This window comes from Protopterus annectens, chromosome 1.part0 (genome assembly GCF_019279795.1).
Source record: "Protopterus annectens isolate FY-2018-M chromosome 1.part0, PAN1.0, whole genome shotgun sequence".
NCBI classification, from domain to species: Eukaryota; Metazoa; Chordata; order Ceratodontiformes; family Protopteridae; genus Protopterus; species Protopterus annectens.
Window position 1 is genome coordinate 1,351,290,537 of NC_056725.1, and position 72,089 is coordinate 1,351,362,625.

Here is a 72,089-nt window from a genome sequence, read left to right on the forward strand (position 1 = left end):
CTCTCTGTGAAATCAGTGCTCTGTGTCCCTGCTCCAAGTAGCTGACACACACACTCTTTGAGATTTGATTTTCACACACACACACACACACACACACACACACACACACACACACTAGAAAGGCTGACACAGATTTACTATCTATGCCCCTCTGCTTAGACTATAAGGTAGTTACTGCCACCAGGACATTCCAAGGACAGCTATTCTAAGGCTGTTACAAGGGTACCCAGTTATACTGAGTCAAATTAATACTGATACAAATGATAGTGTTTGACCAATGCAGTAAGGGTTTCAGAGGTGGCCACAGTGTCACCAAATAAATATAAGTAATGTCAAAGGTTAAAATATTCTCCAAAAGACCAGTCACAATGAAATATTTAATATATTTAATAATATATAATAAAATAACTTGAAAATACTAAACATCTATTTACAATAAACATCAAAGTTTCAAACACAGGAAATATTAAATTAACACAGATGAATAGATTCATACAGATACAGAAAAACAGTACTTAATTAACCTTTAAACTTATTCAAGTAAAATAAGCGATAAAAGTCAATTTTACATTTATTAAGAAATACCATAATAAGTGGAGGGTAGATATGCATTAATGTACTAGTTTTTTTTAAGAACAGTTGTTTCTTTATGATTGGATTCAGGAAGTAAACATTTCAGATTAATGTTCCTGGCAAATAACAGACATTCAATTAAAGTTTCAACTATATCCACTCTTTGAGAGGGTATAAATGATAAACCCTCATTTAAGATGTTAAGTTAATCTGCAGTAAAGTCATGGCTAGAAATGTTATATACCAGGTCTATGTATTGCTCACCATCCTCGCCATGCTGTGCTTCTGTATCTTTCTGCGAGTCTTCCCTCTTCCTTGTTTGTTTGGTGTCCACGAAGTCTTCTGAAAAGGAAGTTGCTGGAAGTGGAGGAAAATCCATAGAACTTGAAGTTCTAATTTCACTTGATGCTGTATTCAAAGTCAGAGGTAGTATAGACACACCTGTAACAGTCTCAGTATTTCCGATAGGATGCATTCTTAAAACCTTATCTTCTTTGTGCCAACTAAAAATGTGCCCTTTGAAAAAATTAGAATGGTCACGCACTAGCTTGCGCTGTTTTGAAACAGAGGGGCTTACATCACTAATTAGATTGTTAATTAAATTACTGTGTGTATATAAGATATGCTGTGGATTTTTTAATTTATTTGAGAAAGGATTTTTACACAAAAGCTTGTGTTTTCTAATTAAACTTTTATTGTTGTGCACTGTTTTCTTTCTTGTTTTATTATAAAACAAATCTTAGAATTTTACCTCAGTACCATGTTATTCACGGGGCAACTAGTTTGTGCCATGAGCAGCATTTACATATTTAGTTGGGAATATTTAGGTCTACATACCTTATCATAGCACAGACAGCATCTGGTTTGGGTGCTGGGTAGCATCGCACATACAGACACAAAAAGCAACAGACGAGTTTTCATTAACTCTTACACATCAGTCACCACACCCACAAAGGACCACACACATAGACCCACACATGAGGAGGTGCTAAATATGTAAGATACCCAAACCTCAAAGGCCTCTCAGGTGCAGTCCTCAGAAACTCCACATACACTCAAACAAGACAATTCCTATCACAACACATAAAGCCACATGTCATTGTGTCTCAACTATCAAGCCCATAAGATGAAACACTTCACAACTCATAATGCAAAACACTCTGCAACTTAATATTCTAGTCACAGAAGACTCCATTGTGAGACACACTGATTTCCCTCTTACTAGGCTGGATAATGAGAAGGTTACAGTTAGTTGCCAGTCAGGGGCCAGTATTCACTTACCCCTAAGTACCAGTACAACTCAGTCATAGTTCATGTCTGTGTGAATGAACTGAGATGTATCTCCTTGGAATATATGAAGAGAGACATGATTGAACTCTTAGAATATGTGTCAGAAGCAGGTATGAATCTAGCACTGAGCAGCATTCTACCATTTCCAAGGCTGATGTCACAATACCAGCAGAAAGTGATCAACTTTAACAATTGGCTTAACTACTGGTGTCATTCCAAAGGGGTCCAATACTTGTCAGCCTGTGAGGACATGGTTGACAGGCCACTCTACTTTCCCAGGGATGATCTTCACCTGTTACCTCTAGGCTTTTGGATACTGGCAAAAACATTATCCACTTCTACAGTGCTTTTTTAGGCATTACCAAACAGAAAAACCTTCCAAAATAACAAAAGCTACTCAGAATAAGCTAAAGGTTTTAATGCTCAATGCAAACAGCCTCAACAAGAAGCTGCACTCCTGGCTGCTGTCCTCATCCTGGAGAATGCTGATGTCTATGCAGTTACTGACACATGGTTCAAAGCCATGGAAACACCCCAGCAGAGCAAGACTATAACACCTTTCATGCATTCCGACCACCCACTGAACATGAAAGAGCAAAAGGCAGGGGTGTATCTATCTATACAAAGGATAAGCACACCTCAAGGCTGGTCAAACAATATGACATGATTTAGCTACTCCATGTCCAACTAACCATGGGAAAATCCATTATTATAGTCTTGCTAGCTACCAGTCCGCCACCATGAACCAGGAAACACATACATCATACCTGAAGTTATTAGAATCATGCATCCAGTACAATACCATACTCATTGGGGATTTTAATTTCTCCTCCATTAACTGGGAGACATACATGACTACTAACATGCAGGCTCAAAGATTTCTTGACTTTGTAAATTCAAATGCTCTTTAGCAGCTAGTCTGTACTCCCACTAGGGGAACAAATATTCTAGATCTGGTACTCACAAATATGGGAGAGTGCTGCAACCTCCCCCTTCCCCCCTAGTGCAATGCCCTCACTGCTAAGATCAGATCACAAAGTGGTCTCCCTTGAAATAAAGGTAAAACTAGCCCCCTCATGTAACCCCTAAAACTAAGAATTTATTTAAAGCAAATTACCAACTATTAAAGGATATCATATCTAGTTTCCAAGCTCCCAGATATCCAGAATACACAGAAACCTATACAGAGGCATACACAAAAGCCCTGTATGACCATATAAACAACTGCATAGAAAGGCAGTACCAGACTGAAATAAAACCACATCAAACCTCTAAAACAAGCCACCTTTGTTGACCCCTTAATAGGTTGTACAGCAAACGAAAACAATTCCTATTGAGAAGTAAGAGGAAATGTGCACAGCAGAGCAAAAAGTCATTCATTAGTATAAACAAGTGAATCAGGGAACTAGTCACATCTCTGAAAGCAGATTTTGGGGTAAAAATAGCTTCTAAAGCTAAGAATAATTATAATGCATTTTTTAGTTATGTCAGCAATCTTAAAGGCAACACCCAACAGCGTGTGGAGTTGGTTGTAGATGGCATCACCTATAGTCAAGGAAAAGATATAGGAAATCTGCTGGCCGATAAATTCAGCTTAAATTTCATCTCCCAACCATGACCAGTTCTCCCCAGGAAATACCCTCCACTGCCAATTATCATCAAAGAGCAGGTTAACACTGACTTCTCTAAAGCTAAAAACATGGTTTTAGTGGGGCCTGATGATATACCAGGTTGCCTCTTAAACAGCTTAAATCAGGACTTATCAGGCCCCTTATGATGTTTATTTAACCACAGCCTCTGCACTGGCTTTGTACAGATAGAGTGGAGGACAGCAACAGTCATCCCTCTGCATAAAGGAGCATCTACTGACCTGGGAAATTACAGACCCATATATTTGACTAGACTAATATGTAAGGCCATGGAAAGAATAACCATAGACCTGATAAATAATGAAATAGGAAACCTCCAAACACTGGGCCTGACCTAATTTGGATTTGTCAAGGGCAGATCATGCCTACTGAATCTGATGGATTTCTTTGAGAAAGTCACTAGGCCCTTGGATGAGCGTAATGCAGTGCATAATGCCTTCCTTGACCTGGCCAAGGCATTTGACACAGTTCCTCACTCAGGTATTATAAATAAACTTACAAAACTGGGCATAAATGCCTATGTCACGATATTTTATTTTTATTTTATTTTATTTTATTTCACATTTGTTAACCAGGTTAGTCTGACTGGGCAAGTGCTCTTTTTCAGAAGAGACCCAAGGAGAAAAGTTCCGAAAAGGTAGATATAATACAGTTAATTATTGAGGTAATTACAATACAGTAAACAATAATCTCATACAATTTCAACACATACATAGTCACAGTAACCAAATATTAACAAACTGTATAGTATGTAAGGACATGTAGTTGTATTCAATACATTTTTAAAGTATAAGTTCTTAGTGATATAAAGCATCATTCTACAGAAGGAAGACATCCTAAAAGTAAAGTGATAGTAACAGTGATAGGATACAGTATAACAGTCATCATAGGAAGTTCCATCCAATACATGGTCGCTGAACAATTTCTTGCTGATGGTACAGGAATAATATGTAACACATTTTTGGACTGAAGAGATAGTTATATAGGCTATCCTGTGGAACAAAACAGAAGAAATGAGAGAATGAGGGTTGGCAGACAGTAGAGGAGAGAGATTAAAAGAAGGGCTAGATGATAGTAAAGGAGAGAGGTAGAGGTTGCTGAAGCTGGGTCAGTGCAAGAGCAAGTCCATGAGTTTAGTAGACAGTCTTTTACTGTTTTTTGAAACAGTTTCTGTTTGAAATTATTTTTATGTATTGGGGTAGTTTATTCCAAGCATTAGCGACTGAGTGGTTATAGAGAAGTTTACCACTAGTTTTGTTGGGTTTGTAGATCTGAAGCAAGTGTTGGTCTGAACTGCAAGTGTATGGTTAGGAATACAGGGACTGATGAGGGTAGACAGAGCTGGACAGGAGTGTGGCTGGTTTAATATGGAATGGGTGATGTGAAGTTGAGGCAGAAGGAGTTGATGGCAAAATTCAAGCCACTGTAGTTTTTTTTTTAGAGAAAGGCAGTGGTGACAGCGATAAGGTAGATTGGCAGCAAATCTAGCAATGTTATTATAAGTAAGTTCAAGCTTAGTGAAAGGATTTGTTTGAAGGTCAGTGAGGATTGGGGCAGCATATAGTAGGGTGGGTAGGTTTGCGCCAGAGAAAGTTTGGATTCATTAGTCAGGATTTTTTTATTTCTATAAAGTAGGTCAAGTTTTTGGTGTCTTTTTAATGCAGTTTTTTTTTTATTTTTTTTTTATTTATTTTATTTATTTTATTTAACATTTGTTGACCAGGAATGTCCGACTAGGTACCACAGAGCCTGTTTTCAGCAGAGGCCCGGGGAGAAACACTCCAGATGCATGTCTTTGGAATGTGGGAGGAAACCGGAGTACCCGGAGGAAACCCACGCGAACACAGGGAGAACATGCAAACTTCACACAGAAGGCACCCCAGCCGAGAATCGAACCAGAGAACCTCTTGCTGTGAGGCAACAACGTTAACCGCTGCACCACTGTGCCACCATAAAGATATGTTTTAGATATGTAGATTGAATTTAAGTTGATCATCTATTATAACGCCTAATAGTTTACTGTGGGATTCAACCTTGATAGTTGTGTTATTTAGTGAGGTAACAGTGAAGGTGGGTTTGGGGCGATGGGGGCATTTAGGGAGGAAGTTGAGAAGTTTAGTTTTATTTGGTTTAAGAAGGAGTTGATTGGATGTTAGCCATTTTTCAAATGAGTGAAGAGATTCTTGTGTAAGGGTGAGAAGGTGGGGAAGGTTGTCAAAGGTGGAAATTATTGTAGAGTCATCAGCATATTCTATTAGAGTGGAATTAGGGCAAGCTTGATAGAGGTTGTTAGTAAAAACGTTGAATAAAAGGGGTCTGAGGATGGAGCCTTTGGGAACTCCTGTGTGGACTGGAAGGAAAGGGGAAGATGTGGGGATCCATTTCACAGCCTGAAGTCTGTTAGTGAGGTAGCTAGTGAACCAGCAGAGAGGAGAGTTGGAGTGATTAAGGTTAGATAGTTTGGACAGAAGTAAGTTGTGGGAGACAGTGTCAAAGGATTTAGAGAGGTCAAGGAATAGACATAAGACTAGTTTATTGTTGTCCTGAGATGAAGAGATATTATGGGTAAAAGATATAAATGTTGTGGCTGTACTGTAGTTTGGGCAAAAGCCATGTTGGGTGGATGTGGGGAGATTTTCTTGTAGCTGTTTATGAATACATTTTTTGAGAATCTTTGAAAAGGAAGATAAGATAGCAATAGACCTAAAAATTAGTGGGCTTGGTAGAGTTTCCTCCCTTATGAAGAGGAATGACATAGATTTTCATCCAAATATCAGGGACTATGTTTTCTTGGATCGAGCTGTTGATTAGAATAACATTTAAGGTAGACAAGAGGTAAGCTATCTGTGGAAGGGGAACATAGTTTGAGTTTACTGAGTAGCGATCTGATATAAGCAGTGGGGCTGGGCTTAAATGTAAAAGAGGTTGAGTGGGTGGATGGGTGGGAGTAGAGGGGTAGGTAAGCATGTTTTTTTTAGTTAATTTCTGAATGCAGTCGATAAAGAAGGTGTTAAGAAGTGTAGGAGTTTGTAAGGCAGAGCTGTTAGGGGAGAGATTTGGTGCAGAGGGGTTACCTGGGTGTAGTAGCCTATTGATAGTATTCCAAAGTTTCTTTGGGTCAGAGTGGTGGTTAATTTGTAGGTTAAGGTAATTTTTTTTTTGTCGAGGTTGACTTGTTTTTTGTTAAGTTGCGTAGATCTCTGTAGTGCTGAAAGTTTGAAGGGGATTTGTATTTATTCCAGTTTTACCAGACACTATCCCTCTATTGCATGAGGGAGTGAGTGTCTTGAGTTATCCAAGGTGCAAAGTTAGATTTAATTCTAATTTTCCTGATAGGAGAAAGGGAGTTTAGAAACTATATGGATAGCCAATTGGCTCATCAACAAGGCACATGTGGTTAGGGTCTATATCACCAAATCGAAAGCACTGAAAAACGAATGGCTTTAACATCAAAAATGCCATTCATCGAAGTAGCTCTTGTCGGAGGCTGCACCCCCACCCCCCTCTAATTATATATACCAACTCAGATCACACTATAGTGAGGAAAGGGCAAATTTTCCAATCTTCACTGTACCACAATCTCACAATAAACACCTCGATGAATGACATTTTCGATGTTAAAGCCATTCTCTTTCCGGTCTTTTCAGTTTGGTGATATAGACTATGTGGTTAAAGTGGGTGCATTCAGATCCAGCAAGAGGAGAGTTACTAGTGGTATGCCACAGGGCTCAGTGCTGGGACCACTCCTTTTTAGAACATAGTTCTCTGAAGTTAAGGCTAATGTGGAAGACCTCTGGATAATAAGGTTTGCCAATGACTGCAAGCTGGAGGCAATCAGTCAATCCTCCAACAATGTACATATCCTTTAGGAGGGTCTAGATCAGACAAATGATTGTTGCCAGAACCATGGCCTAAAACTAAATGTAGAAAAATGCATTACCATACCCTTTGGGAAGACAAATACCCCTGCAAATTACAGCATCAATAGCGCACCCCTAAGAGTAGACTCAAAGGTGAGAGATCTAGGTCACAGCTAGATGGTAGCCTGAGCTTTGACCACCATGTGTCCACAGTGGTGAGAAAGTCCTTCTACATGGCACAACTTATAAGTAAAGGTACTGTACCCAGATCCAAGAAAATTAAAGTATCACTGTATTTAGCCCTCATTAGACCAATAACTGAGTACAGAGTTCCATTTGGCGTGTACTTGACAAGGCACTTACAGCACCTGGAGTTACATCAGAGATTCACCACAAAGAAAATACAGGGTGCAAACAACTTGTCCAATGTAGATAAACTAAAAGCCCTGTCCCTTTACTATGGCTCCTACCAACTATTAAGTGGTGACCTATACCTGTCCTACAAGGCACTCACAAATCCAGCCCTGCTGGAGCTGCTACACATCTGCAGGTCAAACAGCACAAGGGTCACTTAGTCAGCGGCTCAAGCAAAACATCCTGCAGATACAGATACATGTCTCAGAGATTGGCCCCTTCTTTGGAACACGCTTACTATTCATGTTAAGCAGAGGCCTTCCCTGGCCCTCTTCAAGTGTAATTTGGATCAAAGGATAGGGAATTGCAAATTCACACCTGTGGTAGCACCTTTGTCCCTTATGGATGGGGAAGTCTGTAAGATACTGAAGGCATGGGCACCAGTCCATGCCATCCTCTTGCCCTTAGGGGCCATATATTGGGTAAATTCAGGTTATGTTTGCCAGGCTGGTAAGGGTTCTTAAGCCATTACCCTAGTAGACTCCTATGAACACATGAACTTATAGAGTCTTTACTGTGTAATGCCTTAAACATCCTGTAGAGGAGGCCCATGGGATATATGGAAATGACCCCTTAGGACATTCAAGTATTTTAGCTACATAGCTTCTAAATGCTCATGACTTTCTACATTTTGTGTCTTTATGACTGCATTCAGGCCAATAAAGCCAAACTTCATTAGCTGTAGACATTCTGTGTTTGGGACTTTTTCTGATCCATACAGAATAAGTGGATTGCTTGGATATTTTTTAGAAATGCAAAACTTAAAATCAAGCCTGATGTCAATAAACATAGGAGTGCCTGTAAAATATCCCAAATAACATCCAAACCAAAGGGTAAAAAGATCACATAGACAAACTATTTAGTAAAAAATGCAAGAAAGACCCAGCCAGCCAAGCTAGAAACCTTAAACCTCCCTTAGTGGAGTCCCATGGCATATATGCAAATTACCCCTTAAGGACATACCAGTGCATAGATTTCATGGGCCTCCATGACAGAAAGTTTAACGTATTACACAGTGAAGATGATTGTTTGTCTAGATCTTTTTTTCAGTTTTTATATACACTGACACAGACACACACACACACACACACACACACACACACACACACACACACACACACACACACACACACACACACACACATACACACACACACACACACAGCTCCACTGTAGCTCCCTGAACTCGTATTATGAACTGCAAACCCATACATAAGGGTGAATGGCTTTATGTCATTTTTTGATGGTGTACACTTTTTCTTCTTGCACAAAAAAGTAAACAAATAAATAAATAAATAGGTAAATAACTCAGTACAGTGATTCCAAGTTGCTCTACCATATTGTTCTGGTGCTAGCACCGTTTCTGTGGGAAAGCACATAGTTAATTTACATTAGCTGTTCCCATAGACTGCAACATTTGCATGCAGCTTTACCAGCAAGTCCACTGTCTACACTATGGCTAGTGCCTGCATAAAGCCATGAAAGGAGAGTGGCCTCTGAATCTCTCAGGTTTAGCGTACTGCAGAAGCCTTTGATGTCACGTCTTCCATGCTATAATAAGCGTTTGTGAATGTCATCATACACTTCAAAATTCTGGGGCTTTGCCTCTTATCCCCCTCACCAAATATACTAATCCCTGTGCTGCCCAAACCCAGAATAATGAGAAAGGTAGTTTTAAAAATGGCTATACTTAGCAAAAACAAACATGCTTGACAAAGCAACAGCTGACAAAATCACCTGTCAATAGTCCAAAAGTTTGCAGAAAGATATATAATAATGCAAGTCACTACTAAACAAAATATTATGATTCCCAGGTAATCTCTGAGCTTTACCCCAGTCATTGTGTACAATGTGGTTTGTGTTATCTGCACCATGTAGTGACACTCATCTGCAACTGTAAGCACAATTTTTCTGTGGAATGGTCTACAGAAGAAAAGTGGCAGGAGCATGACTTCAGTTTGTCCTCTACATTCTATTGCCCTCCAAAGTGTTCAATAACCACTTGCACTGTAGTGTTTCTTTTGTATGTTCACCGTGTGCAATGCAAACATTGGACAGAATAGATAAAGCAGCCACAGTTCTGTAGTGTAAAGGTTTGGCCCATATATTAGCATCTGTATCCCCTTATGACAGTTTAGCATTGCTGCAACATCCACTAATTGTGGTATATACACAGCACATCCCAAGGTGTCCCTGTAGTTGGTAGAATGTTCTGTGCCATGCTTGCCTTATACTATTGAATGATAATGTGCATAACTTAGTTTTGAACCCTGGAGTTACAAGGACACCTCATATTGCTCTTTGTACTATAGTGTACTTGGAATATTTATAAAATGTGGCCTAAAGCCTTGAAGTGGAAGTCACAGTAGTTCCCAGAAAAAAGCCACCTTTAGAAATTATATGAACATCATTAAATAACACTTTTGCTGTTCATCTAAGACTTAAGCTCTGCTTCACTTCCCACACAGACCTAGCTCAAATGGCAGTTCTGTTGCTTAGTTTTGCCTAACATAAATACTTAACAAATTATTCCTTTGCAGTAATTGATTTTTCTGGAAACTGTACACTTGACTTGGTTTAAATTGACCTAGTAGGATGGTCTGACTTGAAATTCAGAATTTATTTCTGGTTAGCTTACATTGTAGGATTTATATTTTCTCATGGATTTGCATTTTTAATGAATATGATGCCATAATGTGCTTCCCTTTATTGTAAGAAATAGCTTCATTGAGACTGTTCATGTTGTCCGATAATATTTCAATAAACCTCACAATCAAACTAAGTACAGGAAAATTATGCTTTCTAGCCTGCATAGGACAAAGGCAAACTAACAGAAAATGCAGTTTTCCTGTGTGTATGTGTGTATGGGAGGGAGGTGTGTGTGTGTGTGTGTGTGTGTGTGTGTGTGTGTGTGTGTGTGTGTGTGTGTGTGTGTGTGTGTGTGTGTGTGTGTGTGGTCCACTACAAGTTCTCGTATGCTAGTAGCACATGATACTCTTGCATGTTGCCACATGTTCTAAATAGCAAGTGCCCAAACTCCCACTAGCCTGAACCTGCTTAATTACCTGGGCCTCATACTACCAAAACCCAGTGAACTGCATAGCCCCATCAGATTCCTAAGCCTTATCAGATCCCTAAGCCCTATCAGATCTCTAAGCCTTATCAGATCCCTAAGCCCTATCAGATTCCTAAGTCTAATGCTAAAACCCCCACCCAAATCCTAACCTTAACCATAACACTCCCCTCCAGCTCCCTAATCTTAAATTCCACAATTGCTCCCTCAACTCAAAACTCCACTGTCCCCTCCCTAAAGATAAAGTTCCCAATCACTCCCTAAACCTAAAACTCCTGTCTTGCTCACTAACTCTAAACCCCCCTTTCCAATCCCTAAACCTAAAACTCCCGTCACTCGCTAAACCTAAAGTCCTTGCTTGCTCCTTAATCTTAAAATCCCATCCTGCTCCCTAACCCTAAATCTTCCCTCACTTCCTAAACCTAAAGTCCTTGTCCATTCCCTAATCTTAAAGTTCCATCCCACTCCCTAACCCTAAACCTTCCATCACTTCCTAAACCTAAAGTCCTTGTCCATTCCCTAATCCTAAAGTTCCATCCCACTCCCTAACCCTAAACCTTCCATCACTTCCTAAACCTAAAGTCCTTGTCCATTCCCTAATCCTAAAGGCCCATCCCACTCCCTAACCCTAAACCTTCCCTCACTCCCTAAACCTAAATTGTCTTCTGATAGCTGCCTAAAACACTAAGCTATATTCCCTCCTCTTCCCAATACCCTCCCATTGTTGTCTCACTTGCATTACTTGAACTTGGGTACTGTATTTGGGTAAGGTGTAGCAGCTCTTCTATCTTTGCATGACAGCCATACCTTGCCAAACATGTACTCTGGTCTGAGTGTGATCAATAGCCCATGTGAACTACAAGATGCCCAAGTCCCTGACTTTGAGAGCCTGGGAATTGAGCATTTGTGGTAGACCAATGAGTCCGTGGTGTGTGTGTGTTTCTGTGTCTGTGTTTGTGTATTTGCGTGCACGTTTGGATGCATATGCATGTGTGCGCATTTGTTTGCATCTGTATTTGTGTGTGTGATTGTGTATTTGAATTGTGTCTGTTACTGTACTCTTGAACAACTGCAACAGTGGAAATATTATTCACCATCACTATGTAGAGACTCTGGAGTTAGTTATTTTATGTAGGGAGCCCAGCCTCCTGCAGGGAGGAGGGAACTTTTTCCTCCCAAACAAATTCCAGAAATAATGCTGTTCTGTTTATTCCTTGAAGTAATCTTTTGAGATTAATTTCAGTTTACTAAAACAAGTGTTAGAGAATCTCAATTCAACAAAATGCCCACAACTGATGTTTTTTTTCCTTCTTTCTCCTTTCCTTGCTGATTCTTCATCCCTTTCCTACCAGTTGGACATAAAAGAGCTGCACAATTAAACACATTTAAATGAGATATGCCACTACTAATTAAACAGTGGTGGTGCTGCGGTAGCGCTGTCACCTCACAGTAAGACGCTGTCTGGTTCGACTCTCAGCTACGGCGTCTTCTGCGTGGAGACATGCGTGAATGGGCATACCTTTGTTGAAGGTTGTGCATTAGAGCTGGCGACTCAGCATGTAAAAATCGACTGCCAATCATTAGCGGACCGGAGTTCCGCTGTGGCGACCCCTAACCGGGAAAAGCTGAAAGACATACACATACAATGAACATCCATAAATCCCGTTCAAGCATTAAGGACCAAAGACGAATCCCTAAAACATGTTTTGACCTCTTTTTCAGCTTTAAATATGAATGTGTTTCATTTAGGATGAATAGGTTTATCACTAGAAATAAAATGCATTACATTATATAGTTTGTAACTTAAAATAATTTTAAAAAGCAATGTTGGCAAATGACCCCCTTCCCTTCAAGTAAATGTGTTTGACCTCCCAAGGTTTTAGATATTTTGAGATTGAATGATCACAGGTTTATTAATAGAGACAAGGTTATTTGTAATAATCCAATGAGTATGGTAGGTCTTTTATTTATTTAGTCAGAAAATGAAAAAAAGAATTGTGTTAGCTTCCTATTGAAATGTTACAACTCAAAATTCTGAGTTCTGATGTACTGAAAAAAAGAACATGCAAGAGAACAGTGAATATTGAACATCGCTCTTCAACTTGTATACATCAGTTCTAAGAATGTGAAAACTCAGATAAAAGGGAATATTCTGGGAAACGGTAATCTCGGACTTAATATATGTCATCCAGATTTTCATCAATTTAGTTTCCACATTACAGGATTCCCCAAAGTAGGTTCCAGTCTTTCAAACATTTTCCATTTTGGTCTCCTATTGCAGTTTTAAACATTACTAAGTTATCTATTACTGTTATTTTTTTTTTATTTATTTTAACTGAAAATGGCTAAAATATCTGCAATCAGCACAATCTCTGAAGGGTAGCCATGCTGATGTGAGTTTTCCACCTAAGCTTTTTCTTTTTACCACACAGTCTAGGTATCTGGAGAATCATGTGACCAACAAAGATGGCAGCTATCTATTTAGTCTACTTCTGATGGGTTCAGCTCTACAAGTACATTTTCAATGAGTTCTATCATTTGTGAAAAGAAAAGTTGTGTGATTGTGCTGGTTTATTTCCGACGGTATTGTAGTACTACAGAGAGATTTGGTAACCTTGATATCATGACAGAGCAGAGTAGTGGCTCATTTGAGACATACATACTTTATATGTAGAACTTATGGTTTGTTGTCATCCACTTGACTGATTCTCAGAATGTTGTCATTGAAAAGTCACCAGCTTCTTGTAATCACTATTAGGCTCAGGGAAGAGTGAAAAGGTGTGTTACATGATCACTTTTATTCCTCTTCTGTGAGTTTGACTGATCTTATAGTTAACATATATGTAATTTCTTAGTGTTGGAACTGGCCCCTATGTCAGGGGCTGCACAAGGCTTACCCTCTGAAAAAAAACAAAAAACGTTTGTGTTTTGTGATTTTTGGGAGTGTCACTGTTGTGAATTTTGACCTCCCAAAGGTTTAGATGTTTTGAGATTGAATGATCACAGGTCTATTAACAGAGACATGATTATTCATAATAACCCAATGTGTGTGTGGTAGTTTTTTTATTTATTTACTTATCTATCTATCTAGCTATCTATCTATCTATCTAGCCATCTATATTTTGATTACTGAAAAGAGCTGTGTGTTGAAATTTATTCTCAGTAGAAAGTTAGGGGGCAAAGATCCACAACAAAGGAGTAAAACAATATAGCATAATCGTAATTTCAAAGTATTAAAGAGACAGATATAAAATGTATTTATCTAACAATTTTCACAAGAACTAGTAGAGGCACAAATATAGAGGAATCACAGTTTCTATACAACCAACTAATAAACATCACTAATATAGTGTTAGGAACATTTGTGCCAGATCCTTGGAGGGATATTTCACTTCTGTATGAAAGTATTTTTTCTGTATACATAACAAATTTGTTGACATTTTGAGAAGCTTTCAGTATTACTGTGTAATACTCAAATTGATTTTATCCTCATTCAATTCAAGTTATCTCTTGAATTTTAACTCTCTTATTTTTTTTTCTTTACATTTGTTCTTACTTGCCTGTATTACATGTACAGTCTATTAGGTCTGCCATATAAGAAAGTATTTTTGTAAAGCAGGTAGGTATCTCTAATGTTGGGAGATAGCATATTCAAGGGATGACTCTCTGAGTTCCTAAACACATTTTCACAACAGTGAATAAATATCTATTTGATGATGATGTAGCTGAATAGTATGCCATAGGCAGGTGAAGGTATAACAAATGTGTGTAATTTGCTCTGAGATAATACAACAATTACCTAGTATCTGAATTCACAGAGTCTGCTGTGAAAATGGGGTTAAAGAATATAGGGCAACTCAAGACATTCACTGACCACTACATAGGATCGATGTGTGAACAACATTGTTGTAGAATGTCTCCATAAGGCAAAAAGGTAGACTAACTACAAAGATAAGAGAGATAGAGACCCACCCGTGCCATTATAATTTGTGCCAGAGTGCGGATGAGATTCCAGACCTATTATAATTTTTACCTGCTATGTGTAAAGGCTATCTGGAGAGAACAAAATATGGTATTATTGAATGGATGCATACATTTTTTCTATGAAACAAGACAGGCTTTTGCATATAATAATAATAATAATAATAATAATAATAATAATAATAATAATAACCTGAGGCATTTTTCAGTGACATTTCAGAATTACAGGGCTAAGATGGCAGTGTTCCATAAGGCTGAGCTGTCTGAGAGACAGACGGAAGGGGGTAAAGTGGAAGAGAGAATAACCTCCAATTACTCCACACATCTGTACCAATAGAGGTGAGAATTTGTTTCAGCCACTATGAAAGCATGTGAGTTAGGATGTTTAAACAAGTTATGATTTTCAGCTGATTTTGATTTTAAACAAGAATAACTGTCTTTTTTTCATCATCGTTGGGAAGCCTTAGATATTTCTGATCAAGAGTAGAATGGTGAATAATAGTCTAAAAGGGCAGAGGTGTTCAATGTTAGATGTGAATTCCATGGGCAATGAATGACTGTCACACTGTGTCACTCCATGGCTGAATGATGATAGATGCAGGAAAGACATTTGCTACCTGCACCTGTCAGAACTCTAGAAATGCCTTAAGAAGGGTACATATACATGCCTGTCCACCTAGAGACTTTGATCTACTTCACTAAATGGAGGAATGAAGATGATTCAGACAAACTACTCAGACTCAGGGATGCATAGTCATGCATCTGCAAAACTGCCACAAATCCAGGATGACGTTCTGCTATCAGAGAAGAATTTAAAAATGACAGAACATCAGGATGAAAAGACCCAATCCATTCTAGTTATAAAAGCCTTTACTGCTTGTAAAGCTAAAATGCAATGTTTAACCTAATCAGTTTGTTGCTTTTATTGGAGAAACCAGCTACAAGCATAACAATTACATAAGCAGGTGACAGCTACTTGAGGGGGAACCTCAGTGAGTGGGGTTATCTGATGTTTTGTCTCATGTGATAGTACTTACAGTACCACTGAATTCCTGATGTCTACTGACTGTTGAATTACATTTTGCTGTGGTGCAGATGTAAACATAATAAAAGTGTGCTTGCACTGTGTCATGTAGTTCCTTCCTGTATTAGCAGGTTAGGAGCCTTGGGTCTCCTATAACACCTGCAAATCCAGAGCAGTCCAGGTATAAATACTGGTACATTTATTCTATTCCTCATCACATTAGTTGCTACAAAGTATGGAGTTGGAGAAAAGTTATTTTGTGCTACTATTGTTACGTGTTATATTGCTGTTAAGGATATAGTTAGTATATTCTGTAAAGTTGCTATTCTTATACTTACAGGATAATATGTGCAGGTGGGTTATGCTTATTAGAAGGTTGAATAGCTGTACTATGAGTTTGCCTTCTACTGTCAAAAATTTAAGGACTTCTACAAAAAGAGCTAAAGTTTTGCTCTTTTGTGTACATTGGGGTCTGAGCTGGTGTTTTTTCCAGAAACAAAGCTATGAAAGGGATGACATATAACTAGGGATCCACACTGGAAGTTTGGTTTTCTTTATCTCAGTCCATGGTGGGAGTAATGTCCATTTTCAACAGATGGTTTGGCATTGGTTGAAGAGGATAAATAAAGGTCAGTTTGTATTGATAGAAGTGTAGGCAGATAGATATGCCCTAATAAATATTTATATCTGAATGTGGATACGCCAAACTTTTTAAAAGTGTACAAATAAAATATTTCTGCTGACCATCTTCAAAAACAGCGGTGCTAAGGAAAATGGATTTTAATCTAGTTCTGAATGTCAGTTATGCTGGAGTGGTAGGTCACGAGGAGCTGTTTTAGGAAAGTTCAAAGGTTTATATATAGTCTGACATATATCACTTCACAAGCATTTGTCTGGAGGCAGAAGCATATCTGTATTAGTGTGTTTGTAGGGGGTCTATATTATAATGTCAACAAGTGAAAATGTTGACTCTTACTTGATCGACACCAAAATGTTGAACTACAAGGTTACTGAACAGCCAAATCACCGATTTCTTTCCAGTGGAAAGAAATTGGTTGGCCATTCTCTTATACCTGCCCTTTCCCTGACTGAAGTGCGGTCTCGGAGTTAGGATATTTAGTTAGGGGGGGTGGGGTGCACAGCCCCCCACTTTAGGGGGTATAGGGGGTGAAACCCCCCCACTTAAATATATTTATTTTTGTGTAGCGTTAGTGTTTGGCCAACCAATTTCTTTCTGTTGGAAAGAAATCAGTGATTTGGCCATTCGGTAATGTTGTAGTTCAACATTTTGGTGTCGAACAAGTCAGAGTCGACATTTTCACTTGTTGACATTATAATATAGACCCTTTGTAGGTAGTAGTGTGCTATCCCAAGCATGACATGCTTTGGAATCTGTCCATTGATGGAAAGGGGAGGAGGCATCTTGCTCCTTCACAGTCATTCTGCTCATGCTTCTGCAGACTATGAGGCCCTTGTTCCAGTATAAACATTGCCCCCCTTACTCATTTTTGCACCAGTAGTACAAGTGCCAAGACATGCCCCAAAATTTGCTTTGGAAATGTGTGGCAGTCCCATCACACTGGAGATGTGAAAGTGAATACAATGAATTATGTGTACATTTGTTGATGGTGATTTTCAGTAGCCGATACATGAAAGACCTTTTATTCTCTGGTGAATGAGTTCTACAATAGGTCTCAAACCTGATTTTAGTTGTATTCTGTGGGGTCCCTCCTTTGTTGCAGTAAAAGTCTGTTTTAAAAGAGGCAAATAAGACAGTGTTCTGACTAGCTTCATTAGATGTGAAAATGTGCATTACCTAGAAGTAGAAAACTTTACAAAAACTTTGCTTATTGTTTCTGCTACTTAGAATATATTGACAAGCTGGATTCATGAGCTGAAGGTGAATGTCAGAATGTGCACTTCCTGGTATATACTAGCCCTATGTGTGTGCACATACACTGTGATCTGTCTTGTCTGTACTGGGGCTTTCATAGTTTGTCTCTTACACATGAAGTTTGTTTAACATGAGTATGGGCGGGCCATAAGATGTTATTCTGACATTTCATGTGGCATGTTTATGGTATTGTTCTGAAACATGTTCTAGTGATCATGAGCATCTTACATATTTCAGTTGTCCATCTGGGCCATTCTCAGTGACACACATAAAGTTTCTGCAATATAATGTGATTCCCAACTGTTTGGATTATATATTATTGAGACAGTCAGTGATACCTAGAAAGTACAATGTATGTGCTATGTTGTACGGTTGGTTATATATCAAACGTCAAACAAAATTAGGTTGGTACTAGGCTATCAGCCCTAGGGCCTATACAAGCCTAGCCATAACAATTCCCTGGCTATTTCTTCCCACACTATTTACTTTCCTGGACCTCTGTCTAGCAGGGTGACTGACGTGATCCCCGGGGTAAATTTCCTTTCTCCCATCCAATCGTCAAGGTTCCTTTTGAAGAGGGTCAAAGAGGCACTCTGCTTGACATGTATGGGCTATCTATTCCAGAGTCTGTCCTGTCCCTTATGAATAAAGGCTAAAAAACACACTCTGTGATCCACAAGATCACATCCTTCTAAACATCACTCTCCATCAGACTACTCTATTAATTTAAAATATCAGTACTCAAAACTGCTGCTCACTTTTGCGGTTTTTGGGATAGAACATCAACAACGTTATTTCCAGTGACAGTGTTACTTTGCCATTTTTAAACACATTGTAATGAACGCTTTCTTCTTCAGTGAGAGATAGATTATAAATTCAGTTGCTTTTCATAAAGAATTAGTTACCAACGGGAACTCCAGCCAGTTTTGCTTGCTCTATCAGTAATAGGTTTATAGAGCCAGAGGTTCATACTAACTTTGCCCAAAAGTCCATTAAGAAGCTTAGCCATGAGGCCTCCTTTATTTTGAAAGTATTTATGTTAATAGTGTAGGCTCTTCTGGAGAGCTAATTGTCTATCCAGTGGACAATATAGAGGTTTATTTTAAGCTGAGAGATTTTTATCTATGATACTACCAAGTGGAATGGTATCAAAGACCTGCTCAAGGACAAAGTAAACAGTATGGGCTGTAAATTCTTCATCCATGTCTTCAGTGATCCTTTCAAAGAAATCACCTACTGTAGGTTTAGTAAGCATGATCTACATTTTTACAAATCCAGAGTGGATTGGATCCAGAGTATACAGGTCACCTACATCACTGTTTATCAGCTCAGCAGTGATGTTTTCCATAACTTTACAGATTATACTTGTGAATCTAATAAATCCTTAGTTTTCATATGTTCATAGGTACTTACTAGGCTATTGATCTGTGAGGATCTTAAAAAGCCTTGCCTTATATTCTCATGGCAGTCTTTTGGCCCTTGTGTTTTGTGTTTTGGCAATCTAGAAAAAAGCAGAACAAGGATAAAAAGGGACATTTACTTGTTGCCTTTATTCATAAGGGACACGGGTGTTAAATTAGAGGGGAATTTACTGGTTCCCATCAATTTGTCAAAATTACATTTGAATAGTGCAAGAACAGAACTTTGCTTTATGTAGACTGTAGGACAGTTCCATAGAAACAGTATTCTGTTGTGATACATACCTGTCCCTCCAACACATCCTATTTATGTTGCAAAACAGATTGAGATCCCTACCACTGGACTTGCGAATGTGTACTGCGTCAGAAAGGACAAGGGTCGGTTAAGGCTGTATATACAAGGCAGAGGTCACCTCTTAGTAACTTGTATGATACCTATAAGAAGGCCAAGTCTTTGAAATGGTCTGCATAGTTTTTTTGATTTTGACCCTTGATTTTTTAGTGGGAAAACATTGTGGTCTTTCCAGTGGTAGCAAGAGTTTGCATAGGTACATACCGAAAGGGGCGTTATACTCAAGATCAGGCTAATGAGAGTTGAGTACAGTTGAATGATTACATCCTTTGACATGGATATCATAAATTTAGATATAAGCAGTGTGATGAACAAGGAATTTCATACAACAGTGGACAAATTGTGATCAAAAGACAATCTGTTGTCTACATAGGTTCCCAGATCCCTGAACAGAAGATTGGCTTTCAGGCGGTGTTGTTGATATGATAATTACGAGGAAAAGTCATGCTTGTGAAAGGATACTATTATACTTTTCTTGGCATTTAGCTTTAGTCTATGGTTTTGACACCAGCTAATTGTTTGGGAAAGGCTTTCTTGGAGAATCTTGGTGTCTTATGCGATGTTAATGATGGTACCTTGTTTACAATTATCTGCAAACTTTTGCTTTGACCTCTGAAGAGTAAATATTAAAGAGGAGTGGTCCAAGGACTGAACCCTGGGGTTCACCCCTAGTGACAGGTCTTTTGGAGGACATAGAGCTACCCACATTAATTTCCTCAGTCCTGTCTGTGACCCAGTTAATTTACATGTAGCTGGGAGGGGTTATCTGTGATACCTGTGTGTGATACTCTGTCAAATGCCTTTGTGAGGTTTTGATATGCAGCGTGTACTGATTTGTCCTCATCCATTACTTCAGTAACAGTCTTGAAAAAGCTGACCAGATTAAGAAGGTAGGATCTAACCTTGTCAAATCTGAACTGGCTCTGGCAGGAGTCTGTAGGTCACCTATGTCCTTATTTACTAATTCCATAATGATCCTTTCCACAGACTTACAGATTAGGCTGGTCAGGCTTATGTGTCTGCAATTACTTGGGTCCACTGACACCCCACCTTTGTGCGAAGGGATGACTTTTGCTGTCCATCATTTATCTGGCATGAAACCTGTTTGGAGGCTGATATTGAATATCCTTTGTTAAGGGTCTCATAAGTCCTGTTTCAGGTTGATGAGTAGGCAACCCAATATGTTATCCAGCCCCATGGAAGCAGTGTTCTTGGCCCTGAATAGTTCACTGGGTATCTATTCTTGGGAGACCTTTTTTTGGGGGGGGGGGTTCTTGGGACATTTTTTGGGAGGGTTGTAGATTTGTGTATGTACTATGGGAATATAAGATTGGAGGAGACTGAAGCTTGAACAAAAGCTTGTCTGCCAGTAGACCGGCTCTGTCCTATGGGTCTGAGCATGTGATGCCATTTACTATTACCTCTGCCAAGTGCTAGGAATTATTTCTAAGGTTTCTAACATAGTTAAAGAAGGCTCTGTGATTATCCTTCACCTGGATGGCTATTTTTACCTCATAGCTGTCCTTGGTTGATTTGATCAGGATGCAGTGTTCCCTGTTAAGTTTATCAAAAGCATTGTTGGCATTGCGAGAGTTAAATTTATTTTTGTGTGCAGTTATTTTTAATTCTTTTATTGTAAAGCCTGTTTATATTTGGTTTCTATCATAGAGGTTTATTTTTTAAACTGGCATAGTATTTATCAAAGGTGGACAGCTGCATCTATGTAGTTATATGGCCTTCAAAGGGGGGACATCTGCCTCTATGGAAGGTCTCCAATGAGGCCATCATTGTGTAGTGGTACCATTCCAATGGGGCCATCTTTGTGTAGTAGGCCATTGTGCATGCTTTCATGACTTAAAACTGAAAAAAATGTAAATTGTTGGCTAAGTGATACTTGACATTTGATAACAAATATCTGAGGATATTATCAGGTCCCACAGAGCTAGTATTTTTGGTTTTAGATAAGGTGGCAATAACCTTCTGCAAGGTAACTTTTGGGAGGTATGCTAAGTTTGGTAATGAGGGAATATCTGGTTGCTTAGGGTGTGTGGAATTAATGCTGAATTGTCTGAGAGGATTTTAACAATAGCCTTTGGGATCAGATTGGGAGACTGCAATGGTAATCCGCTCACTACAGCAATAGACATAATTTCAGTGATTCCTAACATAACTAAAAATGGCCTCAGTATTATCTTTACAACTGGAAGTGACCTTGAGTTCACACTTAGCCTAGTACTCCATGATAGTGTGCTTAAGGGTTTTACTTCTAAGTTTAAAGTCCCCTTTAAACTGGGGGATTGCAGATCTGTTAGAGATAGATTGCCAGCCTTTCTTTTTGTTGAAAATCTTGCATATGCAGTATTTCTAAAATATGACTTCATTTTTGAATTTACCATTATTTTTATGGTGAATAGGAAAAGATCCCTTAATGCAGCTGTCCATAACAGAATATCATTTAGAAGAGTATGCAACAGCTTCAGATCCTTGGTTATCTGTTGAACTGCACCTTTTCAGTTAACAAGAAGGGCTATAAATTGGAGGAGGTTTGTTTGGGGGAAAATGCAAACTAGTATTTCTTGGGGGAGGGATTTCAAAGTACATTTAAAGGAAAAGGTTACTGCTAGGTGCTTGAATTTTACTGAGAAGGTAGTGACATTAGGAATAGTACTGGAAAAGGAGAAAATGTATTGGACAAACCTCCCTGGTGGAAGAGGAATGATCTGATAAAGCGAATTAGCATTAATAAAGTTGAGAATCATTTGAACATATTTGTTGGTAGCTGTGTAGGTATGCCAGTTTATAATGGCATAGTTAGCAGCATAATAACTCTACTGAGTTTGACAGAGAGCTTTCTTTTCAATCTGACTTAGATAATCAGAATGCTCAGAGAGGGTATAGGAAAGGACCTGTAGTTTCAAAGATAAGGTTAAGGATGTGTTTAGAGTTACCCTAACATTTGCAATTTTACATTAAACAATACGTTCCCTAATAAATATGTACATACTTACACAGCTGCCTCTTGATTTAAATTCATGTTAGGTTCTTAACCTGTCAGGATGACCAAATCTCCATGATTGCACACATATGTATGTCTTCAAAGTAGAGAAAGGGCTCAAGAAGCATTTTGTTGTTCAGGCTTCTAGCCCTGAGCAGTGCTACCTTGATATTGTGTGAACTGCACTCTGCTAATTGGGTATATCCATGAGTTGGTATTTACCCATAAAAACAGTATAAGGGCAGCAAAGGCTTTAGCTACTATGTGAAAGCCATGCTATGGCAAAGCAGCAGTATCTATTACTCATCTTGCTGAGGCAAGTGCATGCTGAATCACCCTTGAATGACAGTAGTCAATAGCTGAAGCCAAATATTTTATCTTTGAAGTTAGGCATCATTCTAAACAAGGGTAGCTTAGCACCATTGGCTTTTCTACCTTAGAAACATGTTAGGAGAGCGTAGTACTCTCTCTCTGCATGTTTTCCAAGGTGGAGTATCTAAAGCATATGGGCAACCAGAAGGTTATACTCATTTTTGGGACAGTAGAGGGTCCTGCAGACCCTAGTAGTATCCTTAATCTTAACACCAGACACACAGCTTACAGTAACTCTGTCCTCCTCCAGTCTGGTGAGCACAGTGCCAGTGTGCATAAGTACAGAATCACCAGTGAGAAGGACTTTGTGACTCTCTGTTGGTCTGTGTGACTATACAGGAGGAAAGCTGCAGTTCTGGTGTTTTGTAATAGAGGCATGTGCAATATTAAGTGTGGATAGAAATAAGATTGAGCCCCTGGGTGGTTGGAGTTTGCTGTATGGGGGCCTGGTGGCTTAGGCAAAGATTTTTAGCTACTTCAGCATGTTAGAAGGGTGTTGTCTTACTGTTTACTGCTATTGTGTGTTTTTGAAATGCAGCCCTCCAAATTAAGCATATACATCTCCCATATGAATTAAAGTGAACTAAAAGAAAAAAAGTTGCCAGTAAATGTGAGGCACTTGCTACACTGTCTCAAAACTCTTACAGCTAGCAAACTGGCAAGAGAATAAGTATGTGCAAGCCACAAGCCTTTGATGGTAGGAGGGGTCAGCCTTAGGTCAAGTGGTGCCCTAGGCAAAGGGCTCCATAGCACCCCCACACCACCTGGTGCCCCCATCCTGGTCTAGTCACACCATCCAGTTTACTGGAAAGGTGCCCCTGCTAGACTGGTGCCCTAGGTGGCTGCCTAGTTGGCCTATGGCTAAGGTCAGCTATAAATAGGAGCAGCACTGGTTTCATTTGAGGAGTTATTGAAGGAATTCAGCAAGAGTTGCAGAGAATTTGAATCAGGAGTGATTCACTGATTCTCTACTATCCAACTATTACTAGTGCTGGTCTCTCTGCAGTTATATGCAGCCAGCTATCCATGCTCCTCTGTTCCTTCAATGATGGGAGGCTATATTGCATTCCAGCTTCACCTGCTATCACAGCTTGAACTGATATTACACAGAAAGTTGTTTGTCTTTTCGGCTTTTCCTGGTTAGGGGTCGCCACAGCGGAACTCCGGGCCACTAATGATTGGCAGTTGATTTTTGCGGTGCCGAGTTGCCAGCCCAATGCCCAACCTTCAGTGAAGGCACACCCATGCATGTCTTTTGGAGGTGACTCAACCGCGGGGAGGACATGCAGACTCCACACAGAAGGCACTCCAGCCAAGAATTGAATGATATTACACAGAAAGGATGATGTGAATATCTAGCATCTCAAAAGGTTTATGATTCCTTCAGAAGGGAAAGAAGGCATGGCTTCAAACACCTTCTCGTCTAAAGTATAAACATTTAAAATGTAATCATTAGTTAGATGTAAGAGTCAGAGAGGCAAATTCCTATGGAGAGTATCATGAGATTTCATGCAAACACAGCATACTGACACCAAGGAAGCTGAGCAGCATAGAACTGCACAGAAAGCAAGAGTGAACACGCTAAGTCACAATTTAGTTTTATGTCATAGTCAGGGATACACTGGTTGTGACAGTCACTCTGTTTTAAAGATACTTTAGAGGAATTTCTTGTTTACGCATGGTGCAGCAACCACAGAGTTGATTATCTTAAGTAAAGTTTAAAGAAGAATTATGATGCATGAGGAATATGAGGAATTTTGTCCTCCAGAAAAGCAGCTTTCTGTTTCTACTGTGAACTTTTGGCTTTTGCTCTTACGTAGAGTTTGTAAGCCATACTTCTGGATTTGTGGCCTGGAACCATGGAAAAGTGTAGGAATCATTTTGTAGTGAGGAAAATGCATTCTGGAGTGAGGCTGGGGATAAGTTAGACCCAGCATGCAGCTGTCCTTAAATGCTGTAAACAACATTTGTGAGAAAATGTCATTTGTATTCTATATTTGCACATTCTATTGGCAGTTTTATAAAAGCAGCAGAACTTCTTGGAAATTTGTAATTAAAATTACTCTAGTAAAGTTCTAAGTGCATCATTTATTTTGCTTGTACCATGAAATCTAATGGAGTGACACATTTGTTGGGTTCTCTGATGATGAAAACATCTTTTCTGGAAAATCCATATGCTAATGATAAATAAGTATTGCATTACAACCATAATTACTGTGATCTGATAGACATTTTTGCCCAGACTCCATCAGATCTTTTGTTTCTCTTATCCCGCATGGCCCTTAATACTTCCCATGACTCAGTGAAAGATTAAGTCCTTTCCAGGGAAGCTCTGTCTTACTGAAGCCTTCTACTTTTCTGCTAGCAGCAAAGAGTAAGAGTCAGGAGATGCTGAGCCATCATCCATGGTTGATTTGACTGTTTCTGGCTTGTCTAACTACCTACATTCTGGTGACTAGCAGGCAGGTCTATGTCATGTCATCAAATGGCCACATTATCAAATGTCATTTCATTGACAATACAGGCCATCATATCATACTGATTGAGACTGGGTTATGGTAGGGATCAGGAAATTTGTCCTTTTCCCCACTGTAGTGCAATCTCGGAGCTGGTATATATAATTAGCAGGGGGGTGTGGGGGTTTGATGGACTGCATTTTCAATGAGAGGAGTTAACTACTACCCTCTCCCCAAGACAGGCAAGTTGGCATTAACCAATCAGTATCTTCTTACCCTTCCTCACTCCTTTAGCATCCAAACTTGGTAATCAAATCCTTGTTATTGGGGCTAAAGTCGGGGGCTTTACTCCTGTGCAGTCTGGAGTCAAGAGGTACTATCCAATTGTAAGAAATGAAACAAGGTTTAGCAAACTTCTTCATGTAAAAGAGTAATACTTGTATTTCTTTTTTTTACTTCTGCTTCTCCTGCAGCATTATTTGTTATTTTGCTTCAGACATATTTAAAATCTGAGCTGAAATGCAGTGTTATGCCTTGTAAAGTAGTAATCTTTGAACTGCCCTGTTACCACGGGAGGGTTCCATTTATGCTACTACTAACAGGAGCAGGAAAGCTAGCTCAAACCTGGAGTAGCTAGTGGTCCAGGTTCAAGTCTCAAGAGAGGATTAAGGGTTTTGGCAGACTCATGATGGAGACCATCCGCACTGCAGAAGGGACACCAAAAACATTAGGAGACATACTGGCTTATATCCACATGGCAAGCTATGCAAAAACAATCAAACTTTATGCCAGTGTGTGTGGCATGTTAGCAGTGTCTCAGCATTAACACACAGCTCTTAGAACTATTCCTGGGAAGTATATACAGTAAACGCAATAAAGTACAATGGTTGGTTAGTGGTGAACTGTTGAGCCAAAAGCTAGTTACTACTGGAACAAACAAATGACACAAATGTGGCCTTGCATTTCAAAGCAAATGGAACATGGATCTGTTTTAGGGATTTTCTCCAGGACATTCCATAGCTTTCCTACTTAATGAAGAAATCTCCACTCACTGAAGAATGAAGACTTTCAGGCATTCCCACTCTATATTACAAGTGAAAACGAGCAGTTTTGAACGGCTTATCATTATTTATTTGAAACTACAAATATTAAAAGAAAAAATAAAATAAAAATGCCATCACTGTGTTGTAAGTGGTCAGTTTCCATTATTATTGTACAGAGGCTTAGTGATTTATCTAATTCCTGCCAAGAATGAGGATTCCAAGTACCTTTAAAGACTGCAGTGCTTGGAGGAAAACATGCTTAAGAATCACATATATTCCTAGCACTGGTTTGCTTCTTAATACATCATTTGTCTTTGTATGAGTACAATGCCTGGTCAGCATTAATTCTACAATTACTGGTTTTACTTTGCGATGAGATGATACTTATTTGTGGGAGCAGAGCCTCCCTACACAAAGAAGATGGAAGGCTTTGCCTCCACACTAACATACATTAGATGTACTTTGGTGAAAGAGTACTGTACCCTGAATTGTGCTTCATGCATTTGTGGGGAATCCACACAGTTCTTACAGACTGCTGCACAAACTCACCAGAGGCAATGACTTTTGGTGACTGATATATACAAACCTGTTGCACTGTCTATCACTTGACGGAATCAGGAGGAATAAATACATATTCAGCACTCAATGCACTCTTTTTCCTATAGACTCAGGTAGTGCCTAAGCACAGAGTCTAAATGGGGGTTATATCATTTGCTGATATGGAGCACATATTCCCACATATAAAATAATGAAATAGTCTGCCACAACAATACTTAGTAATTCATCACAGAGTCAGATATCAGTTGAACCATTTGGTTCTGTATAACACTGTATGGTTAGAAGTAGAAGATACAGTCATGTCAGGTAATTAAATATCCTAGCTTTGTGTAATCATCCAAAACTATCCTATATTTACAGATAGTTTTATAAATGTAATATTTGCAGTAAACTAAAAGAAACTACTTGTACACATCCCTTCACATGCAAAATATGCAGAAACACAATGATATGAATGTTAGTGCAAATGTATACGCAGGCAAACAGACAGGCAGACACACATATTCACACATACACATTTGCTTGATTTGTAACATCCAGCCTTCAAGAATTAGGAACTATAGTCTTCCTTTAAGATTTACCTCATCAGGCCTGCTTATTCCTCACATTGTGTCATGTAGTAGATAGCAGGCACCATAAGAATGTTGTAATTAAAGTTAAAGAAATCTAGTTCAATTTGTTTTAGTCTGTTTTGTTGAACTCATGCACTTTTATACCACATTTCTAAAGAGCCCATTCATTTGCACAACACTTCAAATATGGGGTGAAACAAAGGCATAGTTAATTTCCTTATTAATTATTTACATATACATTAGTTAACTGAGCAAGTGAACTTGTCTCACTTAGACCCCTTTAAGCCAAAACAAAGTCTATGAGACAAAGGACAAATGCAGTATTTATGGACAGTTTATGGTGGATAGTTAACCTGAAGGTTTTGTGAGATGGGACAAAACTAGAGATAACCCAAGCAGTTATGTGAAAGACATGCAGACTTTGCACAGGCTGTGACAAGATGTGAAACCTGAGAGGTGTTAAAGCAGACATCTTAACCACTGACCAAACCTGCTACCCAGTAAGGCCACTATTTCCATTTTCTGCTGCTTGTACCCCTTGAAATGACATGATCTGTATTGTTCTTGCTCACACCTTGCCTGCTCTTTTCGATTCATGGCATTTTGTGTGCCGCCTCTATCTCCAACCATTTCTTATTATTTGTGCTGTTCTTATCTGTTACACACATGCAAAGCAAATAGTGGAGATTTGGTATTTCCTCTCCAAAAATACTTCTTTACTCGATATTAACGTATAGTTCCTGGGAGGATTTTTGAAACTACAGACACTTAGTCATTGCATGCTATCCTCAATATAGATAGGATCTTCATATATCTGTCAAAATGACATATGTTAGGAAAAGGATACTATATTAGGCAAACATGGGTTTACCACATTTCTCTGTTTTCATCTGACCTTATGGATTTGGACAGGTGTACCATTTAAAAATATGTGAGATGGCAAATGAATTGATATTTCTGGAGAAAACTAGTTCTAAATTTTATTAGAATTTTGCAAGAACCTATACTATATTTATAAACCATAACATGATATAAAACAACAGAATGGACTACGGATTCCTCAAAATAGACTATTTTGGTGATAAATGGACATAAGCCTCGTGCATTGGTTGAAGGTGAGGCTTGTTTTCCAAAGTCTTATATTTTTACAAAAAATATTTCTCTCTCCCTCTCTGGACATACGAAAAATGACTGTCCTAACACTATCAACTGGATTTGCAGTAAGAGATGTCATGTTAAGATGTGGAGGACTTATTAGAAAAGGTCGTTCAGTTAATAATTGTGCCATATACAATTAAAATGTGCAGTCGTCGTCCCCACCCTCACCCCCTTTCAGTTAATAATTGTGCCATATACAATTACAATGTACAGTCGACCCCCCCATCGAAAAGGGTTGATTTAACTCACTTTCTGATCAAATACAGCTTTACGTTTTCCCATCGCATTTTAACAGAGAAATGCAAGGAATCCGGCCGGATTGCCCATCTGTTATCAATGACCCATTAAATGCATGGAGCAGATTTTTGTTCAGTTCAGTGAATATGCAGCTGTGTCTACAGTAGTACGAGGCAGAGTACTGACTCTCCATTAGGTACTATATTATTTTCTAGTCAGTAGCTGTTATTTGTAAAGACAGGGTCTGCTGCTTCCTACAAAAGTGAAACAGAAAGGGGTGAACTTCATTAAAATCTGATTTTTTATGTATGAGTAAAAAAACGAATTGAATGGAGTCCAGTCATGCACATGGTTTATAAATAAATAGATGGCAATATAGTTGCAGGGTAGGGTTAGTTTCAGTGGCGACTTTAATTCCAAGTAATCTGTAACTAAACGTTGGGAGCTTCCGATTTGTGTAATTTACACCTGTTCCCCAGAAGACACATTCTAACACGAACTTAATTTCCCATCTGTCTTGCCCAATATGGGAAAACAGGAGACACGGTCAGACAAAATATTTGCAATATTCAGTTAAACCTTTTGAGATTTTTAAGTGTTTTGCAAACCATTTTATAATCAGTGCTTCCATGTTTAAACCATGATTTACGTTTTTGCAGAAGTGTATATGGTTAACCTGAAGGCTAGCTGTCAAACATTACAAATCCATTGAAGTGTTATACAGTGTACTTTATTACATATTCACTACTGGACAGATGTATTCAACATTATATTCCCACAAATCATCAGTATAAAACATGCCCTTCCCCCAACACACACACACACACACACACACACACACACACACACACACACACACACACACACACACAGTATAACTTATACTATAAGACCTAATTTGCTAAAAGCATTGACTAGAATATGCTAGAAAAACATAATCAGTGTACACAATCTAAAAAAGAAAGACAGCATCAGGTTTTTGGTCCTTAAAATGGACTGCAGGCGGCTTGCCTTCACTCCTGTATTAACAGATTAAGGTTTTTTTTTAAATGGCTGCTCAGAAGCCTGCCTAAGTAAACGCGGACACTTTGCAGTATTCTGGATCGGTGATACTTTAAGGTTACTACCTGTCCCACTTTGCGAGGGAGAGTCCCTCTTTGAGCAGTTGTGTCCCACAAAAAAAATCATAAAAATGGCAAATGTCCTGAGATTTTTAGGGCAAAATGATTTCCTATATTTTATGTAATAGTTGCATAAAACAATTAATTTGTATCTGAAACACCTAGATGTTATAAGAAACAGAATAAGCAACTAAAATACAAGACTACGCTTTGATTTAGGCAAAAAAATGAAGTTATGTCCTTTGTAGTGGCCGTGGGTATGTTTTGCCCTGCAAAATCTGATGTTTGTGCCAAAAATGTCCCACTTTGGGTATTGGAAAAGGTGACAACCCTATGATGGTTGTGATCCTTTGAGAACAGGATCATTATAGTGGGCAGAGCCTTTGAATTAATTTATTACATATTCACTACTGGACAGATGTATTCAACATCATATTCCCACAAATCATCAGTATAAAACATGCCCTTCCCCCAGCACACGCACACGCGCACACACACACACACACACACACGCACACACATGTGCCTTTGAGTCTACTGTATATGCCCTAGTAGCTATGCAGCTGATCTTAGTCCTTCAGGACCAGGCGTTACACTGGACACTGCTTTGCTCGCTCACAAGCACAAATGTTAAAATCAAGTATACTATTTTACTAGAAGTAATGAATTCATTGCTAAAAACTGTACTTAATGTCAAGCTAAGCTCTACAGAAACAGAAAGTTTTATGTTGTATATTTTATGCATTTTTGCAAAACAGTACTGCAAAATCTAAAGAAGAAATGTGTAGCTACACTATAAAACTAAATGGTGCCCTTATTTGCTCGTGATAACGAACTAGCAAGCTAGATAATAGCGTTGGACTGCAAAGAGTCTTGAAACAGTAACCTTATGTATAACATACGAGTCAACATGTTGTTCTCATTAAGCTTTACAAATGATGTGACTTCGAGTATTGGCTGGCAGTCGTATTAAATTCTGTTACACTGAAGCTAACCTCTCAACTGTCCAGATTTCTGTCTCATATTTTAGGTCTGTTCCTCACAGGCGCACAGAAATACATACTATGTTTGTCAGGTGTGTATGCGTGTGTGCGCGCGCACTGAGACAAGTATAGCTTCTCAAACTCTCACAGTCTGTCATTCGCGGGCGCGAATATAGAACACGCGCGCGCGCCCACACACACACACACACACACACACACACACACACACACACTATGTGCGTCACGTGTGTGTATGTGTGCACTGAGGCAAGTATATCATCGCAAACTCATTCACAGCCTGTCGGGAATACTGAACACACACACACAAGTTGCAAGGTTGCAACTACATGGAGGAATTCTGCATCTCTCACATTGCAATGAACTTGTTTAACTTACTTTTTTCTCTCTCCCACATTTTGTTGTCTTGTGTGCAATAATTGGAATGAAGGTATTAAATAATTTGAACTGTAATTTATTTTAAGTACAAAATACGAATTATATCACAATGTATACACAAAATATATCACAACGTATGACAAAATACAGTGCTTTTCATAAAGGTGTGCAACACTCCTCTGGTAAATCAGCAGCTAGAAATAAAGTGCTATCATAAAAGCAGTACTGGAATCTAATCACTTCACACGTGATAATTCCATATACAACCACATTGTTCTTAGAAAGGGGAGCTGATCATCACAGTCTCCCTAAAATACAAAGTTAAAGTGCTAACGTTTAAGTCCGCCGTTTAGTGTATCTGTGTGGTAAGTCATCACAGGGAACAGAAGATAAACTGTCATTACAGAAAAGTCAACTCAGACGTCACTGGGGGACCTTGAGCGAAAGGCCACTTTGGACTGGAAACATCCGCAAAAGAGTACCCACGTGGATCTCTGGATCTCTTGATTTCTGTAAGCATAAATAATGGGGTTGATCATGGAGTTGTAGGTGGCAGGCAAGAGAGTTGCATAAGTGTATACTGCAGGATAATTGTACTCTCCCACTAAGCAATATATTGCAAAAGGCAGCCAGCTGGCCCCAAATGTCCCAAGTATTATAGCTAGAGTAGAAACTCCTTTTTTCGTAGCCACATATTGAGAAGCTGTGAGAAAATGCTGCTGGAGAGCGATCTGGTGGGCATGCCGGCAAACTATTTTGCAGATCTTTATGTAAAGGTGCAACATGATGGAGAAAACCACGAAAAATGAAACAGATAAAAGAGTCACATTGCTTTTTGTTAGGGGTCTGACTATGCTGCACTCCAAAACATCATCTAAACAGTTCCAGCCCAGTATGGGCAGTAGCCCCAAGCATATGGAGGCACCCCAGGTTACAATAAGCATCAAGTAGATGCATAGTATAGTTCTTTCGGAATAGTAAGTCAACGCATTATAAAGTGAAAGGTATCGGTCCACAGTAATGGCTAATAGACTACTTACAGAAGCTGTGAAAGATGCTACCAAGAAGCCAACTGTGAGAAGGTTAATCATCTCGGATTGAATTAAATACTGAAATACAAAATTAAGAATTAATCCACATCCTGCCAAGAGATCAGCGGTTGCCAGGCTCCCGATCAACACAAACATCGGTGTTCTTAATGTTGGAGTGTAGCATATTATAGCCACGACAATTGCATTTTCGCAGGCGATTATTGTCCCAGAAATACACAGCATAATATCCCATGGGTTGACAGCCGAGTGTGGGAGCCGGGAGGAAAGCTCCAAAGATGAATTGCCATCGTTGGCTTCAATCCAAGGAACTGGATAAGCAGACTCATTTCCATAGAAGCTTTCATTCATCTCTTTGGAATAAAGGTACCCTAGAATTAAATAAATAAAAAATAGCAGGTTAAGGTCAAATAATTAAGTTTGGTCTATATTAAGACTAGAAAACAAAATACTATTCAGGCCAAACTGTTGATGTTTGTTATTGTTGCTGTTATTATCACCATCATTATTGCTATAAATCTTGATATGATTTCAATGCCTTTCTACATGCTCTAAAGGCAAAACAGAGTTATCTGGTGGTTGAATAGTGAACAGAGCAGTAGAAATACTTTAACTAAGCAGCCCGGCTTTCAAAGACTGCTGTCCTCCGTACTGAAATACCTCAACTAGGACAAGCAGACGATGGCAGTGCCCCGCTTTTAAAGAGTGCTGTCCTTGGTGCTGAAAGCACTGACTGAAAGCCCCCTTACTCGTTAAAAGCAGCAATGCTTGTGGAAAAGGACAGCCTCTGTTATTTTAAAGACCAGATTCACAAACACCAAATATTTTGTTCCCGAAAGAAACAAGAAAAAATGTCACACTACATATTTCCTTACCTGGGGTTACTGATGTGCAAACTCTTTCATAAGTAGTCCTTATTCTGAATTGATTTGAGTAAGAATTGATTTCTAGCAAAGTTGTGCAATATCTTTCTATGGTATTCAGCCAGATTTCCTGCAACGAATTTCACTTTAGACATTAGGTTTCAAAGACACGAGAAACCGATGGGTGAAACTAAGTGATGGGGCAGACAAAATGCTGCAGCTGCTGTTGTTAGCCCGTGCTCTGTATGCTGATAAGGTTTCCTGACGTCAATGGCTAGTGCTGCTATAGGAGTGATCCACGATCACGTGTTACTTGCTGCAAAAAGGTACTTGCCTTAGTATTTCCAATACTTAGATTCAGAAAGCCTGAACAAAGTAACAGCATGGCACTGCTGGTTTCCAGATTTATGCATTTTCCTTAACCATTATAAACAAAAAGAAAATAAGAAACAAGAAGCATGAGGAAGGTTTGGAAATTATTGCAATGGGATGGAAAACTTGCAAAATAAAATTTCATTATAATGAAAAATTTTAGTACATATTTGCAGACTCCAGCAAGATATTTTACTCTTGGTTTGCTTAGTAGCCTTAGCTTTGCTAAGTAATTGCCAGATGAAGTAATTTATCTTGCATCTTAAATGAGCGTACCAAACACATTACTTAGTCATCTCTAACAGACTTGTCCAGTAAAACCAATTTATTTCATATATTAATTTTAACACCAGAGTATAGTTGGACATCGGCATCACCTTACTTCCATTGTTCATTTATATTACGTGTCACTTTTTAGCTGCAAACATACATTTTTATGAGCTTTGTTTACATGACCTATCATGGTTGATGAATTAATATGGAATTAAAGCAATCACGAAAGTAATGTAATTAACTACAAATAGGAACATAGTAGTGGAATTTAGCAGGGCTATAAATGACACACACACACACACACACACACACACACACACACACACACACACACACACGAAAGTCTGGAGAGCGAAATCTGTGTGGACACATTTTTTTCTTTGTAAGGAACTGTGACTTGAAGCAAGCAATTATTAAGAGTTTGTGTGGAGATGCACCTCCACCACCCCGCCACCAAACTTGCATTGTGTGCCTTATTAATTTTTTAAGCTAGACTTTGAATTTGCCAGCAAATGAACGACATTTAAGTAAGTGCAAACAAGTGATCGCAATGCATAAAAATAAGCACATGCAACTGATGCACATGTGTTCTCGCTCAATTGACATACAACGTATTTTTAAGCTGATCTAGATTGTTTCGGTGCAAGCGTGGCAAAGTCTAATAAATACCCATGAATTCATTATCTATAACACACCTGTTTCAAAAAGTAAAGAGAAAATGCAGTGGTTCGCCAAACCAGTCATTTAGACTACTGGGAATCCGATTAACGCGATTGTTAAATCTCACTTTCCTCGACTAAATACCATAAACATCAACAAAGTAAGTGGAACACTGATAAGTTAATTTGGAAAATGCTGAAGTGATGTTCACATCTAGATAGCGTTTGTCAAAAACGCAGAGAAAAGGTTCTATTAAAATAACAAATTATTTAAAACATAACAACAACAACACATATAATGCTTGACAAGTGTACATGCGATAGAGCCTTCCTGATGATGGATGCTGCGTTTCTGACTTTTTAATAGGCTTTTGATAAGGTGCCTCTGTAAAGACTAGCGAAGAGGAGTGGCAGCAAAGATAACTATGTAGAATGGTGATTGGAGGATAGGAAGCCCGTTGTGATGACGAAAGTTGGAGAGGCTGGTAATGAGAAAAACACCACATAGATTAATGCCGGGCTTTGCATTTTGTAATTTGATTTATATATGACATTGGTGTAGTGAATTTAATTAAACTGGTTTGTTGCTAATTCTAAGGTGGGAGCATCTTCAAATGACAGGGAAAGAGGCTGTAGAGGGTCTAAAGAGGTTATATGCTTGAACTGAGGGGTGACAGTTAATTCTAATATGATGCACTTTAACCGATGGAGGAATTGACATGTCAGTTTAACTTATTTGGGTGACTCCAGTGCAGCAGATGTGTCTAACTTTCAACTGCAAAGAAATAGCTCACAGAGGAGTCATGAATCTCTTTGAAAAAGTAAAAAAAATATATTGCATATAGTAACAAAATGCACCCAGCATTTCACCAGTTTGCAGCAAAACAGCTTCATTGGCTGCTTAGGTTTATCTTTAGCATGTCACTTATCATAGGCTTCATGCCCAACCAATTCAAACATGTTATAATTATCCATCAGACACTACCCCTCACAAAGACTTTACATCCATCACAAACATGCACCCTCTGGCTAAGCTCTATGAAAAATTGGTTTGCAGACAAATCTATGCTTAATAAACAAACATGATTTACTAACAAAGGTGCAACAAGATTTCAGAAATGGATTCAGTGCAATAACTTCTTTATAATCAGTAAGTAACTATATATACAATAATATGAATGGCAGTATATTCACTGTAGGGGTGTTTTTAGAAATGACTCAGGCATTTGAAAACAGAAACCACAACTTCCTACTTGATAAATTGGAAAGGCTAAACTTTTGCTCAAGCAAATTAAATGAGAATACAACTATTTATCAGAAAAAAAAGCTTTCCAAGTTTCCATGGATGCTATAGGTTAAGAATCGGGAAATTGGAACACTTAGCTGTAGAGCCTAACAAGGATGTGTCTTAGGACCACTGCTATTTTCTCTGCTCATTTCAGCTATAACATTTAAATGGCCCTCTTTAAATCAAACCTTTTATGTAGGTGATACCTTACTATAAAACTATGACAAAATCTCACCAAATTTTAACATAAAATGCAAACTGACTTCAACAAACTGAAGAGCTAGACTAACAAATGCAGACAAATTTGGCACAGTCCTGTCTTTCAGATTCCAAAATGACACAGTAGTGTTCAAAGTTATGTCACAATTGGAGGTATGCTACAGATTATCACATATGCTAGCTCCAGAAACTAGTTAACAATAGCTAAAATGTCTTAATTCTAAAAATTGACTACACCCTACCTATAATTACACTGCACTCCAGCAATAGCAGTCAAAATACTACAGATAGCTGCAAATAAAATGTGCATATTTGTATTTCTGGCACACTGTACACACTATTATGACATCTATGACATAATCATTAAATTTCATACTGATGGTATGTAAAACAACTTTGTTGCTTAACACTCTTCATTTCATATTAATATGTCTACAATACTGCCTACCATAAAAGAGATATTTGGTAAGCACAGACAGGCAGACAGACACACACACACACACACACACACACACACACACACACACACACACTCACACGCTCTCACGCACGCACACACACACACACACTCACATGCATACACACACACACACACACACACACACACACACACACACACACACACACACACACACACACACACACACACACACACACATACACACACACACATTATTTTCTAAGAAATAATAATAAGAACAACTGAGATCTAGTTAGATCAACATCTGACCAGCAACTAGTGAAACAGCTTTTAATATGATGATGGTCCAAGTTTCTAAGAATAAAATACCTGCTGCAGTCAGAAATGAAAATAATATAAAACAGTCAACACTAAACTGAAGGTTTTTTTCTTTAAAACACACACAGGCACATGTCTTAAGAAAATGGATAATGACTGTCATTGAGTACTACCCTTGTTAATTCTCCTTGCACAAGTATGTACATCTATCAGTTGAGATAAAACATTGATAAATATGCAAATAAGATTTAATGTGTTGGATAACTGAATTATATCTATTCTATTTTCTTTGTCAAGTAGATGCTTGCCTTCTTTCTTCTATTTTGACATTACATTGTTTATTGTGTAATAAATAGTTGTGTACTTGAGAACACTCATTGTTTTTTACTGTTATTGTTTGATTTGTGAACATTCAAATACATTTGTTGTGATTTTCCAGCTGTACTCTACTGTACTCACAATGCTCATCTACAAATCTGGGCCATAACTGAAAAGGATCAGCTTGACCAGCTCACCTACCCAGTTAATAAAATAAATGCATACATAAATAATAAAACTTATTTTGCTGTGCAAGTGAAAAAATATGGTAGTTGGTGTTTCTGAATCTTTCCGTCAACAAACAAGCTGTGGCACGGGTTAAGGAAAGGCTGAGGTGTACTTTAAGCAGCATACATTTTGAACACAATGATTTTACTCTGTCTTATTCTAAGTGACTGATTTGACCTCACTTAGCGATCTCTGTTCAGTCCTGGAATCTCTAAATGGCCATGGATAATGCAACGTTGAAGAATGTGCAGAATAAAGAAAGCCGATGATTAGGAGGCTAGGATGAATGGCGTATGAGGACAGCCTTGATGAAGTGGAGCTTTTGTGGTTTTTGATAGCAGCTAAAGATGTGACACTTAAATTAATATTAAACTACTGAACTATTACCCAGATAGATTTACATTAAGAAGCAGTGAGAGTGGGTGAAGTTCTGTACATTTTCTCTGTGCACCATCTCCTCAAGAATCCAGTCCCTGAGCCACATCTTCCCAAAGCTGAACTTCAGGATAACAGCTTTCAGTAGGAAATCACTGCCTGTGTGGTTTTTAACAGTCTGCTGACACTGATTCCTTTGTTTTGGATAACTACTCCCATCTTTGTGTTTGTGCAATCATGGAGTTGGTGTATATGTATATATATATATATATATATATATATATATATATATATATATATATATATATATATACATATACACCAACTCCATGATTGCACAAAGATGGTTGGCTGTGTGTGGGGATTGCCCATCTTAAAATACACTTACTACTGAGTTGCTTCAGTATATATATGTTGAGAGAGAGAGAGACAGAGACATACACACTCAGACAAAACAGTTCTTGGTTTAACGTGAAATCTGCTAAATAATTTTACTCCGGAGCTAAGTCTGATTTACTAGTGCTTTTTTGTTACAATTAGAAGTTACACATTATGTGATGATGAAACCTGTTTATATGTTACCCATTGCCATGCACAACTTTTGCAAAATAAGCAATCACTTGGTTTGGAATTTTATTATTTCATGGCAAGAAAATAATTTTCATTTTTTTAAAGGTCTGTCAGAAAGGAAAATATGGCAGTCTTGTATTACAACATGTACCATGAAGCACACTTGGGTGAATGCATGTTCTTAAAAACAGGCAGACACACACACACACACACACACACACACACACACACACACACACACACACACACACACACACACACAGAGCTTGAACAATCAAAAGTACACATGCTATATACACACACATGCATATACACATAAATACACATAGATACACAGACACACACACACACACACACACACACACACACACACACACACACACACACACACACACACACACACACACACACACACACACCCTCTCTCATACAACCATGCAGGCGAGCTTGCGTTCACACAAATACACACATTGACATGCAGGCAAGCTTGCACAGACAAAAGTAGACATGCAATATACACACACACACACACACTGACATGCAAGCAAGCTTGAACACACACACACACACACACACACGCACACACACACACACACACACACACACACACACACACACACACACACACACACACGCACACACACACACACACACACACACACACACACACACACACACACGCACACACACACACACACACACACACACGCACACACACACACGCACACACACACACACACACGCACACACACACACACACACACGCACACACGCACACACACACACGCACACACACACACACACACACACACACACACACACACACACACACACACACACACACACACACACACACACACACACACACACACACACACACGCGCACACACACGCACACACACACGCACACACACACACACACACACACACACACACACACAGAAGCAAGTTCTCTCTCTCTCTCTCTCTCTCTCTTTTAAATGCAACTACAAATTAAGATTTTCTTTCGGCAGTAGCACTATTAGATGATAAGACAGAAATCTGACTGCAACCACAGAAAGAGTTCAGAGTTATAATTCTATATTAAGTACCTCTCACCCTGTCTTACAAAGACTCTGTATTACTAGGTACCGAATAGCAATTCACATTCTATAGCTGGCATGCATTTATTCAATGATTTCTTTGTAAATTATAATGGGAGTAAGATTGATAAGCCAGAGACATAACACTAAGACTTGTAGTTGTGAATACTGTGAATTCAACAACTGCAGCAAGCGGTACACATAAGACTTAGAACAATACTGAGCCACACTGATGTGGATTGGTACTGTAGCCAAGACTCTTGTGACTGGACATGATTTCTAGGAAGAGGCCAAAGCAGAAGACAGATTGGGCCAAATAAACTAAGCTCACTAACTCACTCAATTCTCTTCATAATTAACTATTGCAAACAGTCTTGCTAAATCAAAATATTCAGGATAGGCTACATCTCAAGAAATACTCACCATGAGTGTGTGTGTGTGTGTGTGTGTGTGTGTGTGTGTGTGTGTGTGTGTGTGTGTGTGTGTGTGTGTGTGTGTGTGTGTGTGTGTGTGTGTGTGCGCTTGTGTGCCTCTTTACAATTTATACATTTCATGGTTAATAAAGAAGACAGAGACATATGGGTGTACCTGAACTGTTTAAGTCTCATGAGTGTCTAGTTGTTGGAAGGCAGACTAGAAGTATTTTACTGAAGATACAACATTTGAGCAATGAAGCATTCTTTCCACCACAATTTAATACAGAAATTTAGGAGGGCAGCATAGTGCATAGGAAGGGGTGGGTTCAACTAGCTATTCTTATTTTTTGGGGATGGGAAGGCAGAGTGGAAAGAAAAGATAAAAAGAACATGAACTTTTAATTCAGAAAGTTATGTTTCAGGGAAACTCTATATTATGACTAAGATTGTCTAGCAAAGGGACAAAGAAATGTGAATGCCATAATGATATGGACTAAGCATTCATGCAGTATAAAATTAAGGATAAAAAGCAATGTCGATTTACATTGCAGTGGCTAAGTCCTAGATTTGGTTTCTTGACAATATCATCTGTTGCAGTTATATGCTTTTGGATTCTGGATAAATAACATTAACCCTCACCCAAATTGAGTTATTTTTCTTCAGTTAGTCAATCACTCATTATATGGTCAGACATGATTAGTGCTAAGTGGAGAAAATGCACTCCTGCTGAAAGGTAAGCAGGACTCCTAAGATGGATGGATGTTGAAGATTGTTTACAAGCCACATAAGTCTTTGAGCTTGAAATTGCTTTTTGAATCTGTTATCAGTCATATACCAGCAAAGTGTTTCCCTCCAGAATAAAGCTGATAGCTTGTACAGGCACACACTGTACTTCTTGGAACAGATCTGCTTTGCCTGTTCCTGTTACGGTGGTGAATTTGTCATTTGAACCTTGGCTAAAAAAGGCACTATAGGGGTGGCAAGAGCCTTATCCAGTATCTGGAATCCCAGGGGTGACAGGTTCAAGCCATCTCTGGCAAAGTATCATGGTCTGTCAACCATGTCATCCCAAGCAGACAGATACCGGATCCCCTTAGAATGACTCCAGAAGCTTAGCCAATTGTTGAATCAATCATTTTGTCCTTGTACTGCGATATCATTCTGGGCGATGGCAGAATGCTACTCAGGGCTATGGTCATACCTGCCTGGGCTACAAGATCAGAGAGCTCTTCCATGTCTCTTTTCATGTAGTCCAGGGAGGTACGTCTCAGGTCGTTCACACCATCATGGATAATGACAGAGTCATATTTGTACTTGTTGTGGAGTGACCTAAGTGCATGGGTTATGTAGCAAATCCTGGCACCCGACAGGCAGCTGACAGTAATCTTCTCCTTGTTTAGCCTGGTGAGTGGGACATCAGTGTGCCTGACTATAGAGTCACCTATGACTAGTGTGATGGATACATTGTTTTGCCTTATTGGCTGTGGTTGAGTGGCACACTGAGTCTGTGGGCTACGTGTTATTTGGGTTGTGTTGGGGGTGGAAGTTGCTTGGGTTTCTGCTTTGGAGGTCTCTGTTGCTTGGGCAGATTATTACTGAGAGCCTCCGTGAATGTTTTTGTGTTTCTATATGTGGAATTTGGTGGTGTAGATTTAGTGCGACTATGTGATAAGTGTGGTGTGGTGCAAGTGTTTACCTTTTCCTCTTGAATGTCAAGTTCAGTCTTGGTTGGAGAGAGCTTTACCTCCAGTTTGGCTAGATAAGTGCATCTCTTACAGGTTATAGTGCTGGGTGGTAGGAGGAGAGGGTTGCCTGTGTACATGAAGCAATTTCTACATTGCCTCATGATGCCCAGATTCATCAGATAGACAGGAGAGAACACTGGGAGATGTAACTGAGGGTAATGCAACTCAATGCTAGAAATCTAAATCTCAAAATGCACTCACTCGAGGCACTCCTTAAAATGGAGAACATTGATATCTGTGCAGTGACTGAGACCTGGTTCAAGGCTCCAGAGAGCACCCCTGCACTACCAGGCTATAACTCATACCACACTTTTCGGTCATGTAACCTGGACCAGAACGCCAAAGGCAGAGGTGTGTCCATATTCATTAAGGATATCCACACCTCCAGGCTAGTTGCTCAACATAATGCATCCGAGGTTATCCAAGTGCAACTTACTCTAGGCAAAACTGCAATCCAAATTGTAGCTTGCTACAGATCCCCCACCATGCCCCAGGATTCCCACTCCTCTTTTCTTGATGTACTGGAATATATTAGAGTTCAACCAAACACCCTAATAATGGGTGATTTCAACTACCCCACCATTAACTGGGAAAACTACTCACGTACCAACTCCTTCATGCAACTCTTTCTGGAATTCATAAACTCGAATGCCTTGGATCAACTTATCCACACCTCCACCAGGGGCAACAATATCCTGGACCTAGTCATTACCAATATGAGTGACCGGTGTTCCACACCTGAAGTCAACTCTTCGTTGGTCCGATCCAACCATAAGCTAATCATCCTTGATATCCACATCCCGCCCCCACACCCCATTAAGGAAAACATGGTAAAAAAATTATCCAAAGCCAACTTCATGCTTCTTAAGACAGAAGTGGTGAACTTCATGACACCCATGCAGATGGACAATACAGTTACAACTGCTGAATCCTACACAAATGCACTCTATAAGCACTTTCAGGAGTGCATGGATCATGCTATCCCAAACAGAACCAAGATGCTATCCTCCAAAAAAAGGAAGCCAATCTGGTGGTCCCCTGCCATAAACAAACTGTACAACAGAAGGAAGAAATTGTTGCAAAAGAGAGTAAAATCCCATGAGTGGAGGAGCTCCATGGTCAGCCTCAGTAAGAAGCTGAGATCCCTTATAAGATCCTCCAAAGCTAGCTATGAAAACAAAATCACCACTGATTCTAAGGACAACCACAAAGCATTCTATAGCTATGTCAAGAATCTCAATAGCAACACCCAGATCTGCTCTGAGTTACAACACAACTGCACAAAAATTGCAGAACCAACTGATATTGCCAACATCCTGGCAGATAGGTTCAGTGCTAACCCCCCCCCACCCCCTAAAGGGCCCATATCTATAAAGGAAGAATGCAGAGTCCCTGTAATCACAACTACGCAGGTAAAAGCTGCACTCTCTAAAGCCAAAAACACAGCATCCATGGGACCGGACAACATCCCAGGCTGCATTTTACACGAATTTCAGAACAAACTGGCTCCCCACCTAAGCACCATGTTCAATCATAGCCTCACATCAGGCTTTGTGCCCACTGAATGGTGTACAGCAACAATTATCCCACTCCACAAAGGGGGAGCTACCACTGATCCCGGGAACTATCGCCCTATTAGCCTGAAGAGCCTAGTCTGCAAGGCCATAGAACGTAGTATCATCATGGAACTCATAAACAAAGACATTGGTAACCTCCAAACTCTAGATCCCACCCAGTTTGGGTTTGTGAAAGGCAGATCATGCCTCCTGAATCTGATTGACTTCTTTGAGGCAGTCCCTAAAGCCGTAGATGAGGCTAAGGTGGTTCACACAGCCTATCTTGACCTCACCAAGGCTTTTGACACCATCCCCCATTCTGGAATTAATAGCTAAACTCACTAAACTAGGTATAAATCCCTACATCACAAGATGGGTTGCCAACTGGCTCACTGACAGAACCCACACTGTAAAAGTTGCACACTCCAAATCTGACCTCAAACCAGTGACAAGTGGAGTACCACAGGGTTCAGTCCTGGGACCTCTCCTATTTGGTATCTACTTCTCTGAAGTACAGGCTAACACAGAAAGCCTCTGGCTAATGAAGTTCGCAGATGACTGCAAACTAAGAGCCATAGTTGAGTCCCCAACTGATGTGAAAATCCTACAGAAGGGCCTCGCTGAGACAGATGCCTGGTGTCAGAGCCATGGCCTCAAGTTCAATGCCAAAAAGTGCATTGTCATCCCCTTTGGTAAAAACTCTGTACCCATGAACTACTACATAGACAGCAGTCTACTTAACACCGAATGTGTGATAAGAGACCTTGGGACCCAGGTGGACAGTAGTCTGTCCTTTGATAGTCACATCGCCACAGTAGTCAGGAAGTCCTTCTACATGGCACACCTCATCATAAAAGGGTTCTCATCCAGGAAAAAAGAGGTCATTGTTCCCCTCTACTCAACACTCATTAGACCCATTATAGAGTACAATGCCCCTTTTGGAATGTACCTCACAAGACATCTGCAGCAGCTGGAAAGGCCACAGAAGTACCTCACAAAGAGGATTACTGGCCTCAGACAGATGCCCTACACTGACCATCTCAAAAAACTCCAGCTTTACTCTGTAGCATATCGCCTACTCCGAGATGATCTCTGCTTAACATATAAAGCTATGTCAAACCCAGAGCTGTTGGACATGTTGCACGTAAAGAAATCCCAATCCCTCCGAGCTACATGCTCTATGGACCTAAACCTTGTCACCACAATAAACAGGACATGCTGGAGGGATAGATTCCTGTCCCAGAGACTTCCCATACTCTGGAACAGGCTACCCATCTATGTCACGCAAAGTTCTTCATTAGCACTCTTCAAGAAAAATCTTGATGAGTGGATGGGAAATAGGAAATACAACCTCGGGGATCACTTCTGTGTCTCTGCTCAACAGTGGCACAGGAAAATAACTTTCTTGGGTGGCATAAGCCAGGGAACCTTGTTGGCTAGGCTTACTTAAGACCTTGGGCCAATAGCCTAGTACCTACCTATGAACCTATGAACAGGACAAATGACTGAGTGAGGACCAGAATAAAAACAGAACTGTTTCTTTAAAAGCTAAACAACTTACTGCATATGTGCTGCACTATTAACTTTTTTCATTTAGCAGTTTATTCACCAGACTGCTGAAAAAGCTGAAAATAGTGAAAACACAAGAAATCTGAATGGTCTCATGCCCTTTTGCACCCCATGGACATAACAACTCTTCTGACAACAGGTCTACAAACTGAATGAGGACAGGGAAATGGTAAGGTGATGAGGGAAGGTGGGGACAGGTTGCATTCAGGAGGTTCTAAGAGAAAACCTGATTGACTGGTGATGTGCCAAAGAATGGAAGAGCAAAACACAACCCTGGTGAAAACACATGATCTTGGTTGGTTGTTTTACTGACTACTTCAGTTTTAGGCTTCAAAGTTTCCCATGGCTTTTGTTTTCATACACTATTCAGTCTATAAGTCTGATAATCTTGCACAGTTTCTATGATTTCCTTTACTTTGTAGTGATTTTCAGGCATAATTATTGTAAATAAAACAGGTAATTTTGCTTAGCCAGTTTCTATCCATTGACAGTTAAGCTGTTGAGAGATGGACTCTGAGTGGAGCATTACAGCATTCTAAAATAGGGAGATGACAATCCTTAAAGACTTTATCACTGCTCTTTCTCATGAGATCCTTTACATATGTTTTTTTCCGGTTGCAAATGTGAATTGTGGATAATGTGAAATGAAAAAAAAAAATATATATATATATATATATATATTTGTGTGACTTCCCACTCACAGATAAATGTTCTGAATTCCTGGCTTTTGTATTGTGGCCCACTGTCCGATATGATAATATCATTTGTCTCCTGTCTTGGCAACGTAGTCTTTAATGCACTTATTGTACTTGCTTTTTTGTCCATTCAACTATTTTAGAAATCTTGACATAATAATCTGTATGTATTTAACAGTGTGTCAGTGGTGCAACAGGTAGCACACTCACTTTTAGTGCAGAAGACCATGGGTTCCCACACCTGGTAGATGGATTGCTGACATGACTGTGCAACATAAGGGGGGGGGGTGCTACATTCTGAGAATGCTGCCCTTCAGATGAGACATTAAACCAAGGCCCCATCTGCTTGAGGTGGTAATTCCTCAGCTGAATGTAAAAGATAACACAGCACCTGATGAAAAGAGTAGGAGTCCTTTATTATACAACTATATGCATTTTATATATTTACAAAAAATACATTGTTTACATTCCTTCATCACTAACATTTTATATTTGTATAACTCCCCCACTCATTTTTCCATAACGGCCATATTATTTTGCATATTATGTTTGATATTATCCACCTTCCATTGAAAATAATCTCATTCAGGGCAGGATTCATGAAGGCTTGCACGGAGTCTAAGAGTAGTGTAAGACTCCATGCAGCCCTCGCGATCCAGGAACAGCCCGAAATTCCATGTAAGAGACCAGCTAAAACGTCTCTTACATGGACTGGGCGTGGATATGCTAATCACCTCACTTGCAGCTGAAAGGCATGCAAATGAGGTAGATTAGCGATCCACGAAGCTGAAACCAGCCCGTGTAAGAGTCATGTTAGCTGCAGAAATGTACTCAGTTGACAACTGAGTACGTTTCTGCAAATAACACAATGGAGCCATGTTAGCTCCAAATAAAGGGTGCATATGTGTCAGGCAGCATGCCAATGGCCAAATATGTGGCTATTGGCAAGGTACCCCGATGCAAATATGAGAAAAAAGTTTAAACGCAGCGCAGCCCCGTGCAAATGGGCTGCGCTATATAAAACATAAAAGTGAAGGTTATAAACCCACAAATGTGGGTTTTATGCAATACATGGATTTACAATGCAGGGACCAGCAGACCAAAAACAACATGGCCACCGTTTAGTGGTTGCTAAGGGGGGAAGCTGAGTCTAAGACATGTAATTAAGCATTAGTAGGCAATCTCATGTAAATGAGTGTTAGGATACTGAATCCCACTGACACATAGCAAATGAGCACATTCCGAGTAGTGTAAGAGTTACATAAGGGAGAGGAACAGAGTAGGAGATAGGTGGCATCACAGGGGGGAATGGCAGAAGGAAATGCAGTTCATTGGAGGACAGTGTTACGTGACAGATGTCAGACACATATCATGGAAAGAGGAGTGCCACAAGATAAGCATGGGAAAGTCAAGAAATGGAAGGTGTACACTGTAGCCAACACCAAAGTTTCTTGCTGGGCGTGCATGCGCAAATGTGCGTGCCAGGAGGTGCGAGTAGGGCAGTGTGCGCGCGTGTAAGGCAGACTGAGCATGTGGGAGCCTGTTGGCAGACCTGTAAGACTGTTTGCGCTGGTGTGCGCGTGTTTTAACCCGAATAAGTAGATTCTAAACTGTGTAAGCATGTGTGCGCACGTGTAAGCCACTGTGAGCGTGTTTCCGCTGGTATGCGCGTTGCTCCCCCCTGAGGAAACAGAAAGGAAAAAGGAAGAAACAGAAATAGTAGGAAGCTAGCAGGGAATACTGCTGGAGCTAGCAGGTGACAACAATTAGAAGCAGGCAATTACACAGGCAGAATACTAGCCCAGCCCAGCACTTAAAACTCTGCAAACAGCAGTGCAGAATGTTTCTCTCAAGAGACACTGCAAGACAGGAGTAAGCTATTAGAAGTGAAAACTGAAAAAGCTTCACTCAGAGTAGAAATGCTAGGGGCTACCATTGCTGTCATAAGGAGACATAAGTGACTTGCTGAGGGTGGTGACAATGCAAATGCTGCCAGACAACCCACAGTGAGGAGACAGAGAAGAATGTACAGGCCCAGGGTCACCTACCAGGGGTTACATGAAGTGGAGATAGTGGAGCGCTATAGAGTGGACAGAGACCTCATGCAGCAAATTGTTGAGCTGTGCAGGCCACGCCTCACACACAGAACCAACAGAGGGGAAACCATCCCAGTGGAAACCAAGGTATGTGTTGGCCTAAGAATACTAGCAACAGGTACCTTCCAGAGACCAACTGGTGATATGATGGGGATATCACAGGCATCAGCCTCCAGGGTACTGCACCAGTTCCTGGATGCCATGTCAGCACATGTCGGTGATCATGTATATTTCCCCAATGCCCAATTGGTCAGCAATATGCATCTCTTCCAGCAAATAGCGGAATACCCTGAGGTAGTGGGTGTAATAGACTGCACGCACATACGCATCAAAGCACCAGCCGGTGAGTGGGGTAGGGCCTACATTAACTGCAAGGGCTTCCCCTCCATCAACTGCCAGGTCGTGTGTGATGCCCAGGGCATAATAATGAATGTGTGTGCTGGCTGCCCTGGAAGCTACCATGATTCCCATATCTGGCATCTGACGCAGCTGTGCCAGACATTTGCCAGTGGGGACATCCCACATGGTCACTTAGTAGGGGATGCTGGATATGCACTGAGCCGTGGCTGATGACACCCATCAGAAATGCACACACACCTGAACAGGAACGCCATAATGAGGCACACGCACAAACACGAAATGTAATCGAGCGTGTGTTTGGGCTGCTCAAGTCATGGTTCCGGTGCCTGGATACATCTGGTGGAGCCTTGCAGTACTCACCAACTACATGTACCTAAATTGTCATGGTATGTGCTATGCTACATAATATGATTCTGCGAAAACAGCTGCAGCAGGATCACCATAGGACTGGACCAAACAGCCCCCCACCATTGCCAAGTCAATTACAGGCAGAGAGTGACTCGGAGGAGGAACAACCTGAGCCTTCTCCAGTAGGCAGAAGGAGGTGTGCCCAGTATGCCTTGGCCTTAGCAAAGCGGCAACGCATAGCACATACACTGGCTCAGTAGGGACCCTGGAAATGATACCTTTCTCCGACTCACACATATAGTAAAAGGGACACCTAAGTTGACACAACCTGCTTTCAAACATGTACAGGGAGTGTAGTATGTGCATCCAACATAGGCAGCCCTGCAGCACCACCTGAGGCATGATTGCCATTTGTTAAGCAATGTAACACCATGTAGTATATGCAAATTTGATGACCCTGACTAACATCCTACCCTCACCAAGCATGATGCCACAATATGAAGATGAGATGATCAATTGCAATAATTGGCTGAAGTATTGCTGTTAGTCAAAGGGGATCCAATGTGTGCCAGCCTGGGATGACATGCTGAGCATGACATGATGCTCCACCTGCCTTATGGATACTGGCAAAGGCTGTTGTTACCCCCAGCATGCCTTGAATAGGTAAGGCTCAAAACACAAACCCCCCTCCATAGGTATCACAAGGGATAAGAACCTATATGTAATGCTACCCAATGCCAGAAGTCTAAACAGCAAGATGCATGCAGTCTAAACTCCCCCAGCATGGAGAATGTTGATATCTGTTCTATAACAGAAAACTGGGTCAAGGCTCACAACAGCACCCTAACACTACCAGGTTACACCTCATACTGTGCTGTACAGCCCCAAAACATGGAACAAGCTACAAAAGGAGGGTGACTAGCAATAATTGTTAAGGATAACCACACCCCATGTTGGTACCATAACAAGAAGCAGCATGGACTAGCCATGGTCAAGTAACAGTGGCTAAAACTGCCTCCCAGTTTATAGCCTGCTACAGACTACCATCCTAACACCAGGAACTGCACTTGGCCTATGTTGGAATACATGAATATATCAAGCTCTACAAACCACATTATATTGGGTGACTGAAAATACCCAAACATAGACTGGGAGCATTATTCTAGCTCCAACACCCTAGGACAAAGGTTCCTAGAATCCATAAACCAAAATTCTCAGGAACAACGTACCACTCCCACAAGAGGGGTAAGCATATTGGATGTGATAATCAGCAACATGGGTACTGGATGGCAAGATGAGAAGTGTATCCCTCACTGGTAAGATCAGACCATAGAGTAATCACACTGGATATACGCATCCTAACCACAGTCCCTGGCCAGATAACCACAGTGAAAAACATGTGTAAAGCAAATGTTGCACTCCTCCAAACTGATGTGGAATCCATTAAAGGCCCTGTGCATGTGCAAAATATGGGCCACACCTCAGAACCCATTATACAGGCATTCCATGAACACTGCCAGGAATGCATGGATTATGCAATCCCAAATAAAACCAAGACACAATGCCATACACGCAGGCATCTGGCATGGTGGACCCTAGCCATTACCAAACCATGCAAGAGAATGAGGAAGCTTCTACATGATAGAGCAAACCTAAAAAGGGAAGTAATCTCTGATCAGTATTATAGCAATAAAATATGTCCACTCATACAATCCACTAAGGCCAGCCACAACAAGTTGAATCGGTGAATCTTGAGGCAATGTTACACCTGCCCCATGTACACAGACAACCCTCTCCTCCCCCCAAGAAATACAAATATATGTGAGAGATGCAACCATTTATCCAAACCGGAGGCTGAGCTCTCCCAACTCAGTACTGTCAAAACTAGTCAGGAGGAGAAGGTAACCACACACACCACAAACCCAGTCTCACATAGACCTATCACAACTGCAAACCAAAGACATAAACACAGAAAAACATTCCCGGAGGCTCTAATTACAAACACACCACATCAACAGAGGCCTCCAAAGCAGACACCCAAGCAACCACTACCTCCAAACATAGCACATGCAACACATAGTACACAAAGCTGGTGTGCCAAACAGTCACAGGCCAGAAGGAGAAACAACATGCGTGATACAGTTGTAATAGGTGACTCCATAGTCAGACACACTGCTGTCCCGCTCACCAGACTGAACAAGGGAAAGGGTACAGTAAGCTGCCTGTAGGCTGCTACAGTACACCACATAACACGAGTACGCAGGTCACCCCAAAGCAAGTACAAATATGATGCAGTCATTGTCCATGCTGGTGTGAATGACCTGAGACGTACCTCCCCGGACTACATGAAAAGAGACATAGATGAGCTCTCCGATTATGTAGTCCAGGCCAGTATGACACTGACCTTGTGCAGCATCCTACCCTCACCAAGAATGATGCCACAGTACAAACGCAGAATGATCAGCTTTAACAAGTGGCACAATTACTGGTGTCATTCCAAGGGGAACCAATGTCTGTCTGCTTGGGATGTCATGCTTGACAAGCCACGCTGCTTTGCCAGGGATGGCTTGCACCTGTTACCCCTGGGCGTCTGGATATTGGCTAAGGCTCTTGCCACCTCCATAGAGCCTTTTGTAGGCAAGGCTGAAAAGACTAACCCACCTCCCTAGAAAACATAAGTGGAAAGAAACATAAGGGTAATGCTGCCCAATGCCAGATGTCTAAACCTCAACATGCATGCTCCTGAGGCCCTCCCCAGTATGGGGAACATCGATGTCCGTGCAGTGACAGAAACCTGCAGCAAGGCTCCTGAGAGCACACCAGCACTACCAGGTTATACCTCATATCATGCGTTATGGCCCCAAAACCTGGACCAAACCATAAAATGAGGGGGAGTATCCATATTCAGCAAAGGTACCCTAACGTCCAGGTAACTGACAATGCACGAAGCATCGGAGACCACCCATGTGCAACTAACTGTAGGCAAAACTGCTGTACAGTCTGTAGCATGCTACAGACCACACTCTCACACACAGGAACCCCACTCAGCCATCCTGAAGACACTGGACAGTATGAATGTCTCACCAAATACCAAACAAGGTACTCACAAATTACCACATAGGTGGTAATCCATTACGTATGGAAGGAGTAATCAGGGACCTAGGGACACAAGTGGACAGTAACCTGTCATGTGACACTCACATTGCCAACGTGGCTAGGAAGACCTTCTATATTGGCCACCTTATCATGAAAGGATTCACATCTACGTCAACAGAGGTCATTGTGCCCCTATACTGTTCTCTTATCAGGCCCATAATTTAGTACAATGCCTCATTTGGGATGTACCTTACCCGACACCTGCAGCAGTTAGAAAGACCTCAAAGGTACCTCACCAAGAGGATAAAGGGTCTCAAATATATGTCATATGCTGCCTGGCTGTAGACACCCCAGCTGTATGCAGTCACATACTGCCTACGCAGAGGGATTGTCTGCCTGTTGTACAAGGCCATGTCCAACACAGGATTAATGGACATGCTCCATCCCAGAAAACCCAAATCCATCAGAGCTGTGAGAGCGAGAGATGTCAGCCTCAACACATAATGAAATAGGATGTGCTGGAGGGACAGATACATAACCCAGAGGCTCCCTACACCCTGGAATGGAATCCCACTCCATGTTAGGCAGAGCCCCTCACTGACTCTCTTCAACAGGAATCTTGCCAAGTGGATGGGTGATCGTAGATGTACACTGGGGGTCTTCACTGTGTCACGTCCAGACAGTGGCACAGTAAAGTAAATCCTAAATGGCCATAATATTCACATAGCAAGGGGTGGCGAAAGCCACACACACTCTGGCTAGGCTTATAAATGCCCTAAGGCGGATAGCATAGTATGAACCTATGAACCTATGAAGATACAAATCGTACAGGACACTAAGGATAATCACAAGGCTTTCTTAGCTGATGGTAGGAACCTTGTTGGGAATTCACAGATATGCTCTGAATCACTCAAATATTACAAACAACATACCAAACACACACACATTGCCAACATCCATCCTGACAGGTGCAGTGCAACCCCCCCCCCCAAAATGCCAACTATCTATCCCAGCAGAGTGCTGGCCCCCTGACATTGCAGATGCTGAGGTAACAGCCAGCATCTACAAAGCAAAACACACAGCATCAATGATACGAGATGGTGTCCTGGGCTGAGTCCAACATGGACTCCAAGAAGAATGGAACGCCAAATAACACTACTGCTCAATGTCAGCCTTACCACACGATATGTACCCAAAGAGCAGTGTACAACAACAGTGGTCCTTATCCACAAAGGTGTTGCCTGAATGGATACTGCAAACTACCACCCCAGAATCCTGACAAGCTTGGTCTGCAAAGCTATGGAAAGAATCAGCATGTACCTCTGACATAAAGATATTGGGGACCTACTGACACTGGACCCTACCCAGTGTGGCTTTCTTAAGTGCAGATCCTGCCCCTTAAACATGTTTGACACATTTGAAACAGTCATTAAGGCCATTGATGAGGGGAATGTGGTCCACACAGCCTAGCTGGACCTTGCAAAAGGCTTCCATACAATACCCCATGTGTTCATTATAGATAAGCTCACCAGCTTAAATATAAACCCCTGTGTCAGTAGAGGGGTTGTAAACCAGACCAAGGACAGAACTGACATGGTCAGAAATGCTGCAGCCATGTCAGACTACAAACCAGATACAACTGGCATCCCACAAGGCTCGGTCCTGGGACCTCCCTTGTTTGGTATATATGTCCCATAGGTACAGGCCAACATGGAAGGACTGTGTCTGAACAAGTTTGCAGAGTACTACAAACTGGCTACCATATCTGACCCTCCAGCTGATGCAAGCATCCCACAAAAGGGCCACATAGAAACAGACAACTGGTGCCATAGCCATGTCAGCAAGCTAATTGCAGAAAAGTGTATAGTCAACCCCTGTGGATATACAGTAATTGCCCACCAATTACCACATAGGTGTTAACCCATTAAGTACTTAAGATGTAATAAGAGACCTGGGGACACAAGTTGATAGATATCTTGCATTGGACAAGCATGTGGCTGTAGTGGTTACAGAAACATACCATATACCCACCTAATCATGAAGGTAGTCAGATCTAGATCAGGGGAGGTCATTGTGGCTCTGCAGTCATCCTTCATCAGCCTCACAATTGAGTACAATGGCCCCTGTGGGATGTACCTCAGCAGACACCTCCATCAACTGGAAAGACCCCAAAAGTACCTCACCAGGAGTATCAAAGAGCTCGAACAGATGCCATGTGTTGCCTGATTAAACAAACTGCAGCTCCACACAGTGCCATACTGCCCGCCCAGAGGCAAGCTGTGCCTGATGTATAAAGCCATGTCCAAGCTGGAATGAATGAACATGCTGCACCTTGTACGATCTGAATGGCAGTGAGCTATGCACATGAGAGACCTGAACCCCAGCACTGACATACCTAGGACATGCTGTACTGATTGATCCATAACACAGAAGCCACCCTCACTCTTGAGTAAATTCCCAGTACAGGTTAGCCAGAGAGTCACTCATCGACTCTCCTCAAGAGGAATCTTGATGAGTGGATGGGAGATGGTAGGTTTACCCTGGGTATCACTGTTATGTCACGGGTAGACGGAGGCACAGTATACTAACCATGACATATGTAATGGCAAACTCCAGTTACAATGTGTGTCGAAGGACAAACACATTCTCTGACTAGCATTAGAAATGGCCTAGGGCACATCGCTAGTGTTTGCCAATGTCCACCTATGTTGTGGAATACACTACCAATGTTGGACAAGCCTGGTTTAAGTAGTCCATATCTGAACATAATGCAACATGGTCATATGTGCACAACTGGCCCCTAACCAGTCTGTTGTGCTCACTATGAAAATTTAAAGCAGTGATAGGACTAAATCCCAGGATACTGTCCACCACAGTGAAAGTACTGAACCAGTACACTATACGGTACTACAGTGTTTGGTCAGTATGAAAGGATGTTGACAACTGTATGCAAAGTATCCCATGCAAACCCTGCAGGCACAGTATAATCCCTGTTGTGTTCAGACACAAAGCAGTTGGCCAGTAAGTACACAACATGACACCCAACACACAACCATAAATGTGAGATATTGTTGAAGTTCACACTCATCCACAAATGTGGTGGACTGCAGATTTCAACATATGGAAAGCTCACACTGGGCATGCTCGCACACTTTGATAAATGAGACATATGTCAGACAACATGCCATGGAAAGCCTGAACTGGGCATGCTCACACACTTAGGCCATATCTCAGTTTAGCAGTTGGCCACACATATCTGGTATTTGTACGTGTTATTCCAGGAACCAACCACATTACAGCAATCTGCCCAGTGCACACAGTTAAATGACTACAGAGACATAAGTGATATAGTGGATCCCTCTCATATTCAAACATCTTCCACAGATACACAAGTTGTTCATAGAAACAGGGAATGCTATGGCAATAAAGACCTGCAAACAGTCTATCAGCAACAAATATTGTGCATCTGACAATTAAACATATGGGTGTAGAGGTCAATACTAGGCTGTTTGCCCTAGGGAATGAAAGCTTAGCCAGAGTGTGCTTGGCGTCTGCCTCCCCAGTACAGTAGGCTACTGTGCCACTGTAAAGTAGGTCACATAAGGCACCGTTTGAGGCTAGTGTGCTGTGCCTCCATCAAGCAGGGACACAGTGGAGATCCCAGGGGTTGAATCTGCTATGCCACATCCATGTGGCTGGTGTTTGCTGGAAGAGGGTTGGTGAGGACCTCTTACAGTAAGTGGGCATCAATAACAGACTGAGGGGAGCCTTATCTGCAGTGTCTGGACAGTTTCATTGTCAACACTTTGTCGTGATGATTATGAGGGATTGAAGTGTCGTGCCAGTACTGTTCAGAGATGTCCTCCCTCTGTGGGCTACTGCTCTGCAATGTATTAGCTCACTCTGTCTGTTGGACAGCTCATATATGGCTGGTGTACACCTGACAGGTGTCTTGTTGTGGAGGAGTCATGGGTATATTTGGAATAGCATGATCAATGCAAACCTTCCACATCCTCATAGAATGCAATTGTCAAGGATTATGCAGAATGACCTGTATACTCCCCCAGCATGGGTCCTTTGAAGTCTTCCACCCCAGTCTTCACAAGTGCAAAGTCTGCTTTTGATAAATACACTTTTTTTGCAGTGATAACCTTGCCTGGGGGTGGGGATGGGATATGGATGTCCAGGGAAAGGTGGGTATGGTCAGATATCAACAATGGTGGTCTACCTCTGGTGTGGAACAGTGAGTACCCATGTTGCAGATGGTCAGGTGCAATATGCATTCCCCCTTGTGGCTGTGGTGAGTGGTCCTGCCATAGCACATGGACTCACAAATTGTAGTGGCTGTAGGGTAATGTTGTAGAGGCCTGAGTAGTTCCCACACCCAATATACCTGTACCTGACGTTAACAACTGGAATGGTGTATGTGAACACCTTCATATCTTGGCACTGTTCCCAGGGAAGCAAAGTGTGTGTCCTGGATGTGGGAGGGGTGGTCTGAACTGGTTGTGTTGTGTGTTACAGGTCCTGTGGTCATGAAGCATGGTATAAAACATAACCTGCAAGTGCTGATGTGCATATCTGACCCTGAAGTAGGTGGCTGCAAATGCATATATATGCTATCCCCCACCTGACAGGTAGTAATAGATGTACATACCTCTGTATAAATAATGATGTCAGCACTCTATAAATACTGCAGGTGCAGAGCAGATGCCCATTAATTCGGATAGTGCGCTCTACTAATGCATCTCCCTCAAGTGTCATAATATAGTTAGGTAGGGGTTTGAATCCTGCAAATGCTCAGTGTGTGTGTGTGGGTGAGCGGGGTTGATGTGTGTGCAATTCTGTGTGAGAGAAATGTCCCTTTTGGCAACTAGGAGAACACACTACAGGATGCACATTCCCCTTTCTAAACACTGATGATGTCAGCACCCTATAAGTACAGCAGGAGAAGCGAAACCTCCCAGTAATGTGAATAGCATTCTCTGCTAATGCGTCCGTCTTAAGTGTCATAACATAGTTGGTAGGGGTTTGAATCCTGCAAATGCTCAGTGTGTGTGGAGGGGGGTTAGTGTGTGTGCAATTCTGTATGAAAGAAATGTCCCTTTTGGTAACTAGGAGAACACACTACATGATGCACATTCCTCTTTCTAAACACTGATGATGTCAGCACCCTATAGGTACAGCCGGAGAAGAGAAACCTTCCAGTAATGCAAATAGTGTGCTCGGCTACTGCGTCTCATACTAGTGTCATAACATAGTTAGGGAGGGGTTTGAATCCTGCAGATTGCAAGTGTGTGGGTGAAAGTAGGGTGTGTGCAATTACATGTGTGAAAGTACTGACCCTTTTGGCAACCAGTACAACACACCAGCTGCTGCATATTCCAATCTCTAAACAGAGATGATGTCAGCACCCTACAAGTACAGCAGAAGAGGCCAAATCTCCCAGTAATGCAAATAGCACACTCTGCTACTGCGTCTCTCACTACTGTCATAGCACAGTTAGTTATGGCTTTGAATTCCACAAATGCCACGTGTGTTTTTGTCACACAGAATGCCCATGTGTGTGGGTTGTTGTTCACAATAATGCATGACATCGATTAAACCAGGAATGGCAATGCACACATATGATGTATGTGTGTGCCAAATACACATATATACCTGTGACCTTCAATAGTTCCCATGTCTGACGCCTGCCACATGTGAATACATGGTATTTGCACTGGATAACATTATGACTGTGGTTTTCTGTGCAGGTGCTGCATGTGGTATGTGTATATACAGTGTGAGTTGTATATGGCATCATCCCAGCAGCGAGGGATACACATCTGGTCTGGGGCATATAGTCTACATGTTGTTGATGAACAGGTGCTGCATGTTTTCACCTGTTGTGGGAGTGGTAACAAGTTGTTCCATAGCAATGCAGTGACTACATGCTAGGAACCTTTCAGCTAGGGTGTTGTAGCTACAGTCATTCATCAGCATTCAGTAATACTTCAGCATTCTTGGTGAGGGTATGATGCCAACCAAGGTCAGGGTCATACCAGCCTGTGCCACATGCTCAGAGAGCCCTTCTATGTTCCCTATCATGTAGTCCAGGGAGGTACATCACAGGTCAGCCATTGTGGCATGGACAATGACTGAGTCATATGTGTCCATGCCTCTGACTGACCTGTATGCTTGTGTTATGTGGTGGACCATAGTGCCCCACGGGCATATCACTGTGACATTCACCTTGTCCAGCCTGGTGAGCGGGACCTCACTGTACCGGACTATAAAGGTACCTAACACAACTGTAGCAGGTGTGTTGTCTAGCCGTACAGGCTGTGACTGTTTGGCACACAGAATTTGTGTGCTATGTGTTGCATGTGTGTTCCGGCTTAACGTATGCCTGTGTGCCAGCTGCAGAGGTGTCTGCTGCTCAGGCAGGATGCTATTCTGAGCCTCCAAGAATGCCCCAGTGTGTTCATGTGTTTGGATTGCTGTCAGTGTAGGTCTACATCAGACTGGTATTGTAGTCACTGTAGTATTTCATGCCACCTGACAGGTTATGCCAGTACTGGGTTCAGAGTGCTTAGTCCCCAGTTTGGCTATGTGGTTGCATCTCACACATGTGTTGTACGTTCATGGGTAGGGGAGAGGGTTGACTGTGTACATGTGGCAGCTGTGACATTGCCACATGACTCACATATTCCACAACTGTACCATAGAGGTGACTGACAAGTGACCTTTGCACATGCTACCATAGTATTGTGATTGCCATGGTGATTAACAGCACATAGGGCCAATGGGGAACAAGGTACAGAAGGTGAGTATGTGAGGGTGTAGTGCCTGTGATTAGTTAGCGCTGGCATATATGACTACTCACGTGGTCAAATGCCAGGTAAGTCATATGCAATGTGTCACAGGCAACGTACATGCGAACAGGACAAACAGTGATGTGCTGTCAAGTGAGACATAGACATACGTATAGTAAGCTATGCAGATGTCACTAGGAATCCACAGAAGCTCCGTAAATCTGCATTGCAGGTGGAATCAGTGTTCCAGGGTAACTGCAAGCAAACATGTATGCAAACAAAGCTACAGTAAGCAGGGCTGCATGTAGTCCATTGTACAACAAACAAGCTGTACCACTTCCAGTAGGTAACAGTGCAAATATGCAGGCACTATACACATGTACATGGAAATACACAGGTCAGATGGCCAGGGTCCAGTCTCAGTGCACACAAGTGTACAGACCATGTACCGTCAGGATGTACAATAACCGGACGGAAACCCAGGTGCTCATACCTGCACTAATACACATGTCAAATAACAGACATTGAGCCTTCACTCAGTGGTTCCATACTTAGTAGGATGTATGCTACCTGTCCTGCCACCACAGTATCCCTGACATTTATGGGGACTCTCCCTCCTGTGAAAGTTAGTTTTGTGTGTTGGGGCTATCTAGCATGGTATGAGGTGTGAGCTTGCAGTGCTAGGGTGCTCCTGTGTGTCCTGTACCAGTTGTGTAGTACTGCACACATATCAACATCCTCAAACATCCGCATTGCAGAGTCCAGTGTGGGCAACATGCCACTTTCAGTTTACATGTCCATCATTGCGTATCAATACTTTCATTACCTTATCCCCTGTGCTACCTATGTATGTGGCCTTCTGTTGACATCCTTACCACCAGTATGCAAACATGTGCAGATGATACACTATGGTACTTACCATGGGTGTAGAAAACAGTACAAGACAATCATACCCTTACTGCATCAGGCATGCTGGGATATACCCACAATTATATCAGCACACTGTGCTGTTAACATGATACTATTACTACACATCTATGTAGTCACCCTGTGCATCAGCAACATGTTAACCTGTACCTGCACTGATGTTACAGATTGCAGGAGGTGGCACAGTTTCATCATATGCACAGGGTGTGAACTTGGTATGCCTGAGTCTGCCACTGATACCACCAATTGACATGTATGTGTATGTGTGTTGGTGAGGGACAGCAGTACAAGGTGGGGCAATGTTGATGCAGTGTGTGCGTGTATGCGGTAGCCCTAGGTGTTGTCAATTCGCATGTGTGTATGGATGCACACAGTTACACCTCATGGCTGCCATATACCGGTGTTTGTGGACAGCCACAGACTGTACCTGCCAGGTCATACAGATCAGTGTCTCTGGCCATGGACACGGTACCTGTGCCTTGCAGGGGTGCTATGGACTGTATCCGGTACTAATCCAGACTGGGTACTGTCATCAGAAGCAGGTGTTCATTGACTGGACACAGATCCCTGTTGGGCCTATCCAGAGCCACGTGCATGTGGTCTTCTGGGGCGGTCTGATGACAGCACAGACCCAGCATTGCTGGGGCTGCTGCTGGCACTATGGGGGCGGCCGCTGCCCTGTTGTCATCCATGATGACTGCCAGCTGCTGCTGTTGCTGGCATATGCCCACGTCGATGCCTCAACCGTCCACCATTGCCCTGGCTCATGGACATGTAGTTGTGGAACTGATCTAATATGTCCCCACAACATCTGTCTATGACATTGGTGAAATTACGGATGGCAGCCGCAATGTCACGCATACTGTCATTCATGGCTGTGCGATATGCTGTCAGCTCCCTCAGACCCTGTCTGGTGTACCGTTCCATACGTGACTGTGCCTGCATGACAGCCCGAAACATAGCTGAGGTTGTAAGACCTCTGTGGGCACATCTGACAGGGGCAGTATGCCCACGGATGCTCCCACGAGAACCCCTGGACATCTGTCTGTGTGGTACCATCTCAGGACCATGCCCATGGCTGCTGTGTGGGGAAGCATGTGCCACAGATACCACATTACCCTGGTCAATGCCCACTGTATCCTGTCCATCACCTAGGGACATTGGTGACAAAGGATGTATTGGCAGGATGACTGTGCGCATTAATGGGGTTGACAGCTGTGTACTGTCAATTGGCTGAACAATGACGGACCCTGGCACACCTTCCTGTGCCATTACACAGATATCATCATTATCACTACCCATGGCACCTGATTCAGGTTCCCTGCTGCATGACACCAGAGCAGCACCAGAACCTGTGGGAGGGAAACAGGAAACACAGTTTACAATGTCTACACAATGTTACCAGTGATGCACACATGCACACATGTAGACATGCACACATGCACACATGCACACATGCACACGCACACAGGTGCACACATGCACACATGCACACAGGTGCACACATGCACACAGATGCACACATGCACACATGCACAGTTGCACACTTGCACACTTGCACACTACTCAGTATGCGAGATATCAACACACAGACACAGACACACCTGCATGCATACACAGAGCACTACTGATTAATCCTAATATTACTATTACTATCAAGACTATTAAAGGTATTGTTAAAACACACTCACCAGCATGGATAGGCTGCATTGCTGTTACACTGGAGGGACCTGCAGAAGTGAGGAAATTAATGTCAGTGGGCACAACTGGGACATTGTTACTGAGTATGATACAGGTCAGTAGTACAACAGTTGCCTTTCACAGGTCAGCTGCTGATATTGAGAATATCACACTTGCACATTAAATACTATGATGACAGCTACAAACCAAGGACACACCTCACACATGCATTAACTACCAGTGTACACAACAGTCAACTATACATATGACATATTACCTGCACGCTCATAGTCATGGTGCTGTCTGGCTCCAGCCTTCATCATAATGCAGGTCTGCTGCTGTTGTTGTTGTTGGTGGGCTGGAGCCACAACACTTAGGAGTAGTCCCTCCAGTCTGGTGAGTGGGGGATGTGTAGCCACCCCACCACCTGTGGCAACCTGTTGCCTGTGGATATCTGACGCACACTGACGGACATTTCTGATTAAATCACTGCAGTGATGTCGTACCTGCTCATATGTCCTATTATACGTGCCTATGTCATTTACCCGACGGACCAGGTCTTGCCACAGTGCAGCCCTCTCCTGCTGATTCTGGCTGGTGCGGGAAAAGAGTATTGCAAGCTCCCGCACCAGGCTCTGGTGTATTTCTTCATTCTCGGCTGCAGAGTATGCCGGATTGCGCTGGTGAACCATGGTCCTGAAAAAGAAAAGAAAATGATATTAGCAAAATATGTCAGCAGAATTTGACACACATACTACACATGCTACTCGACTGTTGTGATACAACATATCTACCATATATAGCATCTGTCTGTCTATTGGTGGATACACATGTAAATGGCCAGGTTTCAGTGCTCAGCCAACAACTGTGCAACAGTACCTGGCACACTCCATACGACATACTACCAAACCCCAGCAGTCAGCACACTGATTCAGGTCCAAAGCACCTCCTCACTCTGGGGGTTTGTATCGAGGTACTGTATGGGGAACATCATCAACTACTGTGATCTGACCACAAACTAATCGCCCTGGATATACATATCCCACCTCCACCACCAGCACAAACGACTACAGTGAATAACATTCCAAACGCAAACTTTACACTTCTTAAGACTGAGATGGTATCCTTTAAGCCCAGTGGGCCAGTGGAAGCCACAACCCACAAAGCTGACTCCTTCACAAATGATTTCTATGGACATCTCCGAGAATGCATGGATCATGCAATCCTATATAAGACCAAGACACTCTCCACAAAGGGAAAGCATCCTGTCTGGTGGACCCCAGCCATAAACAGATTGTATAACAAAAGATGGAAGCTACTGCAAGACAGAGCATAATTCCATAAAGGGAAGGCATGTCTGATCAGCACTAGTAAAGAGCTATGTTCTCTCATGCAAACATCCATGGGCAACTTTGAGAGGGAAATCACCAGGGACACTACAGATAACCACAAGGCCTTCTTCAGTTATGTTAGAAACCTGGTCAGAAACCCTCCAATATGCTCATAGTTAGTACACAACTACAAATAATTCACTGAACCCACAGATATTGGCAACATTGTGGCAGACAGCTTCAGTGCAATTTTCCCCCCTCCCTCTCCCCCAAATGAAGACATACTTATCCCAGCTGAATGTAACCTCCTTGTCATCACAGATGTCCAGGTGAGAGCCGCCCTCAGAAAAGCAAAAAGCACAGCATCAATGGGACCTGATGGTATCCCCGGTTGCATGCTACATGAACTCCAAGAGGAGCTAAACCCGTATATAGAAGTGCTATGTAACACTAGCCTGACTATAGGATATGTACCTGTACACTGGCGTACAGCAGCAGTGGTTCCACTCCACAAAGGAGGCACCTCTACATACCAATACAATACAACACAATACAATACAATATGCTATTGCCCCTGGGACTACAGCAGCATACTGTTCTGCTACCCTGACCCTTGTGACACATGTGATGTGATGGTACCTACTCCTGTCAAACAGTTACACAGGGTGACTCATATGGCATATTACCTATCTGACTAATATTCAGCAGGGGTATGTGTGACATGTACTCATGGGGAGTCTTGCTTCTTAACGCTGTGTGGTTTATTGCAGGGTATGTCTTATCTGTGGGTAGGAACCTGTACCTCCACCATGTGCTCTCTACTGCGGTGTCAAGGACGACACACAGCGGTCATTTAGGTTGTGGATGGTGTGAGGTGTTACTATGGTTGCTGGACATCTGTCATGGGTATGACTTAAGTATGTAAATCCAGGAGTTGTAACCTCTATGTGGGTAGTATGTGTGCACTCTGTGGTGTTGTCAGTCACTGTGCTTTGGTAATGTGTTTGAGTGCATTGTCACAGTGCTGTACATGTCACTGTGTCCTTCTCCATATCTGTAGCTGTCATGTGAGGTACATACCGTGGCAGACATTGTGTGGTGTGGAGGGGTGCACTGACCTACATGTCCATAGCTGACACACCATGTCTGCTGACACATACCATGTACAGGTATTCCAGGAATAGTGTGCCACTGTGACTATCATTGGGGGGCCTATTGAACACGTTTATGACCCTGTTCACCCCTGACACATGCAGTGGTGGGCAGCCAATCACATATCTGGTGGTTACTGGTGTAGGTGATTTGAAATGGGGTATGGTACTCCAGTTTCGACACTGGTGTTCACTCCATGCCTTTGTCACAGGCACCTGTTGCAATACATCTGTACACATGTGCCTCACTCAGAATATCTCTCTCTCTCTATATATATATATATATATATATATATATATATATATATATATATATATATATATATATATGTCTATATATATATATATATATATATATATATATATATATATATATGTCTGTATACATATACACATATATATATCGATGTATATATGTTGCTATAGATATGGAGAGGGGGGGGTGTGACAGAGAGGGGGTGAGAGTGACAGAGGGGGTGGGACAGGGGGAGTGTGAGATAGTCATATACAGTCATATCTGTAGATAGTCAGATCTGTCTGTCTATGTATATGTATCTACATATATCTATATCTGTATGTGTGTATTACATATATGTTTGTACATATTCTATCTACATCTGTCTATGTATTCCTACATCCCTCTCTATCTATGTATACATATATGCATATATATATATATATATATATATATATATATATATATATATATATATATATATATATATATATATATATATATATATATATATATATATACATACATACATATATTGACATACATACGTATCCATATGTTAGATAGGTATATAGGTATATCAACATGTTTGTTTACAAAACTGTATACACACACTAACATACTGCTAAACATACATAACTGTGAAACCTACATTGTACATTGCACTACAACCTACATTCAACCTACATTGATATGTGCACATAGATGCCCTCACATATATATGTATGTACAGCCTTCACTGATAGTTGCTGTATGTCCCCTGCCTTATGCACATCTTCATATACATATAGATACAGACCAATGACACATATGGAGGGTTCACAGTATGTAGACTTTTAAAGTATTACTTTACATTACCTGTGTTTGTCACAGCTGCTTGCGTTGCCTTTTGGATTGGTGTCCTGCTGCTACTCCAGTTGACAGATGACAGCTTTCTAGCAGGTTTTGTTAATAAGCATTTTTGTTTGTGTTTTTCTCTCTCTCTCTCTCTCTCTCTCTCTCTCTCCCTACCTCCAGAGGGTGCAATGAAAGTATTGCATGTGTGGACTGGGAGTACAGCATGCTTTTGTAGGTATCTGCATATGTCCATGTGATGGCCTCTGCACCAATTGTTAGCCAGCATTTGCTAATTGCATGCAGCCAGTTGTGTACTGATTGCAGTTCTCTCTGTGATTTCAGGACAGTGCTATAAAAAGGTATGTGAGATAGGCATATCCCTTTCAGATTTTAAGTGCAGGGACCATGCTGGTATGCTGTGGACACTGTTCTGTGAGTGTAAAGGTTAGTATCTCTCTCATATTTCTGGCTGTGTTGTAGATTAACATTTCTCCATTCATTTCTCCAGTTTCCTGTACTAAGTGTGTATGTACACTGACACCTAAGACTACTACTACTGTGCTTTCCTGTGGGACATGTGGTGTAACTGGTATATAGCAGTGGCTCTTGCACATTGTTGCTATGGCTTCAATATTTGCCCTTTACATTCACTACTTGTATGCCTGCTAGGTGTCTTGACTGTAGTGTGTTGCTGTGGCTTTCCTATCTTCCATACACATTCACACCTTGGGATGCTTGTTATACCTGATAGGGTGTTACTGCATGCAGTGTGGTCTGGCCATGGTGTGGGCCTTGACATCTATTAGGGTATTTGAGTATGCTGCTGAGCAGGCCCCAGAGACTCTCAGGTGCATCTTTTATCTGCCTCATGGAATGGCACATTTCAGTGGGGTATACCCATTAAATTGTCTGGTATTCTGCAGTTGTGACTGTGGGTTAGCATGAGCATATGTATTACTACACTATTTCTGCCATGCAAGTGGTGCATACTTTCAGTACTTCATAGTTACCAGTGCATGTGTTGTAACACCTTTCTGCCTACTGTTTGTACATTTCACAGGGAGTCTGTGGGGCATCCCTGTAACTTAGTCACTGTTGCTATGTCTAGGCTCTTAACTATTCAAATATGGCAGTGTCATACCTCTCAAGTGTACAGATATTTGCAGGATGTCCACATTTTTGCCTCATATTTTGGTCCATATCTCATAAAACAGCTTTTTCTGCAAAATCACTCAGGGCTCAAGTCAGACTATAGTGACAAACATTTCAGTTTCAGATTTTGTACCCTTCCAAAAATCCAAAATAATGCAAAACCTGTTACTCTCTCAACTGTCTACATTTGTCGGAGCAATATTTGAAATGTGTCCCTGTTTTTGGGCCTTTGCTCCGCATTTTTTATTACTTAGTCCAGATGTCTTGCTGTAAGAGGTTGTGGGGTATGGGGAGTGATTATCCTGCTGAGAGTATGTGTGTGGCTTGCAAGGTGCTACAGTGACATTATTACCTACTAGCTACCAACTAGCATGGCTGTTTCTGTTCACACAGTACTATTATAGAAATCCACTACATTTGACAGTAAATATACATGACATACTTTGTGTACTACACATCCTATATTCCCTTTACATTCATTCCTACTATTGCATGATATATTTATTGTAACACAATGTTCTTATATAGCAGTCATGGCTTAATGGTAAGTCATGCAGACTACTGTTTCCAAGGTCCTGGGTTCTGGACTGACAGTGGGATTTTATTTTGCTTTTGAGCAGACTACAGGCCTTGTCATTCAGAGTGACTAAGGCACTTTTAAGCAGATGTAAGCAGGTTAGCGCTGGTTTGCGCGGAGCTCATGCATGCGCACTGGTGTTTAGCTCTGCGCACACAAGCGCATACCCGCTTACAACTGCTTAAAAGTGCTTACTCTTGCGCACACCCGCGCTAATTTCTTTGAAAGAAATGAAAATGGGGAGACAGGAAAGTGGTGAAAAAGGGGTCACAAAGAGGGTAGGACAGTAGGGAAACAAGCTCGGGTTTTGCAGGAGGGATGTAGGTAAGGCCCATAGCTGCCCATTTCTTCATCAGCAACAGCTGTGCATATGTTTGTAATTTGGTGTGACATTTGAAACTTTCCACCCCTGAGAGAGGTGTAAGGACAACAATAATACTTGTTGTACAGCCAATTGTAATTGACAGTTTACATGTCCAGCAGACATGTGTGCAAATTGGGCAGCTATGTATGGGGCGTAATTTTTTTGTGGGTACAGAGTGCCCTTTTTTTCAGGTGAGAGTGGTATGTCAGGTACAGGAAGTCGGTATAGCTGGGGAGGTAGGTTGGGTAGGTTAACAGACAAGACAAATAAGACGCATACAGGGGTGGTGTATGACACATGTGGGGGGGTTACACAATTGACGGGGACGGATGTATGGATATCTTGAGCCCATGAGCCCACAGATGGCAACAGTGGAACTGAGATCCCCACCCATGGGCAGTTGCCACTGTGCCTTCACTGCCCAGGATGGGGCTGTGCTGGGGGCTGTGTAGGCCAGGCAGCAGGCACACCCGTGAGTTATGCCACCCGTGCCTCAAGCTGGCGTAGGGGCCCAAGCACAGTGTGCCGGATCTCCCTACGCACCACAGTCCGGACACTACAGAGGGTGAGTGGATGTTCTCCTCCGGCCACGCTTGCAGAGGGGGGGGCGAGCCCCATCCCCTGCAGCGCTTCCACCCACAGGTGGCACAGGGCCACTGGAGGAGGGTCCGGCCTGGGCACTAGTGCCAGGTGCACTCGCCAGCTGAGGAGGGAGAGGTGGGTCCGCTGGAACCCGCCTTCCCTGTTGTCCTATGTTTTGCATTATGTTATGACAGTTTGGGTTAGTAACGTACAATACCATTCACAATTAGTTGTAACAGCATGCATTAGTATTCCCATTAACCAAACACCCATATATTCAAACCATTGAACAGCAAGCATAACACATGCATAATTTGAACAGCAATACACAATCCAACAACATGCGGGGTTGATTGATGGCAACAGGCCATCAGGTTTGGATGTATGAACAGGGCAGATGCATCAACATACATGCAAATATGTATGAACCAACAGGACAAATGTCCAGGGGTGTTAATTGTGATTGCACATACCAATTTCACATGGGATGGATTATATGTGGTTATAGGGTAGGGTGAAGAATATTTAATTAACAACTTCAAATACCAATACATATGCTGTACATTTCTACTAGCTGCAGATATATACACACTACAGTTCTGCCTACAGTTTCCTATGTGATAACTACTTCAGGTTGGTAATAGGAATGTTACTGCTACATCAATAAACATTTCATTTTTATTCATACACTTTCATATCTGGCTGTGTTCAGCTACATCATCCTGCTACATTTGCTTTATATAGCTATAGACAACTGTGGATGTTTGGTATTTCAGGCAACCATACTATCTGCATATTGCAGACTGAGAGCAACATATCCATATTTTGGGACACACATTCCAGCTGCAGTACCGTTTTCAACACATGTTACTGTTTGGTTCTGCATGTCACATTCATTTCATTCTGTACTGACTGCAGTATACTTTATTCAGGAGTTATTACTACTTTATTGGTGGATTCATAACTCTTTCTCACACTCTCTCACTTGTTTTATTTTTACAATTCAGGATGGTACTTAATTCTAGGCTTTATTGACATGGTTTACCTGTAGTTATAACAGTCCTTTCCAACAGTCTCACTTCTGTCATGTTTCTGTATTTCAACAGGGATATATTTCACACATGTGTTTTACTCAGCTTCTGCAGCTGTACTTTTCAGACTGCTGCAGGTTATGTACTATTATATTACAGGTGGGACATCTTTATTTCAGACTTGTTTCATTTTTATGTTTGGATTATAGGCTGCATCACACTTTTGTAATCAAGCAATACTTGCAAACCCTCTTACACTGTTACTTGCACATTTTATTAATTAGTGACTACACTGCACTCTTTTGCTAACTGTCATACTTATATATTTATTTACAGTTACAGGAAGAGAATTACTGACCTGCCTGGTGGCGCAATCGCACCAGCCTATCGCCATAGGCTCGACGGTTCGCAGAACGGACACCTGCAGCTGTAATATAAATAAAGTAATATTGGAATACACATCTCCATAATATCAGCTAGGTTAATTTCTTACATAGATAATTACATGTAACTTACTCAGTAGTGGGGCGTTGGGCATTTGCCGGGCCTCCTGGATCCAACGGTTCAGTTGGTCCTGCTTCTGTCTCTTCAGGTCTGCATGGTGGTGACGGACCTGCTCACCAGTCCTTGGTATTCCTGTGGCACTGGTGAGATCATGAGCCAACCGGTCCCACGCCTCAGCCCTATATGCTCCCCACAGGACCTGGCCCTGCATGAGTTGGGCCTCATGATTATGGACGAGGAGCCAAACCATATATTTGTACTCCTCAACGCCCCACCTCTGTGCTTGGAAGCAACTACCCTCACCTACACCTGACATCCTGGCTGCAAGTCGGTTCTACAATCGGTTACGCTGTGTATTCCCGCCTATGGGGCTTATATATGCCATTTTTCCCGCACTTATCTGTGATTGGCCATTTTGGAATTACATCAGATTCACAAAACCTGTTTGTCATGCTCCTCTTTCTATTCATTCCTATATATATGCTATTACTGCATTTCTAAGTGCAACTGTCTGGCTTAGTGGTTCAGTACTTTGACTATGGTGCATGGTATCCTGGGTTCGAACCTGGCCATTGCTTTTTATATTTTATGACTGTCTACACAGGCTAGGAGTTGTGTCTGTGTAAAGGCAGTTTTGATACAGCTTGCTCAACGTTGCCCGTTGGTTAGCTTGTTGGTGCGGTGCGCAGCTCCGCGCAAATGGATCATGCTGGTTTACACGTGGTTTGGCTGTCAGCACGTATATTACGCTCAACTCAGCTACAGGCACACAGTTTCAGCGTGTTAAAATGCTGCTCAACCCCGGGCACTCATTTTACACCTGTTGTAACACTGCTCACCTACGGGCACTCATTTTACACCTATTAAACCACTGCTCACCTACGGGCACTCATTTTACACCTGTTGTAACACTGCTCACCTACAAGCAGATATCCTCAACTTGTTAGACTGTAGCTCAGCTATGGGCACATCTCACAATTTTTTTTTATTTTTTTATCTCACATTTCTTCAAAATACATGGCCCATTTTATTACATTTTACATAAAATATAATTTTATATATGTACATATATGTCAGGGACTAGTTTCGTGCTTATTTCACTAAAAATAAAAATTGATGTTGTGGGGGCTCGAACCATGATTGCCTCCTCTTCAGTCGACGTCTCTACCGCTACGCTATTGCTTCTTGGCTTATGTTGCATATTTGGTTCTTATATGCTTTTCCACTAACTGCTAACTGTGGCTAAGCACCGGGCACGCCCGCGCAAACGAGCGCACTCACGGGCAAACATCTTTACAACTTATAAAAAAATATATAAGATGTTCATTTATACATTTTATTTTCATAGTCTGTGGGGGCATGTGTTGTGTTGTGTTTATTCACATTTACACGGACTCTGTTGTGGGCGTTTACTTTCGGGACTTTTACTCTTCTGGGGGTGTGTCCGTTTGCTGGGCTCGCCCTATGGACACACCCCCTACTGTCTTCCGTGGACCGTGTTAGCCTTAGGTGTGATTCAGCATGCCCTCATGCATATGCATGACATGCTGACATCACACCGTTTAACTGCAGCCTCCGTGTAAGCCTTGCAACTCTTACACGAAGGCTTCGTGAATCCTGCCCTCAGTCTTTCATTCCAAATTATCCCTATAATGCAAAACATTTTTATCCAAATTACTAACATAGTCTTTACTATGTTTCCCATAAATCAGTATTCAGTCATATCTATATTTATTTTATAATCTTGTAATTCTTTCATAATTTTATTTTCTGTTATTCTTTCCCATAAAGATTTAACCCTTTTACATGTTAAGAAAACGAGTTCTGCTGTTTCTAATTCACCATAAAAACGCATGCTGTTTCATTTACCTTTTCATAAGGCATATTTCTTTTTACTGACAACTTATTAATTTGCAACCTCCTTAAAAATCTTGACATACAACATTCTTCATACACCATTTGTTTCTTTGTTTTATGGCTTTTAATTTTTCCCCTGTTAAATTTCCTCATGGATTCACACAATATTTTCCATCATACTATTTTCTCCTATTCCCATTATACTTAATTTCCACATTTTAAAATTTCTCGATACATTCTTATTTCTTCATTTCACCATTTTCTCTTCCCTTTATTCAGTTTTATTAATTTCCATTCTCTTTAACATTTCTTCCTAAATATCCTTATTACCAATTTAGTTTCCTCTCCATTTATCCATTTTAATACCCTGTATAGGTTCAGTAAAGTTCTATATACTGTTGGAGGCGTTAAACCCAAGCCACCATCTTCCTTATTCATATATTATACTTCTCTGTTAACTGGATTTAACATAGATCTCCAGATGACTCTAAATATAATTTCAAGAAATTGCTTTTCCAATTCTGTTGGTATCATATATACACCAGTTATGTATGATATTTTACCCATCCATATTGTATTGATTACATGTACTTTTTTCTTAAAAGATGGCCTGTACCTGTTCCACATGACACTTTCAATTTAAATCTCTCAATTTTCCTCCCATTGTTCATTTAATATAGTATATTCACCAAAATCACTTCCTAATACTGATATCATTTTTCTTCCAAACTGTATTCCTTCCAGCTGTTTATCATCTCTAAAACCCTTACATTTTTCCTATTAATTTTTAATCCTACCTCTTGCACGTATATAATTACCTTTTTCATTTCCTCTCCAAGTTTAGCTGTTAATATTATATCATCAGCATAATATTAGGATATGAAACACTTATTTCCTGTACATATTAAATTTTTTTTTTCCGTATTTACTTTTTTCCATTTCTTCATTTATCCTTTTTACTACACAATTCGCAACCATTACAAACAAAACACTACTCATTGGACATCCATGTTTTAAAAATCTGTTCATCTCAGTTTCTTCACTTAACCAACCATTTACTAAGATTCTAATTTTAGTCCTTTTATATACTGATTCACATACATTTTATTTGTATACTACAATTATATTCTTGCATTATTTGTCATAAAATGTCATGCTCTATTGAACCAAATACTTTCCCCAGGATTCAGCAACACTCCATGTAAGAATAGAGTTATTTTCCAGATTCTCTAGAGATTTATAGAGAGTTATTCTAGAGATTCTCTAGAGTCCAGTGTCCGTATAGAACAGTAGTGCACCTTGCATATGCATGAAGGTGCACTGCTGTGTTCTTACATGGACATGGGTCTGTGTATGAGTGCAGGGGGCGTGCCTGAGAGCAGTGCTATTACAATATACACACCCCTTGCACTCCATAGTTACCGTACGGCAATACAAAAGCAGCAAAAGTGTCCATGGACACCTGTTAGTGTCAGTGGACATACCTCTCAACCTCTTAGAGCAAAAAATCTGGACAATGCCTAAAATGATGGGGGGACAGATAGGGACATATTTTAAATATTGCTCTTACAAACTTAGAAAGTTGATAGAATAATATGTTTTGCATTAGCATGAATTTTCTGAAGGAAGTGGAGTCTTAAACTCAAATGTTTGTCATTATTTAAGCAAAAATCTGGACATTCTGTGAAAATCTGTACAGTTGAGAAGTATATCTGTGGAGCTTACCTCT

The 72,089-nt window shown here is 41.1% G+C and overlaps 1 protein-coding gene across 1 annotated transcript; it reads right to left on the reverse strand.

Moving 5' to 3' along the window:
• Positions 1-31,479: 31,479 nt before the first annotated feature.
• GPR6 (G protein-coupled receptor 6) lies at positions 31,480-33,682 on the reverse strand. Its single transcript, XM_044066754.1, has 2 exons — positions 33,344-33,682; positions 31,480-32,839 (listed from the first exon to the last, which is right to left on the reverse strand). The coding sequence occupies exon 2, from the start codon at positions 32,817-32,819 to the stop codon at positions 31,836-31,838; it is 984 nt and encodes a 327-aa protein (XP_043922689.1). The 5' UTR covers positions 32,820-32,839; positions 33,344-33,682; the 3' UTR covers positions 31,480-31,835.
• Positions 33,683-72,089: the final 38,407 nt, after the last annotated feature.

Coding starts and splice junctions, on each gene's coding strand:
- GPR6 (XM_044066754.1), bottom strand. CDS start 32,819: ATGAATGAAAGCTTCTATGGAAATGAGTCTGCTTATCCAGTTCCTTGG.